The 68580-nt window shown below is 47.4% G+C and overlaps 3 protein-coding genes across 3 annotated transcripts in view; 2 read left to right on the top strand and 1 right to left on the bottom strand.

The window, feature by feature from the left end:
- Window positions 1-8606: 8606 nt before the first annotated feature.
- On the bottom strand, window positions 8607-10241 carry bmp15 (bone morphogenetic protein 15; the record flags this gene model as incomplete). The annotated part of the gene is made up of 2 exons (XM_083670680.1): window positions 8607-9577; window positions 9971-10241. The coding sequence occupies 2 exons, from the start codon at window positions 10239-10241 to the stop codon at window positions 8607-8609; spliced, it is 1242 nt and encodes a 413-aa protein (XP_083526806.1).
- Window positions 10242-11649: 1408 nt separating this feature from the next.
- Window positions 11650-49125, top strand: shroom4 (shroom family member 4; the record flags this gene model as incomplete). The annotated part of the gene is made up of 11 exons (XM_083670558.1): window positions 11650-11772; window positions 27246-27397; window positions 39129-39293; window positions 41576-44513; window positions 45410-45471; window positions 46166-46879; window positions 47031-47678; window positions 47846-47975; window positions 48193-48294; window positions 48502-48672; window positions 48820-49125. The coding sequence occupies 11 exons, from the start codon at window positions 11650-11652 to the stop codon at window positions 49123-49125; spliced, it is 5511 nt and encodes a 1836-aa protein (XP_083526684.1).
- Window positions 49126-53114: 3989 nt separating this feature from the next.
- The window catches only part of clcn5b (chloride channel, voltage-sensitive 5b), an 18977-nt gene continuing 3511 nt past the window's right edge, over window positions 53115-68580 (top strand). Inside the window, exons 1-15 of the mRNA XM_083670434.1 lie at window positions 53115-53649; window positions 54042-54209; window positions 58601-58782; window positions 59236-59335; window positions 59711-59898; window positions 60322-60444; window positions 61959-62165; window positions 62385-62465; window positions 62715-62949; window positions 63272-63585; window positions 63893-64079; window positions 64348-64620; window positions 64651-64830; window positions 66222-66438; window positions 67974-68580. The exon at window positions 67974-68580 is cut by the window's right edge and continues 3511 nt beyond it. Of these exons, the coding sequence (XP_083526560.1) occupies window positions 53481-53649; window positions 54042-54209; window positions 58601-58782; window positions 59236-59335; window positions 59711-59898; window positions 60322-60444; window positions 61959-62165; window positions 62385-62465; window positions 62715-62949; window positions 63272-63585; window positions 63893-64079; window positions 64348-64620; window positions 64651-64830; window positions 66222-66438; window positions 67974-68064 (2715 nt within the window). The 5' untranslated portion in view covers window positions 53115-53480 and the 3' untranslated portion in view covers window positions 68065-68580. The remainder of the gene's footprint in view (window positions 53650-54041; window positions 54210-58600; window positions 58783-59235; window positions 59336-59710; window positions 59899-60321; window positions 60445-61958; window positions 62166-62384; window positions 62466-62714; window positions 62950-63271; window positions 63586-63892; window positions 64080-64347; window positions 64621-64650; window positions 64831-66221; window positions 66439-67973) is intronic.

Here is a 68580-nt window from a genome sequence, read left to right as displayed (position 1 = left end):
TGGTTCTCTGTGGCTCATTAACTATCCTCAGGAGAGAAGACAAATGTGACAAGTCATCGAAATACAGTATGTCTGTGTATGGGGATATCTGTTTGACTCATGCACACACGCACGCAGGCACGCACGCACACACACACACACACACACACACACACACACACACAACCACACACACACACACACACACACACACACACACACACACACACACAATGAGAGAGAGAGAGAGAGAAAGAGAGAAGGCATAATCTATCTTGTCTTTTATTAATTTCTAGGATTTATGAGTCTCTGAACATCAGTTGTCTGCTGTGTTGTACAGTACATGAACACACTTGGCTGACCCAACTGTACCATTGTGCAAGTCTCAGTGTCAATGCTATGGGTTCATAGGGCATTGCTATAGAATGTGCTATGAACTGCATGTCAGTGCATGGGTTCATCAATACATGGCAGAGAGTGTCATTTATTTAGTGTTGTAATAATCTTGTATCTGTTTATTGTTGTTTTATTAAACACATATCTTCTATTCATTTAGGCCTAATAACCATTTAGTTGACACATTAATCAACATTTCAGTTTACGCAACAATATACATATGTCTCAGTTAACTACAAAGCTATCTGTCGTCCCTGGGTATATGAATTGTGTTTGAAATAATTGAGTCATATTAATTCATTTTTACTGCTTTTATGGACTTTTTAAAATGTTTTTTTACAAATACCATAACTTGTGACATCATCAGGTATGGTAAAAGTACACAGTACAAAGGTAGTCCATTTTTACAGTGCAATCCTGTAGAAACATTTCCGAAAAGAAAAAAAAAAGTATTTTTCTACTAAACTTTGAAGATGCAAAATAAATATCATATAATATCTCAGCTTAGTATAATTGCATTTCCAAGTTACAACATATAACACATTACATTATAATGTTATGTTACATGTTACATAATGTTATGTAATGTTACAAAAACTGTACTACATACTTCACAAATGTAGGGCTAGTAAAGCTTTCAGAATAACTGTATATAAATAGATCTATAAATGTACTTAAAAAGAAAATGTGAGCATGCATGCAACTTCTGTTGAACAGGCTAATAGGTGAGTTGTACAATACTTGTAACCTTTGCTCCATTTCTGTACTCTCTCTCTCTCCCTCCCTCTCTCTCTCTCTCCCTCCCTCTCTCTCTCCCTCCCTCTCTCTCTCTCTCTCTCTCTCTCTCTCCCTCCCTCTCTCTCTCTCTCTCTCTCTCTCTCTCTCCCTCTCTCTCTCTCTCTCTCTCTCTCTCCCTCCCTCTCTCTCTCTCTCTCTCTCTCTCTCTCCCTCCCTCTCTCTCTCTCTCTCCCTCTCTCTCTCTCTCTCTCTCTCTCCCTCCCTCTTTACGTTTCATTCTCTAGTTCAGCGATACTCTGGATTTTTTTTGGAAAAACATTGTTTTTGTCTCTCTCTCTTTTTTCATCCAAGTTTATCTCTCCTTTATCCCAGAGATGTTCTGACATGCAAACATCACACCCCGATTACATGATTAGCATGAGTAGCACGATTACAAATGTAACACATTTCATACCTCAGAACTTTACTATCTAGTGGACCATGTCACCACCTATCTTCAGTAGCCTTTCATAGCTGATAGTGTCTGGGTCATAGCGAAGTCAAGGTTGAATGACAGGATGAGATAGCAAGTATAATCACCAAATGGAAATCTTTGGATGTCTTTGGTTGAGCACCTTGGGAGCAGAGCACTATACTGTAATAAGGCATCTTTGTCACTTGACAGTACCCCTTAACAGCACCTTTTAAGAAATGCAGGTAGATTCAAAACCTCATATGTCTCCATATGAAAACAAACTGTGACACGTCCATGTGGTCTTTTCACGTCACTTTGGTCAAATCTCACATGCTGTATGATATCACACACTCGAGCACGCACGCACACACACACGCACGCACGCACGCACGCACGCACGCACACACACACACACACACACACACACTCACACACAGTGACTGTGACTGTGACTGTGTTGGTCTCATTCTTATCTTACCCTTCAAAGAAATACCTGAACCTTTAACTAAGTATTTCAAACTAGGGCTCCTCCCTCTGAACAAAGCTCTTACATAGAACCATCCATGAAGTGACTGCATGTTTGGCCTGTGGAGGGTAAGTGTTGAGGGCAGGCGATGAAAAAAATTGTCCTTTGCAGAACTTTAAAAAAAAAAAAAAAAAAAAAAAAAAAAAAGAAAGAAAGAAAGAAAGAAATGCTGGTTGCTCTTTCCTGGAACATCTAGGACTTGGTAGGCTTGTTGAAAACACAGTGACCACCCCTAGGGAGAGAAGGAGAGGGAACGGAGTATGAACTCAGTGACCATGATACCAGCCTATGATATCTTAGCTGTGCCAGGAACAGTCCAAGGGCAATCGACATTAAACCTTGCTACATATAGCACCATAAGAGTGAAGTATGCAATAACATTTAAAAACAACAAACTATCTTATATATCTATATATGTCTATATCTATATGTTTCTATGAGACATTCCCATGAAGAATACATGCACCATGGCTATTCCTACAGTATTTGTACAGTGTTTTGTCGTTAGTAGTTACCTGCAGATTCCTGTGGAACACTCGTAGTGGTTATGGCAGTACGCTCCATAGGGTTTAGTTCCCATGATCCTCCACAGTGGCGTCATGCGAGCGGTCCTCCTCAGCGTCTTCACAGCCTGACCCTGGACAGAGCTGGGCTGGACGTCCACAGAGGGAATGGGGCCCGCACTCACCTGGAACATACACACACACACACACACACAATTCGATCAGAAATAATGTATAGTGACAGATAATTTTTATAAATGCATCTATTCCGTATTCTTAAGCATATGCTCATAGACATACAGTAAGATGTCCATTTAAGTGGATGTCATTTCAATATATCAAAGAGAGTGGACCAGCATCCACTTTGAAACAACATAAGTCACAAACAAAGAAATAAGTCTAAAAGTATCAAACACAAGTCTTACCTGTTGAGTGAGCAGCAGAACCACCAGAAGGCTCCATGCTAGTATTGTCCTGGTCCCGAGGTGGCTTTGGTTCTGCATCTTAGATCTTAGACTGAGGAGGAGGTGAGGTCAAACAAGGAAGACAGACGGAGACAGGAGATAGACCCAGAAGATAGTCACAGCAAGGCACTTTGTGTAGGTCTAGTGCAGGTCTGGAGTAGGTCTCCGTCTTACTGTTTCTCAGTAGTAGTGACAGCAGCAAATGGTTGGTCCCTCCTCTTTTATATCTCCAACCAGCTCCCTTGAGACAGCTCTTGGCCTTTGACGTCACATGTTTGCTGAACGTTTAACAATCAATCAGATCAGCCATTCCCTCGATGGGGTCCTGGACCGAACAGCGCAGAACAGATCACAAGCCTCTGACTGAACGTGAGAGGGGGTGGGGTGAGATAGAGTGTGTGTCTGTCCTTGGCATAAGTTAAGGCTCTTGTAAGGTGCCAGAGTCTGCATGCAGTGTAGCACACGCATGCATGCACGCCCACACACACACGCATGCATACATATTAACGCACACATGCAGAAACATACAAACGCGCCCTGGCCTATCCCAATACAACCCCTCACTCCTCTCCCTAGTCCCAAACCCCTTCGTATGTTTGCAGATCTGAAAATGACTTGGATAGGCATGAGCAACATGGTAGACACTCCCCTGACACCATTGTGATGCTAAATGTAGCCATTGCCATCTTGGTTATGCCAATCCAATGCCTTCTGATCTGCAAAGTGCCAACACCAGACGGGAAGGAACAAGCGAAAGGGATTAACTGAACTGACATGGATTCCAGGAATATGTGTATGGTGAGTAAGTACATGCGCGCGCACACACACACACACACACACACACACACACACACACACACACACACACACACACACACACACACACACACACACACACACACACACACACACACACACACACACACACACACACACACACACACACACACACACACACACACACACACACACACACACACACACACACACACACACACACAGTCATGAGGAAACTCAAAACAGACCTCAGAGAAAGAACAGAGGTCCTGACGCCACCACTCCAACACATAACACACCACTCATTATAAGGATAACACACACAACTCAATATAAGAATAGCACACACACATCAATATAAGGATAACACACACAAATCAATATAAGGATAACACACACATCAATATAAGGATAACACACACATCAATATAAGGATAACACACAAGCCTCTATGAGGATATAATGATACATGAAAAACTAAATGGGCAAAAATATAGGTACAGTGAGAGAGTATGAGAGAATTTCAGAGGCATTGGGGACAATGAGTATACTTCTGCTTCTTCCAATAAGCTGTGGTGTGACCTCACAGAGGCATTAAGAAATGTGTATGATAAGAGCTGGACAGAGACACACCGCTGGTCTTATCAATCCTCATCAAAAGCTACGTGATGCCAAGTCATCTGTATACACACAGCGTTCATAGAACTCTGATACCATGAACCTTCTATACCAAGAACGCCCCGAGGCCTTGAAATGTGAATTTCCCAATTGAAAGTTGGTTGATCTCAAACACACGCATTTAGAAAACATTTTCATGCATGCACACACACACACACACACACACACACACACACACACACACACACACACACACACGCACACATAGAGTGCCATTTGTCATCAATTCAAGGGCCATCGGCAGGCAGGGCAGAGAACACTGTCCTAAAGTCAACCCCTGACTCTCTGACACTCAGCCAAGGGCCAGTTGTCCCTAGACCCTGATCAGTTTTGTGTTTTCCCCAGCTAATGGGGAGGGTTATGATTTGAGGAGTGAAAGCTGATCCTAGATCTGTGCTGAAGGCCAATTTCTACCCAAAAGCAAGGGCCTTGCTAGAACCCTACACACACACACACACACACACACACACACACGTCACAAACTATACTGTCACTGCAGTGACACGGCACAGCATAGCACAGCACAGCACAACCCCAACACAACCACAGTCCGACGCACATGCACACACACACACACACACACACACACACACACGCACACACACACACACACACAAACTACGTTGTCACTGTAGTGTAGTGACACTGCACAGCACAGGACAACCACAGTCATATAGTATCATTGACTGTGGTAGGACTGATCTCTTACAGAGCCACAATGAAAGGAAACCAAAACTAGACACAAACTCTTCAGGGTCAGACGGTGGTATTCATACATTGCATATCCTGCCAATACCTGGAAACCTCCTGGAATTGGATTCAAGTATAGAATGCAAGGGTTGCAGGATTATATTTTGTGTGTGTGTGTGTATGACAATCAGAGAGAGAGAGAGAGATATGTTAAGAACTCAATGTAACCAATTTTAGGGATTCCATGTAACCTGGTGCCTCTATGTGACCTCATAGGGCATCTGTAACCTGTAAGGATTCTTGGTAACATTTAACAATGGCAGTCAAAGGGAAACTGAAAATTCCAGTTTTTTTTTTTCAGATTTGAACAGTTCAAATATTTGTCTTTGCATATCCCCTCAATAGGAAAACAGGCAGGTTTTTTTTTTACCCCCACTGACTTTGAATGGAAGAATAGCAAACCTCTGGTCACCAGATGAATATTTGAGAAATTCCACAGTGAATATGTGTCTCATTGACTTTTACAATAGAGGATGGTGTATAGTTGATGTAGTGAATGTTTGAGGAGTATCAATTTTATCATTTCCTTTAGAAGTTGGAAAACTCCTATATAACTGGTAAATCCTAAAGGGACCTGCCTGTACATTCTCAACCCTAAATACTACAAGCCTCTTCTTAGAGTATGTCATATAAGCTGTATCTCTGATATATTATTTTTTAAAACAGACCTCTAGCTTTATCCACACTCCCAATCCAGCCAGAGAGCATTGGAAATGCATGGAGGCATATTCATCTCAGTCAAACATATTTATGCTCCATATTTATGCTCCAAGCTTCTGCTTGAACCGTGTCATCCTTAGTACTACCCCTGACAGATTTATAATAACAAAGCTATATCTCCAAATAATCCAAATTGTAAACCTTTAATTTCCTTGACATACCTCAGATGTCCTTTTTTCCACCCAATAAAGCCTCTCTTTACATTATACTCTCTTAGTGTTACTTCCTTCTGCTTCGGGGTGTGTCAATCGGGTGTACATATGAGTTTTTGTGAAATAACTAGTTATCTGTAAATATGCTCAAAACCTTAATTTGGTTACATAGATTCCTTAGGTAGAAGGTTAGGGTTATAGTCACGGATGCCCTATTTTTTTTCAGGGGAAATTGCTTTATAATCACCCTTATATATTGTAAAAAGGAGTCATTAAAAAAATAAATTTGATCAAATACCTCCAAAGATCAAGCATGACAACTAAAACTATAAGTCTATGATTTATTTTGGAGTAGGCCTATGAAGTTCTTCAACTTGAATTTTGCAAGCGGCATAAATCCTTGAAAATGTAGATAATTATTGTACCACAGAAGGTGGTAAAACATCCTCTTAAAATGTTAGACCTCTGACAGCATTGGATCATGAACAAGTGGTATACACTCACAAAAACAGTTTTGAACAACAGAGGGATGGTCAATCTTGCAACCCATGGGGATTTTTCTTACAAATGTTGGCAAGAGAAAAAAGATAAAAAGATTTTTAGAGGAGAATAATCTGCTAAACTAAATAAACTAAAATAGTAGTGGATTCCCCTCTAATAATGGAACCTAATTCTCTCGTATTTTCATATTGATATCACATAGGGCTTCTGTGTAACTTTAGAGCAATATAACAAGGCTCAAATTTGACATCAAAGCTTTTTGATAGCATTGAGAACAAAGACATGTGTCACATCATCAAGAGGGCAGGTAGGAGCTTTAACCATGTTACTGATATCAATCCCTGCTCTCAGAGCTAGCCACATATTCATTATGATTTTAAAGGCAACACTGATCCTAGATCATTGCTCACTACTCTGAGACGCTTTGTGAATACTGGCCCAGATCTACAGGGGTGCCTATGGCAGTAGGCTTATTGAGACTCACCCGGAGTTTCTCTGTGGCATGGGAGAGAATACAATACTAGTGTAAGTGCACCCTCTGTTGGCTAAAAAATACATCTAAAATACACCTCAAGAAGAATCAATTAAATGTCTCCTCTTATGCATAATGGAGAACCCTTTATGTAAAGTGTTCAGATTTGTTTTGTAGTCTATATTTTTATGGATTAACTAAATTAAATAAATGAACTATTTCTCCAGGTAGAAGTTGACCTACAATCATTTTATCTTCCCAAAGTCTTAGCCTAAACAAAAGGATGGATAATTCCAGACTGATCTTTGGTCAGTGTCTAGGGGCAATCAATCAAAAACTCTCTCTCCAATACTTCAATCCTCTTTCTCATAACAAGAGTCAAGCTTTGAACAAAACAACACTTTTGGAACTAAGAAATAGAATATTAGAAAAAAACCCATGTTAATTAACTTTTAGAAAATATGCAAATTTATTTTATTATTATTTCATTATCATTCACAATAATAAAACATTTATTTTAGTGCGAGACACGTATACATTAAAGACACACTTTACACACTTTCAAAGACACTTTCATTGCACGTTTCCCTTTGTTTTCTACGAGGCAGGCCACTGGCTGCACTCATGTTTCCCTCCATCCCTCCTCTGCTTGCTTTAGGAGGCCGCCTCCTCAGCCCAGAAATATGTACAAAATGTGTGGTTTCGGAAAGCAGCAGCAAACCCCAGCAGAACTCAGTCTCTGCAAGGCCTCCTACACCTCAAAGTTTGGTTTAAAGAGACCAGAAAGCGGGCCCCTTTTTTACATTTTAAAATGCCTTTTTCTTTCGTTTTTTATTTTATTTTCTTAGGCCAAATCCCAAACGAGTGGAGGGTTGCCATAGAAGTGCAAACACCCTATAGGTGTGAAGCAAAAATATATGTACAAATACTACGCTTAGTCTCTGACTCACAGTGTGTGTTCTCGAACTCACACGGTCGCTCCAGATGTCAAGCTATAACACGATTTTTAAAATAAAAAAGACAGAAAGAAAGAGAGACAGAAAACAGAAAGAGAAATAACACTTAACAGTGGGTTGGGGTTGAACCTCAGTGAGTCCTTCATACATGCATCCTATAGCCCACCATTTACCCTGCGTTCTCTTCTACAGACAAAGTCTACACTACCCATAATTCTTCAAAAAGCTTTAAAGCTGTATGTATGTAAAAGTCCTGAGTGTCAGGAAGGGGATGAGGGTGGTAGAAGTCATGCAATGGAGGGTTAGGGTTAGGAGTGATGTGGGGGGGTGAGTGGCTGGGCAGTGGGGTAACCCTGTTTACCCACATTTAACATCAAGTTATGCCATCCCCAAACCTCCAAGGCTTCAGAATGGCACATAACCAACTCCCCAACCCCAACTCCATCATACCCCCTCCAAAGAGTTAAGAGTGGCTTGCGATTGGTGTGGGGGGGGGCAGCCAACACCCAAGTTACAGCCCCCCCCTCCAAATCCCTCTCTCTATCGGCAGGTGCAGGACTCTGCGATCATGTCCTCGTACTCCTTGTACACCACGTTCCTGTTCTTCTCCAGGATCAGCACGCTCATGGGCTTGTACTTGTACGGTACGCAGGAGGGCGCCGGCACCTCCCCCACCCCCATCCCCATCTCGCTCATCACAGTCTGTACGATGGCGTGGTTGGGGGAGTTGAGGCCGTAGTGCAGGATGCGGGGGCAGACCCCTTTGCAGAAGCGGGGGTTGTACTTGTGGGGCGCTATGATGATGTGATCCCAGCCCAGCTCCTCGAAGGAGACACGGTAGGAGTGGAGCTTGCATGGGTTCTTGGGGGTGCTGTTCTTGCGCTTGTAGTTGGGGATGTCTGACACGATGCTGCCGGGGACAGGGGGGGCTTTGGGGCTAGGGGAGTCTTTGGGGATGGTGTGGTCTTTGGAGATGGGGGGGTCTTTGGAGCGGCGATGCCGGGGTGCGGGGTGTTGCTGTGGCCCCCTGGGGTTCCCTGACCCCACCCTCATCGGCCCTCTCATCCACCCCCCCGCCCTGTCTTTAGATTCCCCCTCTTCCTCTAGGAACAGCAGGAGACCAGGGGTGTTGAGATGATTCTCTCTCCTCCTCCTGATGGGTCTGTCTCTGAGCCTCCACCAGAGGCCTCCGGCCTGCCTCGCATACCCAGGCTCCCTGCACCAGTACTGGGCCAACAGGGCCAGGCGGCCCTGTCTGCTCTGGGTCAGGTGGGCGGTGAGGTGGTCTGTGATGTCTGTCTCGGTCCACTGGTCGTGGGGCTCCAGGGTGACAAGACCTCCAGGGGGGCTCCTCCGGCTCTCGGGGCCCATGGGAGAGACTCTGGCCCTGCAGCGGACGGGAAGGTGGACTGGGGTGGTGGGAGAACGCAGGTGGACGAAGGAAGCTCTCACCAGCCTCTGCATGGGAAGGGTGTGTAGCTCATACTCCACTGTGTAGGTGTAGTGCAGGTCTGGTGAGAAGTGAGAGCATGGAGAAGAGAGGGAGAGGGTTAGGAGGGGGAGAGAAGTGAGAGCATGGTGACAACAATGACAAATCAAAAGGTGTCAATATCATTGATTTGATACACATCTGAAACTATGGGAAAGTTACTGGCAATAATAATGCATGTTATAATGCAAATATGAATCCTAAACAGTGGTAGCCTATAACACAAGATGTTTACAATAATTCCAGAAACATATGCATCATCTTAGAGCCTGCATAACGGTTTGTAAATATGTATGAATATGACAGAGCAAAAAGTTCAAACGTGACGTCAACATACTACACTTATTGGCTACTAGAGTGTAGTATGTAGGGCTATATCGACTCTAAAGCGATGAGCTGTGAGAGAACCGCTCACCTGACGGAGAATGCACTTGCGTGGCTGAGGGTCGTAGCAAGCGGACGGTGTTGGACCCAAACTTTCGGTGCTGTTTGGGCCTACCGTCGGGGTCCGCCGCGCTTCTATACAAGTTCAACATATACTGCAAGCTCTGATCGGCCTTCTGCTCGTCCGAGAGCGGCCTGTGATGCGGACTCTTGTGTTGTGTGTGATGATGATGATTCCAACGGCTTCGCCCGGAGGAGAAAGCGCCGAGTTGCGATGATGGCGACGTCGAAGAACGGTTCATTTTCCCGGTGGACACTGGAGTTAACGTGGAACACAACAAACAGACTAAACAGAACAGGATACAAATGTTGACTAGGTCGTGGTTGCGGGTAGCCTTCATGATAAACCGCTGGTGCTAGCGAGCTCCACCAGGTAGGCTACCATCGTTTGGAAAGCGACGGTCGTGATTTATCTCGAGAGCTCACCTGACAGCTAACCATTTTGATATTACGGTCAACTTCCTGGCTGAGTGACCCCAATTAACCTGTAATGACTGGTCGTGACGCCAACGCGCACGGCCCCGTTTGAATTACTGAGAAGCGCATCTTCCCTCCTAACTGGTCTGTCAAAGTTTGTTTGGTGAAATAATAAAAAAAAAGGTCAGTTCATATACATCAACGAAGGGTTAGGGTGTATTTTTAAAATAAAAAAAATAAGCCAATTTTGTTCTCATATTTTCTTTTCTATTCTTATCTTTTCAGTCTGGTTCTAATTCTATTCCATTCCATTCGTTCATTAAAAGTCTATACTATTCTATTCTAGGAGGGGGTCCTCTAATGGAATGCACGAAGATGGGGAAAAAAATGGCCTTTACACACTAGTGCCCTAGGGACATGCAGTAAGAGGGGCTTAAATGAGAGGCAGCCTGGAATGCGAGCAGGTAACGTGTTTGATCCAGCCTGTAATTGGTCAATCCTGTGGCAAAGGTCAACAGGATACAGGAGAAAAAGACACACATACTGTACAGTATCCCCCAAGACCACCTTTGAGGCGAACCTAAATATTTTAATGTGTCTAAATAGCTCAGGACAGCGTGTTCCACTGCATATATAGCTGGCCATAGCTGGATAGTTATTACCCATAAGTGTTTCTTTCCTCCTCATACGTCATGTAAATGATTAACAGAATATAAGCTACTACTGCAGATATATGTGTACCTACATAAAACGTATGATATAGTCTTTTGTGTTTAAGGTCTATCATAAGCTTAATGGCAGATTTCTGTAGGTCGGCTACAAACCTAGCGGTTTCGGGTTACTAATGAAGGGGACAGCTATTCACACAGTTGATACAATTATTTCGCTGAAGTTGCCGCTTAGAGACAGGAGAATGAGGAGATACAATGCAGCGGTTGATACTGAACCCCTCCCAGTTCCCTCCCACTGGACACTCCTCATTGGACAATTGGAGTGAACGTCTCCGTGACAGGCTCGTTTGCTTGTCACTCAAACTCGCTCTCAAATAGTAGGACCTCCTCCGTTGAAAGAATTTGGAACTCTCGCAAAAGTTTAGCCCTCCCCCTCTCTCACTCACTCACTCCTCCGTCCGTTGTTGCAATGGAATTGTAGTGATGGAGAGACTGAGAAATCCGAAGTGGCGCCGGTAGAACAGTGAGTCTTTGCGGTTGCCGGTTAACGGAAAGAGAGAGAATGGAGACAGTTGAGCAGCTCGTGTCTTTTAACCAGATCCAGGTCCAGCTTCACGGCGGCGCGCCCTGGGGGTTCACGCTCAAAGGAGGGCTCGAGCACGGAGAGCCGCTCATCATCACTAAAGTGAGTTGTCTTTTTGGAAACAAGTTTATTGTCGCCTATTCTGATGGATTCTGACAATTACAGGTTGACGGTTCTGGATGTTTTGACCTTTTAGCAGAACAAACTCAACTAAATGTAGTCGTCTCCTCCTCTAACTTCTGCAGAGCTGCATGGCTACTTTTTATTGCGACTTTTTGTCCCCAGTTGAAGTTGTGGAGGACAATTCTCGTGATTTCAAAAGGCTAAGCGATATTATAGGTGCTATTGGTTGACCACTAGTCTACTGTAACTGGTAGATACGTTTGTTTACCTCCTGGAAGTATATAGTCCGAAACTAAAGCGAGTATCCGGGCGGATATTTGTCAGCTGTCACGTCCATCATTACCCATGACATCCAAAATCGATTTATCAATCTTAAATTTCGCTGATGTAATTGGGCTGTTGCTGGTTGTACAACCACTTAATTAATTATTGTTGACTTTCCAGGAGTTTAACTATACAGTAGCCTACTGCATCTCGATCACGACTGGACGACTGCTTGAATCAACAGATGTTTAGCCTACAGATAGGTTATCCTTGTGTGTTGTAACACATCATCCAATACCCACGTAGTTTGGACTATTGTTGTTTCCACATGACTGCAGTGGGATTGGCAACGTCTTTTATCTCGCACAGCGGGGGGGTTGGGGGGGGGGGGAAGAACGTTTGATAAGAACGTTTCTGCACAGATTTGACACGACGTTGCTTGTTCCACTGTTCTGCTCTGCTCCACTGGCTGTGTTCTTTCTACTGATAAAGAGAATGTTTCCTTCACTCCCACGGTATCACACTGCGTGACCCACTACCCCTATGAATTACTGCTCTTAATACACATTAGGCCTGTGTGTGTGTGTGTGTGGGGGTCTTAGTGTGTAGGTCTTAGGCCCATTGGTATGAAGTGAAGTCAGCATTTGTCGGCTTGAACTGTGTGTGTGTGTGTGTACATTATGGCCCATGTAGGCTACCGCTCCACCACTTTCTGCTGTGTGTCTAGCACTAAGGTTCTGTCTCTCTGCACTCTTTGAAAGCAACATTAAGGTTTTCTGAGTCGTGTGATGGCCTGGTTGCCCACTGACATCTACATTCATTGGAGCACCAGGGAATGGAAAAGCCTGGTTCGCTCATCTGGAAACACACACACATACACACACACACACACACACACACACACACACACACACACACACACACACACACACACACACACTGCCTTGGGAAAATAACTTGGACGTCTGGAAGCTTGCTCAATCTGGTTCATAGTTAGTTAGTTAGTTAGTCTTACAGCAGAGGGGGTGTTAGGGCTGTTTGTGATTCATAATTACGTCTGCTTCAGAGGAAGAGAATGAAGGATAAATTGGTACATAATGTGTTTTTGCTGTGGTAATAGAAGAACTAGAAGTTTCCATCTCACTCACTCACACACACACAAACACACACACACATACACACAGTACAGTGGCGTTACTGTATGTGGAAGTGAAATTGAGTCATGATTTAGTTTCCACTTTATTGACAGTCTCAAAAGTTCCAGAATGAATAGATTGTTGTGTGCTATTCTCAAGCACACACACACACACACACACACACACACACACACACACAGAGAGACACACTGTTAAATTATTAGAGAGAGAGAGCCCCTCCTTGTCTATCTATGCTGCAATCCAGCCAAAATGTTGATTTATTTGAATGAAGATGTTGAGGAGAACACAACCCCCAAAGATCATACACTGAGCTGCTGACACACACACACACACACACACACACACTCCAGAAGATCACATTCCCAGACTCACCCCTCTGAGCGTGAGAGGGGGATGAGGGGCAGAGAGGGGAGAAGAGGGGGAGGGGGGTTACTCTAGTGCAGGAGACAGGAGAGGGATGTCACCCATTTGTCCGGCATTCCATGAGGAGCACAGCTAATCACCATTGATGTGTGTGTGTGTGTGTGTGTGTGCGCGCATTCTAATGTGTGACCACTGTACCCCCCCCTCCCTCCCCCAGTCGTCTCTCCCCAGTAATCAGCAGCTCATCCCATGTCTCCAAGGTTCATTGGCAGAGTTGAATAGACTGACGAGGTATCTAAATGAACATCTGGCAGACACTGGGAGATAACTGTCTGTCCAAGCGGACTGTGTGTGTGTGTGTGTGTGTGTGTGTGTGTGTGTGTGTGTGTGAGAGAGAGAGAGTGAGAGAGAGAGAGAGAGAGAGAGAGAGAGATTCAAAGCTACATGGCCACATTGGTTCTATCACACAGACACTGGCGGCCACATTTCTGTGTACCATTTCGAAGTGTTGTATGTTGGATTGATGAATAATGACCATCATATCATCTCTCAGCACAATGCAACAATGGCTTTATATATATATATATTATTTACATTGTTTATTTGGTTCTACTGCATTAGATAGACCATGAAGGGAACTGTGGTCTGAGCTAGAGCTGTATACTTAGTTCATTCTCCTGACTCTAATTCATTCTATGGTCCTTACTCAGAGGATTAATAGGCTGAGGTATTAGACCACATGTTCAGCTGGTAAACATTTTGACCCCCCCCCCCCCCCCCATCCCATTCCTCTGGTATTGTGGTAAAGGAGAGGCCAATGTAATCCTCCCTGCTGGGGGGTTGATGTGAAGTTGCTGCTTCTATCAGATAGAACACAATTCCTTCTCCCCCTCCACTCCGCCTACACTTGCTAACTGGCTAACCCTAAACACATGTCCTATGGCAGACATTGGAGTCCTTATTGTTTAGCTGTGTGTGTGTGTGTGTGTGTGTACATGATTTTACCATTGGTATACATAGTGCCAGCCCTATGACAATACCCTCATATTTCAGCTATTGCTATTGTCCCTGTTCCCAGAACATGTGTAGCCAGGCAGGGATAAGGATAGGGGTGGAGCTGGAATGTTACCATCCTCTCTCCTATCTACCATCTCTGGAGCCCTAAGCCATGTCTATTAGACTGCCAGGTCCCTGTACACACACACACACACACACACACACACACACACACACCTACAATAACACTGGGGGGGTGGAAAGGCCAGACTGGGGCTGATGGGCCTACAGTTGTTGTTTGTTGTTCTCCGGCTCCGGTTGTAGATCTAAAGAAAACCAACCCAGTTGCCACCAGAGTTCCCTAGCACCAGAGTTCCCTAGCACCAGAAGCACCACAAGGCCAACAACAACAACTCTTTAGATCTAAAGAAAAAACAAATCAATGGCTCTGTTCCTAATGCAGTGCACCTTATGTGGCTCTGGTCAGAAGTAGTGTACCAGTACTAGTAGTATTCCTGTAGCGCTAGCACGCTAAGGACTGTCATGGTGTCATGTGAGATGAGCTCAGAGTTACTGAGGAGAAACCTCTTAACAACCTCCTAACATGACCAAGACCATGTTAGGTTGACCTGTGAACCGCGTGGGGACAACCTAAGTGTCTGCTCGGATGGAACACTTGTGTTTAGTCAAGTTAAGGTCGTAAATGTGAACCAACCTCAAGCCTTATGGACCATGTCCTGTTTTTAAATCTATTTTTCACTGCGTTTCCCTCACACCACAACCTCTAGATTTTAATTACATGAATTAGATCTTATTTCCTATGAGGTATGTAAATTGGTTGTAAATGTGTTTTTTTTTTGGTTTGTTTGTATTTACAGTTTGTTTCAGTGTTACCATGCCACAGAATGCCGATGTGAAGCCTCCGGCCTTAACTCCTCAACGCTGTGTGTGTGTGTGTGTGTTTCTCAGTGCATGCAATGTGGTCTCTCTCTCTCTCTCTTTCTCCATCTCTTTTGGACCAACTGGACAAAAAGCTCTTTGTTTACTGCTCATTCTTTTTTTGTCACCACTCATTCCTTCCCTCTCCTTCACCCCTTTTCTTTGGTATGGAAACATCTCTCATTTCGTTGCGTTCCCCCGTTCACATGCCATGTATTTATTGGGACCACAGGGTAGAGCAGGCATACTTCTCCCCTAACAAACAGCGGTGTAATTGGGCCAGTGGAACGTGTGCGTAGGAAGGAACCAAAGTACTAGGCACCAGAGGGAGGCTGGGAATTGGAATTCTGCAGTGGAGGGGGACGGTGGTTTGTGTTACACACTGTGGCCTGAATGCTTGTGTTTCAATGTTTAATGTTGTGTGTGTGTGTGTGTAAGGTTGAATAATGCTTTATGTTTTTATCTGGCCAGATCTGAGAATGATATTCTTGGCCATGATGAGATATTGTGGAGAGGTAGATGTATCTGTATCTGTATCTCTGTGTGCAGCTAGGGGATGGGAACAGAGGAGGAAGTGAGAGAGAGGGAGAGAGCGATTGAGAGAAGGGGACAGATGGAGGGAGGGAGGGAGGGAGAGAGAGAGCGAAAGAGAGAAGGGGACACAGAGAGAAAAAGAGGGAGAGGTTGCTATCTGATGGAATGTGAGCTTGGCTCCTGTGGCTGTGGCCTGTGGGCTGGTGGCTCATGATGGAGAGATAATAGACTGGACCAGCCAACAGCCAAACGAAGAGGAAGAAAGAGAAGGAGAGAGAGAAAGAGGGAGATAGACATAAATGGAGAGACCCAAAGAGAGGGAGAGAGAGAGAGCATTACTGCTTGGTAGGCGAGAGAATGATTGAAAACTAGATGTGTTCTGATTGAGTCGTTCCAAAAGTATTTACAATGGACCTTGGAGCATTGAGCTATAGAACTACTGAGTCAGAGGTTACACATTCTATACATTCTAGATGGTTCTACAACCCGTAACACATTCTAGAACAGCTAGGGTTCATCGTTCACTTCTCACCTCGTTCTGAAAATGTTGCTTTTCTTTCATGTTGTTGAATTTATGGACAAGCAGAAGGGCTGAACCTCCCTGCAGCACTGCTGTGAACAAACACACACACACACACACACACACACACACACACACACACACACACACACACACTCCCTTCTAACAGTTGTCTGAGGGCTGAGCCAGTGTTTGAACGCGTCCAGTGAAACGAAAGGCCCTTGTCTCGCAAGGAGGGGAGGGGAGGAAGGAGGGAGAGAGGGGGTTTGAAGGGTTAGGGAGAGGTAGGAGGGAGGCAAGGTCATTTTGGGTATTAACTGGTAAATGGTTCACCATGGTCTGATTGTGTGAGTGGTTTGTGAGTGTGTGTGCTCGAATCTCTGAGTGTGTGTGCATGTATGTGTTTTTTGTGTGAGGGGTGGAATCCAGTCATGAAGACATCGGGTCACCCCACCCCCTATACACACACACACACACACACACACACACACACACACACACACACACACACACAAACCAATATGGTAGACATTAGATCCGGTAGGCTGAAGGGACAATGGCTGGTATCACTGGATCTCTGACCTAACGGGCCAGAAGTCATATGAGATTGATCAATCAGTGTTATAACACTGGACAGGAAAATGAGAGTGTTTGTGTGTGTGTGTGTGTGTGTGTGTGTGTGTGTGTGTGGCTTGTTGGGGTCTGATTTGTGGTGGAGTTATAGTAGGATAGTAATGTGAGATAGAAAGTGTGAGTTACGACATGTCTGTCTAGTGTGTGATGTCTCAATACCCCCATAAGATGCTTCATGATTTAAAGGGATAGTTTATCATCATAATCAACATTTGTCAGAGATTGATGTTAATGCTGCAAACATTTTCTCAAATCAAGCTTATATTCTCTGTCATCATCAGTCATCCTCGTCTCTAACTGAATGGAAGAGATTTTCTCTGCACAACTAAATGTAATCAACATTTAAAGAGAAACCGAAGCGAAAAAACTACTTTTTCCTCTTCCTATGTGGCCTAGGAAGTAGTCATATACATCAATTCTAAACCCCAAATTTACTAATATGCATACAAAAAAAAGAAATTGGACATATGGTGCATTCATGACGAACTCGGAAACTCAGAATTCCCATCTGTGAGCTTGGACCTCTGAGTTCGGAACATTCAAGTGATTTGGGGTCGGAAACAACGTGAACGCCTGCAGGTGATGCCTAACGCTGGCCAGTTAGAACCGCTTTAACTTTCCATTTTGAAAGTTTGCAACTTTCCAAAACACATCTCATACACGAAAACAAACTTCAGTGTGTATTTAACAGCTTAGAAACACATTGTTGTTATATTTCCATTTCACATTAGCATAAGCTTTTGAAAACCCTGCCATGCTCGTGGTCACTCTCTTGTTGACATGACTTCAGAGAACTAAGGTTGGAAACTCTGAGCTCCAGTATAATCCCAGAGTTCCCACTTGTAATTACCCAATAAACCCAGTATTTTATATATGTTTTATATATATGCTGGTGAATTGTGATGTCCCGATTCACCATGGCAAATTAAAACCACACCTCAAGAAACAAATCTTGTTCTCCGTTGCATTGATGTGAAATGAGGAGGAGGAAAATCAAGGCAGAAGCATCCAGTGCATCCCCTCTTTAAAGGGACAAAGAAGAGAGGGAGAACTCCCATACAGAGACTTGTATGACATTCCTCTTATCTCACAGCGATACTACTTGGCTGTAGCCATTTCCCTGTGTGTGCTGTGGAGATAGGCCTGAGATAAGGAGAGAATCACTTCCTAACGAGGGAGAGGGGGAGTTGACAGGCAGATGTGTGTTACAGTTATAGTGTGTTTTCATTTCACCGTTGGTTTATTATCTTAACCCAACAGAGACTGGATTTATCTGTCCTGATGGGATACACACACACACACACACACACACACACACACACACACACACACACACACAGTGGGATTCCCCTGTCTGTTCTTCAAAGGTTGTTTAAGTGTGTGTGTGTGTGTGTGTGTGTGTGTGTGTGTGTGTGTATGTGTGTGTGTGTGTGTGTGTGTGTCACACATGATCGATCATAGAGGGATATGAGAGGGTGTCAGCCCAACGATTTGTGGAGTTTCGATTGCCAATGGAGGTGGTTGGCCGGAGATGGTTTCATTGAATTGATGAATGGCTGTATTCTTTGGACAGAGATGAGAGAGAGGAGGTGATGGAGAGTTTTCTGGTAAAAGGTAGATCTTGGAAGATGTCGTTAAGGCTCTGGGAGAGATCGTTGTAGGGTGTACGGTACGCCTTAGGACCATTGGTATGAAGGAAAGTCTGTCTAAACAGCATTTGCTGTGTGTGTGTGTGTGTGTGTGTGTGGTGGTGGTGGTGGTGGTGGTCAATCGGAGCCGCGGGATGCAAACAGAATGGGGAATGTAAAAACATGCCAATCTGTAGAGAAACATTCCTCCTCTCATAAAACACACACTGTTAACTCGAGGGTGGGTGTGTGTGTTTTAGAATGTGTGTTCGCATGTAAGTGTGCATCCATGTGACTTTGCATGCCTGTGTGTGTGTGTGTGTGTGTGTGTGTGTGTGAGATGCATCTCAAGGCTAGGTCTTGGTATAGAGACTGGTCTGCACTGAGTAAGGCATATCTTTCAATTAAATGAAAGAAGCTCTCTCTCTTCTCCTTCCTCTGTCTCTCTCTCCCTCTCTCCAGTCCCTCTCTCGCCTCTCTTCCCTCCCTTTCTCCTCTCTCCTCTCCCTCTTCACTCCTCTCCTCAGACACACATTACTGTAGCTAGCGACACTCCTCGACACAACTTGAATAGGTGCCAAGTATGTCAGTGGTCCAGTCCAGCCCTGGTGTCCAGCCCTGGTGTCCAGCCCTGGTCTCCAGCCCTCACAGACACCACGCAGCCACTGCCCAGAGAAGCCTTCTCTGTCTGGGGCATGATGCCCTGCCTCGCTCGCTCCCCTTCTCCCTCTGCAGGTCCATACAAGGCCATTCAAGGATAGCACCCCTCAGTATCAACCAGTGACCCTTTGGACACACACACACACACACACACACACACACACAGCTCCTCACTCTTTGGTGTTAGCGTGGGATTTCTTCTCTTTTTCCATCCCTCTCTTTTCCCTCTTCCTCCCTGATAAAGAGGGCCTTGTGTGGACGTGGGTGTGAGGAAGGGAGGAGGACCTCAGAACTCTTAGACTGGAGGGCAGAGGTGAAGGGGTGATGTGTGTGTGTGTGTGTGTGTGTGTGTTTGTTAGCTTATGTGTGTGTGTGTGTGTGTTTGCTAGTGTGTGTGTGTGTGTGTGTGTGTGTGTCCCAACCTTTTATGTAGTGAGGGGCTGTGGGGAGCAGGGATTGGACCCCCATCAGTAGGACATGACTATTTAACAACAAGAGTTGGAGTCTATTCATGGTTCATATGAATCAAATGAATAGATATGATTATATACATTGTTATTGTGTGTGTGTGTGTGTGTGTGTGAGAGAGTGTCCATCCGTACAGCCTGGACCCTGAGGGTGGGTGGGTGTGTTTGTTGTTGAACTGGCTCAGCATTCAGGGTGTGTGTCTCACAGTCATGTGTGTGTGTGTGTGTGTGTGTGTGTGTGTGTCTGTCTGTGTCATTCACAGAGGAATCCCCCTTGAGATATTAATTATTGCATGAAAACGGGGACAGATTACAAATTACCGTGCAACGCACCGATTAGGATGGCTCCACTTATTATGATTGGCCGAAGGAGAGAGGGGAGGAAATTACTTGATTACATCCAGGCCTGTTATTGACTGAGAGTCTAGATGGTGAAGTTTGATAACCCACTTGGATAGGCTAATGCCTTCCATATAGTTATGGATCATTAACTTAATAACTGTCTATGATGTTTTGATCCAATATAGTTTGACCCTTGAAGGTATACTAGAACAGTTATACACATGTATGTACTATAGTCAGACAATCATAGAACTTGGTTTGTACAGACTTGCTGACGGCAAGTTTGGTGTTTTTCTGTGCTTGCACACCACATTAATTCTGTTTAGGTGACGCTAAATGGTTTCTAACTGACAATTTAAACAGTTCTAGCTTCAGAATAAAGCGTTGTCCAGAGTGTTTTTTTAATGTGGTTGGTGTGTGTGTGTGTGTGTGTGTGTGTGTGTGTGTGTGTGTGTGTGTGTGTGTGTGTGTGTGTGTGTGTGTGTGTGTGTGTGTGTGTGTGTGTGTGTGTGTGTGTGTGTGTGTGTGTGGGGTGGCCAGTGGCCCGACCTTATTTTTGGAGCCAAGATGTTCCCACAGTAAGGTGTGTCAACACTGCCCTCCACTTCCCCTTTTTTATGGAACATAGTGATGTGTGTTGGGGGGGGCAGGGGTGGGTGTGGGTGTGTTGGTGGTATCTCAGTGTAGGTTTGACTCCTCATGTCTGCCCAGGATGTCTTCATCCAACCAGCTTTTCCCGGTCCTGCCTCCCTGCTTCCGTGTGTGTGTGTCCAGTTTTCCGACCCAGACATCCAAAAGCAGTCAAGTTCTGGGAAGAGGATCTCCTCTGATTGTCTCTGATGACTCTTTTGAATAATGTGGGATTTCATTCAGCTAACAGGCTTTACTATGTCTGCACAAAGGGAAATAGAAGATCAGGATACTTTTTTTGTGTATCACACACACACACACACAAGCACACATTTGTAGCATGTGTGCCTGCATACTGTACACAAGACTCCTATTCTAACACTCAACACTATTCTCACACACAAAAGCAATACAGTGGATATACACACACACACACACACACACACACACACACACACACACACAGATGTGTAATGTAAAGTGACATGAGGAGATCATGCTGTTTAACAGGAGAGAACAGATGTTTGGTGTGTTAATCACACGCTGTCAGACTGGCCCACCAGAACACACACATACACACAGACACAAAATGTGTTCAATACGTGGTGAAATTAGATGCACACTAACACTTGCACACACTGTAAAGTCATCGCTTCTGCTCACACAGAGAAACATGCAGGCTATGCGGCCCAAATACATGCACACGCACACATACACAAACAAACAAACAAACAACCTCTGGGCTGGCTGCCCCAGGCCCTCCTCTGTTAATGATTTTCTCGTTGGGGTCGATCATTCCAGGCTTTGATAAAGAGCCAGTTGCGAAACAAATTTCTCCTGCATCCTGTGTGTGTGTGTGTGTGTGTGTGTGTGTGTGTGTGCGCGCGTTATCCAGGGGCGTTCCTTGGCATATCCATCCAAGCAAGAGCCAGGAGTTACATGGGCGAACAGAAGTTGTCCAAATGTAAAGTGTTGTCTACAGAAAGCTTCAGTCACTGTAATGGTTTAAGCTCAGATTAACATCCACATCCACTCCAGTGTTGTCAGAGTGCTAGGTTGTAGTAGGTAGAGACATTCCACACAGCTCAATGAAAGACAGGCTAACGCTGTGTAGCATTCTCATTCTCTGTCCCTGAATGGAATAGAATGTGAATGGAATGGAACAGAATTGAATTAAATTGAATACTATAAACATTTTGGAATAGAATAGAATACTTGTTTGCTTTCCAGAGGAAATCGGTCTTGTTTAAGTAAAAAAACAGGTAATCCAAGACACAGATCACACGTCACATTTAACACAAGGTACAAGTGTTCTTCATAGTGGATTAGTGTCTGTGCTTTACCACGTCGACCAACCCATTAACCCCTTGTGGTCCTTTGTCTGTCATGTCATGTTTACAATCTATGTAGTTTAACTGCAGTATAATCATGTTCATCTTTACTGTGTTGACAGTCATAACTGGACCATGAGTTGTGGGTTTATGACTCTCCATGTTCCTGAAGCCAGACAGACACGCGGTCTCTCTACGTTGTAAACCAACCTCTCCGCCTCTCCCCCTCTCTCTCTCTGTCGTGCGTGAATCAATGAAACAGTGAATCAGTGAATCAGTGAATCAGTGAAACTGTGCAAATATGCAGACACACTTCATACCATCTGGCCTGGTCCTCCAGTATTCTAACCTGTTAAGGTGAGGCAGGTGTTCTTCAAGCAGAACAATACAGGTTTATATGACCATCTACGAGTTATCTAGTTAGATGGCTGGTAGACATCAGGTGACAGGGAAACAGCCTGTACTGCCCGTTATGGCCAACATGGGAATTCCCCTTTTGGCATAATGGTGGGCACACTGCCACCGTACACACACACCCACACACCCACACACACAGTCATTAATCGGACACACCCTGTTATTTATAGAGTCGAAGGGTGACCTCATGCCCTAGGACGGGGGTGGGGGCGGGGTGTGTGTGTGTGTGTGTGTGTGTGTGTGTGTGTGTGTGTGTGTGTGTGTGTGTGTGTGTGCGCGTGTGCACATGTGTGTGTTTTGAGACACAGAGAGGCCATTCTTCTCCCTGGGCAGAGCCCTGTGTGACTTCACCCTGGCATCAGTCAGCATGGCACTGCCATCTCCATAGAGACAGACACTGAGACAGGACAGAGCCTGCCGAGACAGACAGACAGACAGACAGACAGACAGACAGACAGACAGACGGGCAAGGCTAATAGGTTATTCTGTACAGGTAGGGCTTACACTTGGACCTATGTTAGATGAACACAGGAGAGAGGATTAAGAACCAATTGCAGAATGGAATAAAATGGAGTTGAACATAATAGTCTAGACTAGACTAGAATAGGAGGCATTGATTGTCCATGAAAGGGTATGAGTGTCAACCCACATGAAGTACTTCCCTTGAATGACTCCATCATCAACAGATTATGGCGGACTGCCTGGACCCAACCCAGCCTATGACATACTGACCCAACCCAGGCTGTGATAACTGTGGTAACCAGGGTGTGTGTACTTAACCTAGAAAACAGGTGAATTGGGTCAGGAAGAGAGAAAGAGAGAGAGGATGTTTGTGTGTGTGTGTGTCTCCATGTGTGTGTCGTGGTGCTGAATCAGGGTATCTAATCGGGATGCAGCATGACTGCACCATTGTCCTCTTTAGTTGGTGTCACCATGTCCTTACCTCCCTCCCTCCATCCCTCCCTTCCTCACCTCCATCATCCCTTCCATCTCTCCTTCCTTCCATCTTCCTCCCACCCATCCTTCCCTTCCCTCCCTCCCTCCTTCCTACCTCGATCCCTCCCACCATCGCTCCTCCCTCAATCCCTCTGTCCATCCCCTCCCTCCCTCCCTCCCCCCTCCCTCCCTACTGTCCTCTAAGTGATAGTATGGGTGTGTTGGTGGCTGGTCTTCGTGATCCACTGCTACAGTAACTATAGTGTAGTCTGTCTGGCCTATTCCCACTGTGACAACCGCAACTACACCGCATAGTGAGGTCATAGGAGGGTTCTAAACCCCCATGAAGACATTTATTCTGACTATTTCATCTTGTTAACGGGCTGTGTGTGTGTGTGTGTGTGTGTGTGTGTGTGTGTGTGTGTGTGTGTGTGTGTGTGTGTGTGTGTGTGTGTGTGTGTGTGTGTGTGTGTGTGTGTGTGTGTGTGTGTGTGTGTGTGTGTGTGTGTGTGTGTGTGAGAGAGAGAGAGTTTGTGTGTGTGTGTGTGTGTGAGAGAGAGAGTTTGTGTGTGTTCAGACAGGGATACCCTTTGTAATTAGTGCATTCCTCTGTGTAGAGGCTGTTCCTTCAGGTTTGTTTTTATAAGGAAAAACTCATTAAAAAACAAATGAACATAAACACTGTGTCAAACACACTTGCCCCGAGGGAGGGGAGGAGGGGAGGGGTGTTCTTGCAGAATGGGTGCAGACATTGTTTTATTTTCATGGGTCATAATGATCAACCCCTTTTGAGAGAGAGAGAGAGAGAGAGAGAGAGAGAGAGAGAGAGAACACAAGGCCCTTATTGTAACCCTGTTTGAGTCACAGAGGAGTGTAAGACATACTGTACGTGTGGCACCGACACACAAACACACACAGCCAAACGCAGAGGAAAGAACTAAGGTGTGGCACATGGACAGGCAGGCTGGCACTGGGGGGCTGGCACAGCTGGTCACATAATGGCATGGCTATTTATACTGCAGACCTGGAGAGAGGGAAGAAAGGGCCTGAGAGAGAGAGGGAGGGAGAGAGGGAGGGGTTGATATCAGGGGGAGAGAGAGTGAGGGATGGAGAGAGATAGGGAGGTAGAGAATAGAGAAAAAAGAGAGAGCATAAGGGAGAGAAAGAAACGGACGGAGAGAGAGAGGTATGGAGTGATCATTTCTAGAGGTATAGAGGAGTTGGCCAGGCCATGTGGTTCTCTCCAGGGGCAGGTTACTGATTCTCAGGTTGCCAAGGGAATCACCAAACACTCCTTCACTCTTCCTTTCTTTCTTTCTTTCGTTTCTTTTACTCTCTCTTTTTTTATAACCCAAGAGTGCGTTCTTTAAATAAACACAAAGGAGGGCGAGAAATCTGAGTTAACGAGGACCCCGGTCCATTACCTCATGACGTGTGTGTGTGTGTGTGTGTGTGTGTGTGTGTGTGTGTGTGTGTGTGTGTGTGTGTGTGTGTGTGTGTGTGTGTGTGTGTGTGTGTGTGTGTGTGTGTGTGTGTGTGTGTGTGTGTGTGTGTGTGTGTGTGTGTGTGTGTGTGTGTGTGTGTGTGTGTGTGTGTGTGTGTGTGTGTGTGTGTGTGTGTTAAAAGCCCCTCAGAGAGAATATGAGCGTTTGATGGAGAACACCGCAGCAAAGAGAACACAGGCACCACTCTCTTGCGTTTTCCTCTCCACCTTTTTTCTTGCAAATCTCTCTTGAGGATGAAGCTGCTTTAGTTTGAGTGTTTTCTCTCGCTGTGGATGAGGTAAGACTAAGGTGGTGTTCTTCGTGTGTGTGTGTGAGAGAGAGAGAGTGTATGAGAGTGTTAATTGTGTGTTTTATCATTGTCATGGGAAGTAATGGAGTTCTTGGCTCTGCCTTCTGACTGAGCGTGTGCAGTAAAGGGCCTGCTGGGTGGACAACCATAAAGTAACACAGAGTTGAACTCCCCAGCAGGTATCAGTAGGACTAGGATGGAGTAGCCTTGTTTAGTCTGTAGTAGTGATGGGCGTAATTAGGCCTAACTGTTTTTACAGTGTATCTTGTATAAGGATGTGTTTGTGTTGCAGGGGGATGAGTTTGCAGTGTTTCCTAGGTACAGCCCAGTCAGTGTAGTTCATGTACCTTGTTAATGTAGTTTGTATGCTGTATGCGAGGTCTGCATGCCTGCCTAGTGCCCTGGAGCGCTCATGAATTCACATGAGGGAAATGGAGAGCTTTACATGCTCGCTCTGGTTTAGGCTGCAACAGGAAGTGTGTGTGTGTGTGTGTGTGTGTGTGTGTGTGTGTGTGTGTGTGTGTGTGTGTGTGTGTGTGTGTGTGTGTGTGTGTGTGTGTGTGTGTGTGTGTGTGTGTGTGTGTGTGTGTGTGTGTGTGTGTGTGTGTGTGTGTGTGTAATTGCAACCATAAAATCAGAGTTCTATTTCCATTACATGCATTCCTCCCCTGTCTGTCCGGCCAGCCTGTAGGTTTCTGTGCCAATAGGAGAGAGGGAGGGGGGAGAGAGGGATGAGGAGAGAGGGATGGGGAGAGAGGGATGGGGAGGGAGGAGAGAGGGATGGGGAGGGATGAGGAGAGAGGGATGGGGAGGGAGGAGAGAGGGATGGGGAGGGATGAGGAGAGAGGGATGGGGAGGGAGGAGAGAGGGATGAGGTGAGAGGGATGGGGAGGGAGGAGAGAGGGATGAGGTGAGAGGGATGGGGTGGGAGGTGAGAGGGATGAGGTGAGAGGGATGGGGAGGGAGGAGAGAGGGATGAGGTGAGAGGGATGGGGAGGGAGGAGAGAGGGATGAGGTGAGAGGGATGGGGTGGGAGGTGAGAGGGATGAGGAGAGAGGGATGGGGAGGGAGGAGAGAGGGATGAGGTGAGAGGGATGGGGAGGGAGGAGAGAGGGATGAGGTGAGAGGGATGGGGAGGGAGGTGAGAGGGATGAGGTGAGAGGGATGGGGAGGGAGGAGAGAGGGATGGGGAGGGAGGAGAGAGGGATGGGGAGGGAGGCCTGAGGACTCTGCCTTTGCTGTCGTAGCTACTGCATATGCCTGTCTGTCTGTCTGTCTGTTGACTGGTCTGTCTGTGTGTTCACTGGCCTGTCTGTCTTTTGGCTGGTCTGTTTGCCTGTCTGTCTGACTTATGACTTTTCACTCAGTGTCTCTGATCTGTGTGTGTGTGTGTGTGTGTGTGTGTGTGTGTGCAGTCCCTCGTCACCCAAACCACACACAAACATCCCAACAATGCATGCACAACACATCTAATCCCAACCACAACCCCAAGCCAACCACAACCACAAGCCAACCAAAACCCCAACCCTAACGCCATCCCCAACCCTAGCAAACCCAGCTCCCAGACACTACACTGCCGACATGCCTTGATTTACCAGCTTACCAGACACCATCTATTTACCACAGAATGAGAATGGAGAATTAGAATGAGAACGTGTCTTGGGGCAATCTTGTGTCTTGGGGCATTGTTACTGTGGGGACACTGGAATGAAGGGCCAGAAGTTTGGAATCCTGTGTCCCATTGACTGAATGGAAGAGAGATCAGCATTGTGGGCAACACAGTGTTGTGTGTGTGTGTGTGTACGTCTATCTGATCATCTCTGTCTCTCTCCCCCCCCCAGATTGAAGAAGGAGGTAAAGCGGCCCAGTGTAAGAAGCTGAGAGTGGGGGATGAGCTCGTTAACATAAACGGATCCGCCCTCTACGGCTCAAGGCAGGAAGCTCTCATCCTGATCAAAGGCTCCTACAGGATACTGAAGATCACCGTTCGCAGGTAGGAAACCCGCCTCCCCCTGGCGTCGCCATGGCAACGCCGGGATACGTCCCTGTATGTCCCCTACACCTGTGTACAACACTTCAGAGGCATGATTCTAGTCTTTATTAGAAATTAGCATTTCATCTCAATTCCGACAAAATGTCTAAAAAGCCTCAAGCGAGTCCGACATGCTCCTCCTGTTTGACCCCCCCAGCCTTCTAGTAGAACCTACCTGTTGCTGTCCTCTCACATCTACACCAGTGTCTAGGGGTGTAGGGACTAAGGGGTGTAGGGACTAAGGGGTGTAGGGACTGAGGGGTGTAGGGACTGAGGGGTGTAGGGACTGAGGGGTGTAGGGACTGAGGGGTGTAGGGACTGAGGGGTGTAGGGACTAAGGGGTGTAGGGACTGAGGGGTGTAGGGACTAAGGGGTGTAAGGACTGAGGGGTGTAGGGACTAAGGGGTGTAGGGACTAAGGGGTGTAGGGACTGAGGGGTGTAGGGACTGAGGGGTGTAGGGACTAAGGGGTGTAGGGACTGAGGGGTGTAGGGACTGAGGGGTGTAGGGACTGAGGGGTGTAGGGACTGAGGGGTGTAGGGACTGAGGGGTGTAGGGACTGAGGGGTGTAGGGACTGAGGGGTGTAGGGACTGAGGGGTGTAGGGACTAAGGGGTGTAGGGACTGAGGGGTGTAGGGACTGAGGGGTGTAGGGACTGAGGGGTGTAGGGACTGAGGGGTGTAGGGACTGAGGGGTGTAGGGACTGAGGGGTGTAGGGACTGAGGGGTGTAGGGACTGAGGGGTGTAGGGACTAAGGGGTGTAGGGACTAAGGGGTGTAGGGACTAAGGGGTGTAGGGACTAAGGGGTGTAGGGACTGAGGGGTGTAGGGACTAAGGGGTGTAGGGACTGAGGGGTGTAGGGACTGAGGGGTGTAGGGACTAAGGGGTGTAGGGACTGAGGGGTGTAGGGACTAAGGGGTGTAGGGACTGAGGGGTGTAGGGACTGAGGGGTGTAGGGACTGAGGGGTGTAGGGACTGAGGGGTGTAGGGACTAAGGGGTGTAGGGACTGAGGGGTGTAGGGACTAAGGGGTGTAGGGACTTAAGGGCTAGATATGGAGTTCAGCGCAACACTCCCCCACTGGACACTCCCCCACTGGTGGGGAATGTGTCACAGGAAGTGACCTCTGACCTCAGGGTGTGAGACAGGAAGCTGTGAAGCTGTGAGGAGAGCAGGGGTGCGTCTGGTCTCTCTCCTCCTGTGTGAGTGAGAACGTCTTTGTCTTTGTCTCAGCCTGTTTGTTTTGGCTGATCTGACGACTGCTGACGTCAGGATGATGTTGGCGATGGGATGTTAGGTCAACCCTGACCCACTCTGATGACACACTCACTCACTCACTCACTCACTCACTCACTCACTTTCTCTCTCTCTGTCTGACCCTCTCTGGCCCCATCTTAATGTCAGGCGACCTTGGCAATGGGACTTGAGATTCCCCCCCACCCCCCACCCCCCCCCCCCTACACACACACACACACACACACACACACACACAGCAGAACTAATGGAAGCATTATTTCCACCCAGCCTGTGACTCAGCTGGGTCTCGGATGGCAAGAGGGACATTCCCCTCCACCTGGTTCTCAGAGAGGTCCTCTCCATGTCACACTGACTCACTGTGGCCAGGGTGGGAACTGCAGTGACACAACAATCTCATACTGTCATCAACAGAGCATTTGTACTTAGCAATGTAGCCCAATTTTTCTAATTCTAAATGACTGAATGTTATGTTCTTCTTGATGTCAAATATATCAGAACACCTGCCTCTCCTTGTCCTGTCTGATTCAGGTAAGAAGAAGACAACTGTTTTTAATGTATGACTATGAACAGTGTCTTGAGAGTAATGGTCTGAGCTGAGCAGGAAACCAGGTCAGGAGTCTAGTCTGTTGGCTGTGTCTCCTCCACACTGATGGAGTTGAAGCTCTGCCTAATGCCCTGTCTGATGCCCTAATGCTAATCAACTGCCTTCCAAACTAGAATGGTTTCCTTCATAGCTGCTGGCTGCGGGAGAGGAGTTCGCTAGATCACTAACTCCTCTTGGCTGTGAGAGGGCCTTTCTTAATGAGCGTCACACACACACACACACACACACACACACACATACACACACACTCTTCACACACCACTGGCTAACTCCTGTGTGTGTCACTCATTGTGTCTGGGTATGTGTGGTTGAGTCAGAAGGGGTTCTCACCAGTCTGTGTGTATATTTGTTTTTCTATATATGTGTGTGTGTGTGTGTGTGCATGTGTGTGTGTCCCTGACATTATGTCTGGTATGTGTGGTGGATTTGGAGGGAGTTTCTCAGCAGTTGTTGAGGCTGACTAAGTGACATTCCTCTCTGCTGATCAGTCATCATCAGTGCTATAGGCTCTACAGTTAGACCCCCTCCACCCCCGACTCTCCTCTCCCCCCCCCCTGACTCTCCTCTCCTCCCCCCCGACTCTCCTCTCCTCCACCCCTGACTCTCCTCTCCTCCACCCCTACCTCTCCTCTCCCCCCCCCGACTCTCCTCTCCTCCAGCCCTTCCTCTCCTCTCCTCCACCCCTGACTCTCCTCTCCTCCACCCCTACCTCTCCTCTCCTCCACCCCTGACTCTCCTCTCCTCCACCCGTAACTCTCCTCTCCTCCACCCCTAACTCTCTTCTCCTCCACCCCTAACTCTCCTCTCCTCCACCCCTACCTCTCCTCTCCTCCAGCCCTGACTCTCCTCTCCTCCAGCCCTGACTCTCCTCTCCTCCACCCCTGACTCTCCTCTCCTCCACCCCTGACTCTCCTCTCCTCCACCCCTACCTCTCCTCTCCTCCACCCCTGACTCTCCTCTCCTCCAGCCCTGACTCTCCTCTCCTCCACCCCTACCTCTCCTCTCCTCCACCCCTGACTCTCCTCTCCTCCGCCCCTGACTCTCCTCTCCTCCAGCCCTGACTCTCCTCTCCTCCACCCCTAACTCATCTCCTCCATCCATGTCTCAATGAGTTTCCAGTAGAGGTATTGGGTAATGATTACCACTGACTGTGGATCTCACTGTTCACACCCTGTTCTAGTGTGTTCTGGTCCAAGCCGAGCAGCTGGGCTATGTCTGTGTCGCTGGCCTGGCTGTCTGTGTAGAATCTCTGTTCTCAGCTGCTGCAACTGACCATGTCCATTTGGATTGGGCCCATATTGGACTCCACCCCACCACTGACCACTGGGGAGGGTTAGTGTGTGGTGTGTATGTGTGTATGTGTGTGGTGTTAACAAGGCTAAATGGAACATACTGCTTGGCTATGTAAATGTGTGTATGTTTATTATAATAACACTATAGATCATACTGTAGCTATAGCTTGGCTGTTTTAGCAGACATGCCATGATAAAGGACGTGATTCTGGAACATAACTCAGTTTGATTGACAGTAATGACACTAATGGCTTGACTGTGTTGGTGGGACCTGCTCGCCCTTTGACCCTCTCTCTCTGCCAATGGCGTCACAGCATCAGCTCATTACTGACAGAACCCTCTGGAAGATTCTCAGAACCCTCCTGGAATGCTTCTAGAATGCTGGTGCCAGAACACACACTGCCAGCTGAGGGATGACGAAGGAAAGGCTTTCCTAGTTACATGCATGCATGCGCGCGCACACACACACACACACACACACACACACACACACACACACACACACACACTTGGCAGTGTTTTGTCTTTTTCTTTTACTGTGGAAAAGGTCCCCTTCGTTGATGGCCAAAGCTTGTTACCACGTCTGTTAAAACGCAAAGGGAATATATGACGGATCAGTTGGTATAGATATTGTGTGTGTGTGTGTATGAGTGAATGAGCTTGGCTATTTTAGTTTCAGTCAGTCATGTTGGTAAGGTTTCAGGTACAGGAGAGAGGAGGCCCTGTCTCTGGAACCCTCCTGTTCCTTCATCGCCACGACTACCTGGTCTCTCCAAGATGGCCGCCTGCCAATGAACACAGAACATGGCAGCCAAACCGTGGGGGTTCCACCTCAGGTTTACGTGTGTGTGTGTGTGTGTGTGTGTGTGTGTGCGCGCCTGCACTGTATTTATTAGCTGTGTTATTTTAAGCTCAATTAAAAATCACTGAACATGTCATCAGAACAGTTAGAAGGAGTTTGTTGGACCAATAATGAAGTGCTCTCATCTGGACAACATTAGTGTATTACTCACATCATAAACAGTATCCCACTGTGTGACTTCTATGGAGTTTCCCTGCTTTGATATCCCGCCTTCTCTGTTCCAGCAGAGCACAGATGTAGCCTGTTTCTGTAGGTGTAGTGTTGTATTTGGTGTTCTGGTAAACGGTGAGGATGCTTACAATACTGGCCGGGAGGGGTGGTAATAATAACGTAGGATGTGTTGAGGTCTTTGTGACCTGGAAATACCTCTGTGTTGTTCGTCCTGTTTTGACAATCCCTTTGTGGCAACCAGTTGTGATGCATATTGGTCGTGTTCCGATTCTCTACCCTTCACCTTCAAGACGTGTGCACTTGTGCCCTTCCCCTCTGGCATTTGGAATCATTTGGATTGGTGCAAGCAAGAGTTTCACAATTCACACCATGTTCCTTTCATCATTTCACCAAGTCCATGAGGGGAAGTGTGCTGTACAAGTACACACTTCTGGAGAAGGGTTGACAAAAATCTGACTGCATGGTCTGATGATGCCATCATATTGTCTCAGTACTTTTGTACATCATATCTGAGAGATACAAAACTTGCGTCAGGTCATCTCAGTCAGATGACCTGTTAGTAAGACTGGCCTGTGTTGGATAAGGTGTGTGCTCGGCTTGTTTTGCCTGTTCTGGTGTGGTGTGCTGTGCTCGTCTCGCTGGTCTGTCTGGTCAGTTTCTCACAGTGGGCAGCAGCCCGGAGGCTGAGGGACATTCTTTAACCATCACATCACTTCCTGTTCCTCCCAACGTTTCCCTTCCCAACTTCCTGTTCTAGGCCCACTGTAGCAGCAGATTCTGTGTGTGTGTGTGTGTGTGTGTGTGTGTGTGTGTGTGTGTGTGTGTGTGTGTGTGTGTGTGTGTGTGGAACAGGGCTAGAGACTCGAGACCCTACAAAGACAAAAAAGTTTATTTACGGCCAGTAACCGTTGATAGAATGGGAAAGGCTCTAAACTCACCAACTCAGAAAAAAGTAGGACCAGAAAAAGGCTTTGTTGTTGTTTAGTCTGTAGATATTTAAATGTAGCTGGAGAGCCCCTTAAGATGTGGAGGGAGAGGATGAGGAGAGGTAGAGGACAGACATGAGAAAGAGGAGGGTTGTTCTGTTGCTGTTTTTAAACTTTACTTAGGATGTGGCCTATTATAGTTTGGAGTGGAGGGCTCTTTGATGTTGTAACTGAGGATCCTGTGTTCAGCCATGTCAGCCATACCAGAAGACCAGAAGACTGCTTGGCTATCTGGTGGTTCCTTCCATATTTACATAATTAGCCAGTGTTGGGAAGACCAACTAGTAGTCTGGATTTAATGGAGTTTGTGGTCCCTTTGAGAAAAGGATCTGTCTCTGCCCCACCACACACACACACACACACACACACACACACACACACACACTGGAGGAGGTGTTTTGAGTGTTTTGTCCGGATTCCTCCTCACCACAGAGACCCGAGGGAGACCAGCAAGACTTCCCCCCACTGTGCCCAGAACAGGGAAAAACAATAGCCCCCCCCTCCCTCCTTACCTCCCTCCCCCTCCCCTGCCCCTGACCAAACAATAGACATTCCTCCCATTCCTCAGACCTCTTCCTCTCTCCAAGTCAAACCCAGATCCTCTTCTGTTCCTTCTCTGCCATTAATGCTTCTCCCAGAGGAGGAAGAAACCCAAACATTTCCACTGCTAATCAAACCCAGTAACTGTGTGTGTGTGTGTGTGTGTGTGTGTGTGTGTGTGTGTGTGTGTGTGTGTGTGTGTGTGTGTGTGTGTGTGTGTGTGTGTGTGGAGCTACAGATGTATAAATGCATGTGTGTGTTAATTTATATGAGTTTGTTATGTTGATAGTAGTGTTTAGGTGGGATTGTGCCACAACTGAAATGTGCCCCGTCAGCGCAGCAGACAGAAAGCCTCTTTGTGTGTGTGTTTTTCTGTGTGTGTATGTGTGTGTCTAAGTGAGTGTCTGCCTTAGTGTCCACGTGTGTCTATTGTCTGTCTGTGTGTCTGTGTCTGTGTCTGTGTCTGTGTCTGTGTCTGTGTCTGTGTCTGTGTGTCTGTGTTGCCTCCCTGCGTGTGGCCTGGTATTCAGCTGGCCCCTCTGAAGCTCCTCACTGCTGGTATTTATTAAGTGTCCCATTAAACAGGGATTCCATGATACATGACCCTCTATTCATACCCCCCCCACACACACACACACACGCACACACATGTTGCCAAGATGTGTGTGTGTCTTGTAGGATAAGGAAGAGGATCTTGTCAGAAGTGCATATGAGAGTGTGAAACATGAAACATAATAGTTTCTGTTCATTCCTGGGTCCGATATCACACATACATAAAAGGTACTCTGGGATATGACATCACGCCCGTGAAAACAGAGCAACTTTCATCAGGATATTGTAGTGAACAAGAGCGAACGAGAGTGTCCACTCGTTTCCCTGCCGTCTATTGTGTCAATTCTCTCGTCTGTTGCATCTCCGTTTTTTTGTAAGTCTCTGGCAGCGGTGCTGTTTTGCTATGTAGGTCTCTCCCCTCTCCAGAACCTTTCTACCCCTGCTCCGTCTCTCCCCTCTCCAGAACCTTCCTACCTCTGCTCCGTCTCTCCCCTCTCCAGAACCTTTCTACCCCTGCTCCGTCTCTCCCCTCTCCAGAACCTTCCTACCCCTGCTCCGTCTCTCCCCTCTCCAGAACCTTCCTACCCCTGCTCCGTCTCTCCACTCTCCCCTCTCCAGAACCTTCCTACCCCTGCTCCGTCTCTCCCCTCTCCAGAACCTTCCTACCCCTGCTCCGTCTCTCCCCTCTCCAGAACCTTCCTACCCCTGCTCCGTCTCTCCCCTCTCCAGAACCTTTCTACCCCTGCTCCGTCTCTCCCCTCTCCAGAACCTTCCTACCTCTGCTCCGTCTCTCCCCTCTCCAGAACCTTTCTACCCCTGCTCCGTCTCTCCCCTCTCCAGAACCTTCCTACCCCTGCTCCGTCTCTCCCCTCTCCAGAACCTTCCTACCCCTGCTCCGTCTCTCCACTCTCCCCTCTCCAGAACCTTCCTACCCCTGCTCCGTCTCTCCCCTCTCCAGAACCTTCCTACCCCTGCTCCGTCTCTCCCCTCTCCAGAACCTTCCTACCCCTGCTCCGTCTCTCCCCTCTCCAGAACCTTTCTACCCCTGCTCCGTCTCTCCCCTCTCCAGAACCTTTCTACCCCTGCTCCGTCTCTCCACTCTCCCCTCTCCAGAACCTTCCTACCCCTGCTCCGTCTCTCCCCTCTCCAGAACCTTCCTACCCCTGCTCCGTCTCTCCCCTCTCCAGAACCTTCCTACCCCTGCTCCGTCTCTCCACTCTCCAGAAACAATGGGGCTGGGTGGATAGATCATATAAATGCAAGTCTGTGGAGGTAGAAATCAGAGGAGGGGCTCTTTGTCATGCATGGAATGGAATGAGGAATGGTATCAAACACGTGTTTGTCATTCCATTCCATGAATTGCAATGAGCCTGAGATTTCTACCTCCACTCGCCTCCCCTGATGTGAGCAATGTGTCAAAAACAGTATTAAGCTTTTCCATGCCTGACCAGTAACAATGAGATTGAAGCAGACACAAAGACTCTCTACTACAGTACAGATATAGGGCTGTTATAAGAGCAATTACTGCCTGCCTGAAGTGACCTGCTGAACCTGGTCAGAGCCTAGAGTGGAGAGAGGGGGAGGGGAGGGGCAGGAACGGATGGTAGGTGGCCAAATGGACGGGAGAGGAGGGGGGTGAGGGGGAGAGGTCAGAGTTGACAGGTTGTTTGTCACAGTGGCATTTTCAGCCGCATTCTTTTCTTTAAAAAAGAGAAAAAGAGAGGAGAGGGAGAGAGCGGGAGAGAGCGGGAGAGAGGGGGATCTCAGTAACAAACAGGGCATTGTGCTGTGGAGCCAACTGTGGACTTCACCCTTCCTGCTCAAGCCCTCTGGAATGGGCCTAGTCTCGCTGTGCTGATTAACCTGTGTGTGTGTGTGTGTGTGTGTGTGTGTGTGTGTGTGTGTGTGTGTGTGTGTGTGTGTGTGTGTGTGTGTGTGTGTGTGTGTGTGTGTGTGTGTGTGTGTGTGTGTGTGTGTGTGTGTGTGTGGCAGTGCATGTAATCTAGGACCACAAAGCAAACAAACAGGTTCTGATTGCCTTCAGACATGTGCACTCGCGGACACACACACCACACACGCGCACGCACGCTAACACACTGGAGACCCATAAAACAAACAAATAGCGCCTGATTGCAGTCTGAACACAAAATGGGAGGGAGGCAGGAGGGGGGGGCGAGGGGAGACGGGACGGGTGTTAAGGTTGTGACGACAGTCAACTCTCGACCTTCTGAGGAAAGCGTGGTATGTAAGGAATCTTCTCTCTCACACACACACACACACACACACACACACACACACACACACACACACACACACACACACACACACACACACACACACACACACATTTGAAGACAGCAGCAGAGGTAGGAAATCATTTTAACCCCAGTATCTGCCTAATATTAATAAGTGTGTAAGTTCTGATGGGGGCCGGGGGGGGGGGAGTGTGTTTCTCTAGACCACTCAGATCTCTCAGATGACTGTAGAACACTCCATACACCTCTATACTCATACTACATACTAAGGACTACATACTCCACTCTGGCCATATTTAGAGGTGGTTAGCTAAGTTTTCCTCCTCTCTTTTTTTTTTTTTTTTTTTATCAACTGTTGATCTACAGAACTCTCCCCCTAGTTGACTCTCCCTCTCCTCTCCTCTCCTCTCCTCTCCTCTCCTCTCCTCTCCCTCTCTCCCTCCCTCTGTACACATGCTGAGGTCTTCACATCTCTGTTCACAGTGTTGTTCCATCAGTATCTGTGAAGGGCAAGAAAACACTAACATGGCAGGACGCCACCACAACACTCCTCTTCATAGCAGCAGTCCCCCTTTCCTTTCTCAAATTCCATCTCTCTCTCTCTCCCTCTCTGCCTATGTGTATCCCTCATCCCATTCCCTCTCTCTCTGTTCCCCTCTTTTATTCTTTATCTCTGCCCCCCCCCCCTCTCTCTCTTTCTCAGACAGGAAGCACCTCTGCATTTTTCTCTCTCTCAAACAATAACAGTGTGGAACTGTGGGTATTATTTTAGCAGCGCTCTGTTTCTTTATCTGCTCCCTACATAGCTTCCTCTCTGCTCTCTCTCTTCCTCCTCTCTCTCTCTGCTCTCCCTCTCTCTCTCTCTCTCTCTCTCTCTCCTCTCTTTCTGACTTACTCACACATCCTGTCCTCTCTCAGGGAGGGGGGGGGGCTACTGTAAAGAGAGAGTGGTGGGGGTGTGGGGGGGGGAGCTATAGAGAGAGAATGGGGAGAGGGAGAGAGAAAGAGTGGGGGTGTGAGAGATTTAGAGAGGGAGGGGTAGAGAGAGCAATATTTGGTCTAGTGATGGAAGCAAGGGAGGGGGAGAAAGAGAGGGAGGGAGGATATGGGGGGGGGGGGTTGTCGGTTGTTTTTTCTTGGTCAGAATCCGTGGGTTGGGTCAGTTCAGATGGCCGACACAGAGACTAAGACTGGACTGGGGACACTCTCTACTCCTGACCAGTCTCTGTGGAATGACCCAAACTCTCTTAGTCAAACAGAACAGGGGAAAGAGAAGGCGATCAAGGATCTGAGTTCATCAGCGTTTGTGTTCCTGGCCTGTTTTGACATCATTGGGGGAGTTTCAGTACAACCAGGAAATTTGCTAAGCTGAGTAGCGTTCGCTAAGCCCATTGTCATCTATACGTTAGAAGTCACCAGGCTTCTCTGAACAACTAGTACTCTGGTAGCGGTCTGACCCTGACCTTGACACTGAGCCTGACCTGGGACCAGCTCTCTGGTAAGTTCTCAACTGACTCTGGGGCAGTCACAAGTCTGGAGTGAGGAGAGACATGGTCTGGTGTTTTGGCTCTCTCTTTCTTTGACTGTGTGTTCTCTTCTATCCACCTCTCCTTATCTTCTCCTCCCTTCTCTCTCTCTCTCTCTCTCTCTCTCTCTCTCCCTCTGGGATTGTAGAGGATACATCCACAGAGGACAGTTTGTACTTCACTCCCCTGTGTAGTGTGTGTGTGTGTGTGTGTGTGTGTCTGTCTGTCATCCTCTCTAAAACAGAGGTTTGTAGTGACTCATATCAGGGAGTGTCAGCTGGTACAGTTTCATTACACGGTGGTACAGTCTCAATGCACTCATTCATAAAGCAATACTGTACATAGTGAATGTTTGTAGATAATGTTGCATACACAGTATTGTGTTGTCATTCAACAACTGCACATAGAGAATGTTTATCATGATACCATATCTTATTGTTTTCTTTTGACCACAGTTAAGCCGCCAACTACTGTCCATAGTGGTTGTATATAAATGGCTGTAATCTCTGTCTCTGTCTTGTGAAGCAGAGTTGATTTCCTGACGGTGTGGTATTGCTGAGTGATTCGATGTAGCCACTAAACATCTAATGACATTTAACGTGGTTTGGTTGCCAGGGGCAATGAACTTTTCCTCTGTTTCACAACAGTACAGTAGACCAGTGAATCAGATAGTTAGGAACAGATGTATAAACAACTGGATCACTCTTAAAAACACTAGATTTATAAAGAATTGGATGAGACTCCTAGGGACAGATTTAGAAACAGCTCTTCTTCCTCATCTATATTTCTACTTTAGTTTGGTTTCCATACTGTCATCCATCTTCCACAGCTAATCTGGGATCCATTAGTCTTCCTGATTATGTTTGATATTGCTGTTTGTCCAGTACAGTGTTTGTCTGGGAACGTCCTACAGTAAATGTCAATCCCTAATTCCATAAACCTTTGCAGGGATAATTTAGGGACATTGGCGGAGAGTTGAACAAGCCTGAGAGAGAGAGAGAAAGAAAAGTCAGAAATACCGTTTTAGGAACTACTGTATTTGCTTTGGGAATGGGCTTAAGTTATCTTTATCATAAACAATAATATTCTAAAATGGTCTTCCCGAGCCAGATCTGCATTCTTCTACCTCGGACATGTTCCCGGAATACCGGACTTCGTTTTGTTTTCACCACCAGTGCTGCTCTCTTGAGACAACATTCCCCACGTATTCCGGTGTTATTCCAAAGTTATTTTTAGCGGGATAATAGTCCATTCATGAGTAGGAATCCCCCGGGATGCTTCTGTTCCTGACTCCTACCTGGCACCTCTCAGAGTGGCTGGACAGTGCTGGGCTTCGGAAGTCTGCAGCGCTCCTGGGAATTAGGAGATATTTCAAGGTATATACTGGGATGCCAGGCCTTACGGAGCCAGCCGAAAACCATGGTCCAGGTGCCTTGGCTACTCTCTGCTACTCCTGACTACTCCTTGGCTTTAAGTTGGTGTAGTGCTATAGGTCATGGTAACATTTCAGATTGAATGAATGTAGACTGAGGATGAACATGAGGGCGTGTGTGTGTGTGTGTTTATTCTCCCTTCCCTCTCACTGATGTTTGCCTGTTGTCTCCTCCTAGGTTGCTTATAACCATAGTCACTCTGTCTCGTCCCTATAGACGCACTGTACCAGTGATCAGACCTCACTCCTGGCACCTGGCGAAGCTTTCTGAGCCCCCCAGCCCTGCCAGCCCCCCCGAAGCCCCCCCTCCCCCTCCCCCTGCCATGCAGCTCCACCCTGGGCCATACACACTACCGTGGCAGACGACCGTGGGAGACAACAGGTGAGCACACACACACACACACACACACACCTGGAATCAAGTCCTCCTATGTACAATGTTTAACATGCTCATTGCCAGTTAAACATTGTAATCTGTACTTGGTTAGTAAGAAGCATTAGTGTGTGTGTGTGTACGTGTGCGTGTGTGTGTGTCTGTCTGTCTGTCTGGGTGACTGAGTACACACAGTGCTGTAAGAGTACATTGTTGGTCTGGGGAATTTTGCCTTCTGACGAGTTGCCTAAGACAAACAATCGTCAGGAAGCCGATGACCTCAGCAATGACTTCACCATGTCTAATGTCAACATGCTCACACCGGACAACAGGGCTATTTTCAGACAGGCATCGATTCAGACATTCCTCACTGATCACCAATGAAAGGACCTCAAAGTCTGAACTCTAGAGAGTAGATGGAAGTGTCCCATAGACACAGATTTACATCAATGGTTACGGTTAGGGTCTGGGGAGGGTGAGCTGATCCTAGATCCGGGCCATTTTACATTACTAGACTTTGATCAATCCCCTCCATTACTCCCTATGAAACTATGGTGGAATCTGAAAAGCCTTCTCTTGACTCCTTGTGCCCGCTATCCTCGCCTGCTTCTCGAAACGTGTTGGAGGAGAAGATCCAAGGGGAGGAGCCTCAGGTCTTCAGCAGAGAGAAGATGTGGGGAAATGAGTAAAGGAGTGTGAGATTCAGCCTCTAGATGTTCAGAGGTTAATGTCACAACAACAAATCGATTGGGGGGGAAAGTTGTACAGTTGCCTCACGTCAATATAAAAATAAAAATACATTGAAAAGCTTCCAAATCCCTACATTCAAAAGACTCTTTTCATACAGTAACTAAACTGAAGGTAGCGGGCTGTTCTCCTTTTAGCCTTATTTATTTGTTTATCCTTATTTAGATATGAACATGTAGGCTACATTAGAATGTCCTCTGCGCTATCTCTCTAGTGTACCCTGGACTGTTCCCTGTGATAAGCATCATTGATATAATTCACCACAATTAGCCCTAATGGCTTCAACTGGTTTAGATAGGCCCTGTGTTTATGTAAGGCTGCTGCTGTCGCTTTGTGCTCAAGTTCCCACAGTTATCCAGGCCTGACTGACCTCACCCGTATTGCTTCATATAGAACACACACATGCGCACGAGCACACACGCACACACACACGCACACACACACACACGCACACACACACACACGCACACACACACACACACACACACACACACACACACACACACACACACACACACACACACACACACACACAATAAATCGTCTGATGAGACGACCGCTCTTAACATAGCAGAGGACAATGGCATGTGACTCCCAGAACATGTGAACAAAGAGAGGAAGACATTCCATAAACTCTGTGTGTGTGTGTGTGTGTGTGTGTGTGTGTGTCTGTTTGCGTGTTTGTGTGAGAGAGGCTTTGTGTTTGAGTGTGTGTGCTCTCCCACTCCTTCCCTCTTTCTCTCCTTATATAGTGAATTGAATCATCAAACCAAGACTGATGGTTTGAATCTAAAATAACTATGAAGTCAATACTGGCCTTCAAACTCCATTATAGGCTTTATCTATGGAGAAAGAAAGAGAAAGAGGTTGTGTGTGTGTGTGTGTGTGTGTGTGTGTGTGTGTGTGTGCGTGCGCACACTCACTGATGCACTGAGGCCTAATCTGACCTATCATAGAGTTGTTATTCCTGCCAGGGACAGACAGACAGCAGACCCACATGTTCCACATTGTCTCCTGATGGAGAGGGGGGGACTGTCATTTCCCCTGCCCTTAGGTACACACCAGGGGAGGCTGGTGGAGGTAGAAATCAGAGGACAAGACTCATTGTAATGCATGGAATGGAATGAGGAATGGTGTCAAACATGCGTCTAGGGGAAATTCTGTCGTGTGATTGGGTGGGTAGGATGGGTCATGCCATCATGCGCTCCCGCCTCATTTCCTCTCTTCCTCTTTACCCAGGATGCAACAGTGAAACTAAATCCCTCACACACAGAGTCTATAGAACACATGTGTTTACTGTGGGGTAACTATATCAGCCAGATCAGCTTCACTGTTGGGATGGGAGGAGTGCAGTGATTGGATGAAGCCGTACCAGTACTCAAGGAATAGTTATTTCTTGACTGTACTCCTCAGTTGTCTTTATGTGTCCATTTCACACAACTTTTCAGGATTCTATTTCAAGGAAATCAGCTTTAGTATGTCTTTTGACTGAAATATGGTGATACCTTTATTTACTACTATTATACCTCTCCATCTCTCTCTAGTGATTTGTCTATGCAGTGGAGTCAGCTGTCTCGACACTACAGCACAGACCGTAGCAGTTCCCTAGGGAGCATGGAGAGTCTGGACCCTCCTAGCCAGGTGTACTACGACTCCCAGCATTCCCCTGTGGACCCTGCCATCTTCAACAACAAAAGAGACTCCGCCTACAGCTCCTTCTCAGCCAGCTCCAACACCTCCGACTACACCTCCGTCTCCCTCCGGCCCGGGGAGGCCTGCTCCATGGACAACCTCCTCCAGAGCCTGGGGCCCGCCTGCCGTGGCTACCCCTGTGGAGAGGCACCGTCCCTGGGGAGCGCACCAGGCGAGGCCCAGGATGAGGCCAGGATGAAGTCCAGGTCTCTGACCAGGCCAAGGGTGAAGCAACCAGAGGCTAAGGAGCGCCCGTCATCTTACTGCTATGAGGAGGAGAGGAGGACAGGAGAGAGGGATGGACAAGGAGGAGGAGGAGAGAAGGAGGTGCACACAGGACCCCCCCAACCCCCTACCAGGAAGGACAGTTTTAGGGCCACCAGGGGTCGCCCGGGGGTCACGGACAAACGCTGCACTTCTGCTCCCGTCGGTATTCCTAGCCTCTCCTGTTGCCAGGCTGACGATCCTCAAAACGCAGAGCCAGGAAAGATCCGGAATGGCTATCCGTGTGAGTCGTCAGAGGGAGATGGGAATGTGAATGTGAAAGTGGAGTCATACTATACTATCAGTACCCCACAACAAGGACCCTACAGGGACTGTGACCCAGAGACCCAGGAGAGACCCCCAGACCCCAACCACCTTCCATCCCCAGGAGTACTCTCCCCTTCCCCAATCCCCAGCCCCAACCCCAGCCCCCTACCTCCAGACACCTCCATGGATCTCCCAGGGGAGCCCCAGCACCTCCTCCCCCAGAACAAGCTCTCGACGGCAAGTCTCCACAGACACAGTGCCCCTGAGAAGCTCTTGGATGCACAACTACGTCTTCTAGAGTTCACCAGTGACCGCTCGAACCCCTCGGACCGCTCTATCTCCCCCTGTAGCAGCCAGTGGTCCCACTCCCCCCTCCACCCCACCAGGGAGGAGCTCAGAGGGGGCTTGGGGGCCCACAATGCTCCCCACCCTCAGGCGAAGTGGGGGGAGAGCCGGTGCTCCACCCCAGGGTCAGTAGCCACAGAGGGAGAGGGAGATGGAGATGGAGATGGGGGTGATGGCCTGGAGGGGGTGGGTGCTAGCCTCTGCCCCATCCAGCATCCCTATGCCTGGGGCCGGTCGGTGAGTGTGCCAAGTGGACCCACTGATGGTTGTACCAAGGCTGAGGTGAGCTCAGATCAGGTACAGGAGGCAGACTTTGTGCCCCTTAGTGCCGCAACGAGTGTGGACACTCTACTGGAGGAGAAGAGAGCAGGAGATGAAGCAGAGGTGATGAAGAAGCCCAGAAATCACCGCTCACGGTCCCGCCGTCGCAGCGAGCGTTTCGCCACCAACCTCCGCAACGAGATCCAGCGTAAGAAGGCCCAGCTTCAGAAGAGCAAAGGCCCAGGTGGGCTGCTCTACGGCGGGGAGACTGTCGAGGAAGAGGAGGGTCCAGAGCTCCAAGGAGTGGAGGAGGAGAACCTAGACCAGCATGCCCAGGAGAGGAGCTTCCGAGGCGGGTACTCCTCCTCCATCAAACCCCTGGAGGTCCCAGCCCCTGGATGTCTGAGTAGACTGTCTTCCACCTCCACCCCCCAGCTCCACCAGCCGGCCCCAGCCCCCGCCGCGGTACCTCGGACCCCCAGTGAGTTCAACCATGACGCCCTCCAGAACCAGGACCCAGCCATGCCCACCCAGAGGTCCGACCCTGCTGGGCCCAGCTGTGAGGTCAGTATCCGGGTTGTGGAAGAGCTGGCTCCGGCCGGAAAGGCCCGTCGGTGGCGCTGGACCCCGGAACATAAACTCCAACCCGACCTGGAGATGGACCAACGGGGAGAGAGGGCTGGGGTGGGGGCCACACGGCAAGTGAGGGGGAGGTCATCCTCCTCCTCCATCACTCGTTCCTCTCGAACGGAGGAGTGTGATATTCTTCCGTTTGCAGACCGGAGGAAGTTCTTTGAGGAGACTAGTAGGAGTATGTCAGTGTCGAACCTCCCAGGCCTGACGAGCCGAAGACAGAGACCGGATAGACACGGGAGGCAGCCCCACCCTGCTACACTGGAGCCCCAAGGAGGGGGACACAGTCAGGGACAAACCCAGAGGAGGTACTCCTACCAGGGGGGAATCCTACAGGAAACTCCCCTGCTTACCAACACCATGGAGGCCCGGAGACAATCAGTCAGTAGCAACAGGGAGAGGGAGAGAGAGAGGGAGAGGGAAAGAGAGAAGGAGAGGGAGAGGGAACAAGAGAGGGAGAGGGAAAGGGAGGAGAGGGCAAGAGAGAGGGAGAGGGAGAGAGAGGAGAGGGCAAGGGAAAGAGAGGAGAGGGAAAGAGAGAAGGAGATGGAGTTGGAGAGGGCTAGATTGAGGGAGAGGGAGAGGGAGAGGGAGAGGAAAAGAGAGGAGAGGGTGAGAGAGTGGGAGAGGGAGAGGGAAATAGAGAGGGAGCTGGAGCTTGAGAGAGAAAAAGAAAAGGAGCTTGAACTTGAGAGGGAAAGGGAAAAAGAGATGGCTAGACGTAAGGAGATGGAGCTGGAGAGAGAAAGAGAGATGGAGAAAGAAATGGAAAGAGAAAGGGAGAGAGAACAAGAGAGAAGGTCTCTCAGCTCAGCTCAGGACTTCAATGACTCAGGGCCCCAACTCCAGGCCGAGATCCAGACCTACCTCCAGACCTACCCCCAGACCCAGACCTACCCCCAGACCCAGGCCCCTCGCTCAGCATTCTACCCAGTCAACAGCCCTCATCTTCAGCCCCAGCTCCAGGATAACCAGCCCATGCCCCAGGGATACACAACACGAAGCTACACACCCACAGAGGTGAGTACATACACACACACACACACACACACACACACACACACACACACACACACACACACATGCTCTCCCACACTCTTCCCCTCCTTTTATAAGACCCATAAAAGTGTTGCGTGGTTAGTGCCCAGTAGAGGCCTGCAGGTTCTGGGATCTGGCTCAGAAGTCAACTGTAGTGGATTTATAGACCAGAGAGTCCCAGACCGGACCAACTTGGCTCGTGGAACAGGGAGAGCTAGCCTGTTAGCGCTGTCCATTTCATCCTATCTTCCCATGCATGCTGACTCCTAGGGTCTGAACCCTACAGCATATGTCTGGGTCCATTTCAAATGAGGGCTTGTTGAATCAGGGCCACAGTGATAACCACTGGACTGCTGTATTAAATCTCTGTCCTCCAGTGTGATGGAGACAGAGTCCAGGTTTAATAGGACCAGATGTTGAGCAGGAGGTATTGTGTTGAAGCTGGCCTTGTTGGAAGCCTTTGAAGAAGGCTGAAGGTTGGCCAATAGTGACTGGAGATAGAATGAGAAGGCCTTTTTTTATGTTACAGTCTGGGAGATGGGGAAGGGAACTGATATGGGATGTTATCATTCACCATTGTTATCATTCATCGCCTGTCACTCACTTTTGCTCTCCTCCAAGGAACACTCTTCTCTTTGGGAGATATCTGGAAATAGTTTTAAGTATTTTTTTTGGCCTTAGATTCCAAAGTGTTTCATTGTGTTGCAGCTGAACATAGCCAACTTGTCATCAGTGTTTTTATAGGGCACTCAAAGTGGGGTAATGACTGTTGGTTTCAGTGGTTGTTCTGGTTCTTCCTTAACCGGATCCGTGGCGCTCCAGCCTAGGTTTCAAGCGACATTCCACCAGTTGAGTAACTTGGCAAATGTCTTCCACAGGCGTATCCTGCCCGGCCGCGGCAACAAACACAGCTCAACAGGAAGTACAGCTTGACCGAGAGGTAAGCCACTTCCTGTCTCTCTACTTCAGCTTCTGACAAACCGAAAAACCAAAAAAGAAAGAATGAGTCCCTGTAGGCTACTTCTTCTCTCTTCTCTCTCTCTCTCTCTCTCTCATCCCTTCTCCCCATTTCTCTCTTTATCCCCCTCTCTCTCTCTCTCCTTCTGCATCCCCCCCCCCCCCCCCCCCCCCCCCATCTGATTGCCTCTAAGTGGTGTGAGGGTGACTGGTGGGGCAGGAGAGGGGGAGACTGGGGGGAACCCCTCACAGTCATCCTGCCTGGCCCAGGCCCTGGTTATGATTGGAGTGTAATGGGCTCCCTGAGGAAGAGGAATTACACTTGGCTTCCACTCTCATATTTGGCCTCTTAACAAAGACCAGTAGTTCTAACGTCTGTTATACAGGGAGAAGAAATTACACTCACTCACTCTCTCCTCTCCTTCTCTCTCTCTTCTCTAAATTGTTATTTCTCTCTCTCATTCATTCCCTCAAAATCTCTCTCCCCTCTACTGATTATTTGACTCTCTCTCTTCCTCCTCTCTCTCTGTCTGGCATTGTATTCATCCCATTGTATTCAGATTTGTTTTATTTATATATAGTTTGTGTTATTCTGAAGCAACTTGTGGCAGAACATAATTGAACAATAAACGTGTCTTGAAACTCATCCTCTCGCTCTCTTCCCCTCCCTCTCTCAGGGATTACCCGCGGTGCATGCGTGAATCAAGGCCACCAGAGGCAGCTGTAGCAGTAGAGCAACAGGTGTCTCATGGCCGCTGGGGCGCCAGACTGTCTGTCTGCAGCATGGAGGACGACCACACGTCTATGGTCCCGTCCCCGCTCCGAGGCAGGGCCATGTCCCTAAATGACATACGTGTCGACACACAACGCCTCCACACACGTGTCCCCGCCACTGCCGCCATGGCTACGACCCCGCTGAGTGAGGTAGAGGAGGGGGGCAGAGTCAGTGCTGGGGTTGCCAGGGTGACCAAGAAGAAGACGCCCCCGCCTCCGAGGCCACCCCCCCCCAAGTGGGAGCAGTTCCATCGGAGGAGGGCGTCCCACCACAACCTGTTTGCCTCACCCCCCCTCTTCTCCACCCCTACCCCCGCACCCCCACACCCCGCCCTTCTCAAACCCCCAGAAGGCTCCTTCTCCTCCTCTTGCCCCCCCTGCCCCCCCGAAATGTCTCGCCAGCGCTCATATAGCCTACCCCCTCCGAGGGAGGGGCTGGAGGGCTGTCAACGTTGCAGCCACAGAGAGGTTCAGGAACTCCCCTTATCCCAGACTCCGCCCAGTCCTGGGTTCTCTCGCAGGGCCTTCCGACCAGTGGCCCCGCCACAACGATATGGTGAGACGGAGAAAGGGATGGATACACTACCACCCCTGCCGCCATCAGACCACTGCTCCAGGTCAGTTTGGAACAGTAGTAGAAGTACTAGCCTATCCTCGATTCATATAGAAGGAATGATACAATACTGCAGAGGGCCTGGAATATATTCAGGTATGGAAAACAATGGACACACTTTGATTTGATCCCTAAACATTTCTGTCTCTCTCCAGGTTATGTGCAGAGTCGTCTGCTCATGGCTCTGATCAAGGCAGGCCTGCTCTGGTGAGGCCTATCTCCTATAGGCAGAGAGCTGGGGCAGAGTGGGAGAGGACTCCATCTCCCAGAGGGCATAGTGTCACAGCCCTGCCCACCATGGAGAATGGAGGTGTGTCTCCAGAATCCTACTTCGCCATGAGCTACGAGCAACAGCAGCAGCTACAGAACAACAGAAGGTTCCGGAACCACCCTCTCAACAACAACAGGGAGCCACAGAAGGTTCTAGAACAGGAACTGCAACCAGACCTAGAACAGGAAGTAGAACCCAGCCTGAGCCCAAGCCCAGCCCACAGTGAGGAAGTGGATATCCCTATGGAGACGGACATAGATGACTTCCAGGAGGAGGAACTTCCTGAAGACGAGGAGCCAATCAGGACGGAGCTGCAGTGTTTTGCCTTGCCAGTCACCGTGCTGGAGACAGACATCGACACTCTGCCCGACTCAGAGGCCTCATCGGCGGGTAGGCTGAGAGCCACTCCTGGGTCCCTGGAAGAGGAGATGGAGGAGGGAGGGAGGACCAGAGAGGGGCTTATTGAAGAACTCTTCCTCCCCAGTGCAGAGGGGGAGACGGGCACGGAGAGCTGGAGAGGCAGCCTGGACAGGTGTGTGTGTGTGTGTGTGTGTACGTGTGCGCGTGTGCGTGCGTGTATGTCTGTCTGTTGTTCTGTCTGTGTTTGGTTTGTGTGTATTTCTCATACAATTGATTTGAGTGTCACAAGGCCTGACTGTCCTAACCCCTAATCTCCTCCTCCTCCTCCTCTTTGACCAGGCGTTCAGGTGCCAGCTCCAGTTGTTCCTCCTACTACAGTACATCAGCAGCCAAGGCCCAGCTCCTGTCTCAGATGAAAGATTTCTCAGACAGCAGAGACAGAGACGAGGATGATGAGCTGTCATACAAGGTACACACACACACACACACACACACACACACACACACACACACACACACACATACACACACACACACATTTGTGAATTCTCTGCACATTCATTCAGGAACAATGTGTACATTTATTATGATGTGATGTACTTCCCAGCGGCCGGGTATGAGATAACAGTGAACCTTATCCCTCTCTCTCCCCCTCCCCCTCCCTCTCCTGTCTCCTCCCTGTACAGAGACAGCTGATGGAGAGCCTACGTAAGAAGCTGGGGGTCTTGAGAGAAGCCCAGAGAGGACTACAGGAGGACATCAGAGCCAACACTCAGCTGGGAGATGAGGTGTGTACACACACACACACACACACACACACACACGCACACACACACACACACACACACACACACACACACACACACACACACACACACACACACACACACACACACACACACACACACACACACACACACACACAATCACAATCACAGTCCAGTATGTTTAGATTCTAACTCTATGTTCTCCCCCTTCTCTGTCTCTCTGTCCAGGTGGAGAGCCTGGTGGTGGTGGTGTGTAAGCCCAACGAGGTGGACAAGTTCCGCATGTTCATAGGGGACCTGGACAAGGTGGTGAGCCTGCTGCTGTCTCTCTCTGGCAGACTACTGAGGGTGGAGAGCTCCCTGGATACCCTGGACGCTGAGACTGGGCACCATGAGAGGGTGAGGAGGCGGGAAAGGGGAGTTGGTGATGATGATGATTGTCCTTCAACTGTTTAACACAGTGGAATTGAGTTCTCTCTTCATATACAAAACATAACTCTTGTCTATCTCCTCTCATATGCTCCCTCCTCCCCTCCTCCCCCACAGCTCCCCCTGCTGGAGAAGAAGCGCCAGCTCCTGTTGCAGCTGGCAGAGGCTCAGGACCTGAAGGAGCATGTGGACCGTAGAGAGCAGGCCGTGGGCAGGGTCCTGTCCCGCTGCCTCACCCCAGAGCAGCACCGCGACTACAGCCACTTTGTCAAGATGAAGGCTGCCCTCCTGGTGGAACAGAGGCAGCTAGAGGACAAGATCAGGCTGGGAGAGGAGCAGCTCCGTGGACTACGGGAGAGCCTGGGGCTGGGCCTGGGCATGGGGCTGGGGCTGGGGATGACCATGGGGTATGGGCACTACTAAGACCTTACCTAGGGAGAGCCTCAACCTAGACCTGGGTCGGGGTAAGGCTATGGGAGAGCATCAGCCCCAGGGAGAACCTTTTCACGCCAGGCTTAGTTCTGGCCCTGGGGATTGGGATGTCTGTGGGGTTTAGAGGGCCAGGATGGGCGGCAGGGCACTACTGACAGACGAGTGTAAAAGGAGAGGTGTTGCGCACATTCAAACATGCAGGACACAGGAACTTGACAAATGAATACAGCAATCTCCTTACTTTTCATTGGGTAAAGAGCTTAAATATCCCTCCTTCCACTAACCTACACTCACACTATTTCAGAAACGGTTCTGATTATCATACTGTATGCATTAACTCTGCACTTGGCAGTGTATGGAAGCTTTTTTTTTGTATATCTCTCACTTACCAATGATAACCTCACATTTGCACATAGCACTACGTGGCCAAAGACCTTGTTGTTGTTTAGTAAGTTTGTTGTTGTTTAGTAAGTTTGTGTTACTGAGGACTGGAGAGGAGTGCGCACGCTCAGACACTACTTATTTATTTATTTATTCCCCCCCTCGTAGAGATTTAGGGGTGCTTTTGACAGTATTTTCCGTTAATCAGGGCACTTTGGGAAGCATATATGATCATCTGTCACTGAGGGGAGAGGGAAAAAGGACATATACAGTACACTTTTTTACATATCACAACATATACTCCATAACTGTGTCATGTCTTCCATTTTAGGGTCTGAGACCCCATTGATTCTTAATGTAACAGAGGTGATTTGGAATCATACTGTCGTGATGAGGTAGCCCTGCCTGAGACGTGTACACTCAAGTGTTGCTCTCAGGTCTTGAGTATGTCCTCTTGGCCTCCTGGTAGATACTTGGATCTTCCACGTGAGAGACCCTGGTTCAAATCCCACCTGACACATTACAATCATGTCTTACTGTATGTATAGAAGACACCTGTTCATTATGTGTTTTGAATGTTGTGTATACTGTTACTGATTTGATGTAACTGGAATCCATGGTTAAAGATGGCATGGGGTGTGGTTAATTAGTTCTTATCACATGAACACTAAAGTTCTGTATATATGACCTTGTTGTTGGTTCACACACGTGCAAATGGCTGAAATGTTCTCTCACCTGTCCAACACGGTCTCATCCAGGTGAATGTCTACCAGAGATGTTCTCTCACCTGTCCACAGTCTCATCCAGGTGAATGCCTTGAAGGTTATTATACCTTCCTCTATAAATGCCGTACATGATATTTACTCTGTTCACACCATCCTGCCTTGAGACTTGTCATAATGCTCTTATTGATGCCGTTGCCAAAGATTCCTCAAGAGCTTTAAGTTGACACTCAGACTAAAAGACAGTTCTGTGCCTCTCATTGAGTGTAAAATAGCACTCCTCGGGCTACTTTCCCGGACACAGATTAAGTCTAGCCCTTGACTAAATAATTTTTTATACTAAAGATTTTTCAATAGAAAATCTCCATTGAAGATGCATTTTAGTCTTGGATTAGGCCTAATCTGTGTCTGGGAAACCAGCCCATTGTGTTTAAACGTAACTACAGAATTGCACAGATATGTTGTCAAGGTGTGTGAGGAGATTGATGAAAGATGAAGTATGTATATTTTAGCTATTCTCTTTGGGAATGTTAGGAATTGTGGTGCTACGTTTATTCACTAGCAGTTACTCAAAACAGCATGCAACACGGGTGCCACAAGCACACACACACACACACACACACACACACACACACACACACAGCCTCTCTCTATTTACTATCAATCTCAGTAAATTGTAGCCATGTATTGTTGTTTGATTAAGCCTGCCATTGTTCAGTGCTATGGTGTATAACTGTACAACCACAGCACCATAACCACAGTGCTGCTGTTTGACAGCTCATACAATATCATCAGCCTATGGAGAAACTGGATAGGACCCTGGAGGGAGAAAGACAACGCTGCTTCATTGATCATGTATTGATTACTTATCTATTACTTACTGCCCTGAGAGTTCTACCCCATGAGAGGCGCTGCAGTGGTATCTAATCATTTGTATCAATGTCATGACTGAAGCATTTCTCAACTGACTGTAATAGACTGTTGTTTCCATTGCCAAAAAGAAAGTTTCTACTTGTTTTGTTGAAGTTTATACAAAGACGTTCATGTATACGTGTTTTGTTTTGTTTTGACTGTATATATTATATATCTTTGTATTATAAGTTCTCTTTGCTACAAACTGGAAACTTAACGGGGTAGCGAGGGGCTTGGGACCAGTAAGATGTACCCTGCTGTTTGTTTGGTCTTATTATGTTTTTTTTGATTTATTGTAAAAAAAACTTTTTGTAAGAGAAAAAGTCAGACAAGTACCATTAATAATAATACTATTTTAAACTACTGCGTGTCCCGAGTTGTGATTTATGTCCTTGTGGGTAACTTGTTTCACTGGTATAATGGTTAGGTAAACAGCCCTGACACCAAATGGAAGGTAACATATAGGGCTATAACACACACACACACGCACACACACACACGCACGCACGCACGCACACACACGTACACGCACGGCATGTGGAGTGTTTAAACAAGAGTCGTTTAGCTTCGAGAGGGGATTTAAGCTTTAATCTCTTGGTAAAGACACTCGCTGTCGTAAAAGTGAAGAATCATTGTTTGAGAGTAGCAAGGGAGTACATTCCTCTGTTTGACCCAGTTCTGCCTGAGAATGAAAGAGGAAACCTTTTGAGAGGGATAAAGTGAGTGGGAGAGAGGAACAAGAGTTTGAGTTAGCTGGTAAGAAAAGGGGGAGAGAAAAAGGGAGAGACAAGGTGAAAGAGAGGGTAAGAGGAGAGAATAGCAGGACTCCTCTGAACAAGTGTGACCTCTTCATGGGAGGTAAGGTGGACAAATATTTATGTTTTTCACTGAAGAATTGAAGGCAAGGGAGGAGGGAGGGAGAACAGCTGATTATATAGCCATAGACACAGACATGAACCAGAACCCCCCCGCCTCCAGCCCTGCTGTCTTTGCTGACTGAGGCACACACACACACACACACACACACACATTCCTGCCCCATCCTCAATCCCTCCTTTATTGTTACTTACTCTCTCCTCTATATTTCTCTCCTTCCTCTCAGATTATTCCCTTCTTTCTACTCTTTCCTCTCCCCCTCTCCCCCTCTCCCACCCCCTCTTTTATAAAAGCCTAATTTAAACCCATCTCTGGTGGGTGTTGCTGGGACTGGGAGGGGTCTAGAGGGGAGGTGGTTTGACCTATAACTCCTACACAAGATCTAGCCTACTTACAAGAGACCAAAGAAGAAGAGAGGGAAACCAGTGTAGGCTGCAGACTCATATCTACAGAATGAAACGTGTTTGACAACATTTTTCATTCCATTCCATGCATTACAATGAGCCCGTCCTCCGATTTCTACCTACACTGCTATAAATATGTATTCTAAATCTATTAATGAATTGTACTTATATACTATGCCTATAACATGATTCTGTCTTGTTTTTGATACTTGAAATGCTTTCGAAGACAATTCAAACTGTGGTTGAAGGGGCCTGGAATGTCCACAAGGTGTCACTCTAGAGCCATTTTATATAAGAGGCTCCATTGTTCTGTTGCTGCCACACTGCAGTACCAAAACTTGATTATGTTGCTTTATTAAAAAGTTCTCATATTAATATAGGTTGATCATCGGTTGATGTTAAATTCCACCACTTGTGCATGACGATAATCAATCCTTGTTTAGGCCTACACAATTTGAATTAGTTAATTGTATTTACACATATCAGAAGAACAAAACAGTAGGCACATTTCTATGTAGTGTTACAGCAATTATGTATGTATGGTGTGAGAGAAAATAGCAGTAAAGTTCTTGCCTTCAGAAACCTAGAGGATGACCGATAACTCGATCTGTGCCACTAACCCAATTCCTGAGCTGAGCTCTGGGGTAGACTGCTCTCCCTGCCAGGAAAGCTCTTTCTACTTTGATCTGACAACTAAACCCACAACACAAAAACAACAAACTACACTATCTAGCTTTATATTATTTATTAATTTGTTTCTAAAGAAAAGTGAGTGGTCATGATGACATTCTTCCAACATGTTCTGGAGCTCCGACAGCTGTGAGAACGTCGCTTCGCTGGAACCGACGATGACGCAGGATTTCAGGGAAACAAACTGACTAGGTCATTTACATTGGCTACAGTTGAAAGAAATACATTCCAATCCTTGTCACAAGACAAACATTATTTCGCTGATTAGCCGCCCGACTCGGTTCTCAGAGGTAGGTAGCCTGTCAGTGCCTTTCTCTTTTCATATTTAACAAGAATATAATTTGTAAACGTGGCTGTGTGTATGCAGGAAATACAAGACAATCCATTGTGTCTGCTTATCTGTCACCTTGTCATATGGTTACATTGTAACTCACAAGGCACCTTGTCAGCAACTGCAGTGTTGTTACAAAGTAGCAGCGAAGACACCCGAGTCTTCTTCTGTGAAGCATCTCAACTGTGTAAGGTTAGCGGTGAGTGATAACAGCATCAGGTAGTTTATTAACTTTGTTGTTCAACCCACGAGGACGAGGAGTTTCGTCACCGTTGTTGAGCAATATGTTTTGGTAATTGACTCATGATGATGTACAGCTTAGGTCAGTGGGATGCACAGCACTTCCCGATAACAACGACGCTGTCAAGAGAGAAGTAGTAACTTCTGTCGAGGGAAGTAAAGGTCTGTATAGTCGAGGAGACAGTCTTCATCTGCTCTCTTTCTCTAAGCAATGTTTCGACATTGGATGAATGTCTATCGAAAACACACAACAACAAATTCTGACAAAGGTACGCTGTTCGTGCTCAAAAAGCGTGTGTTGATATTCAGTGACAGATCATTGGAATGTTGTTGATTTGTTCACAACTACAGGTGGTGGTGGTGGTGGTGTCAGCATGGACAACGCCGGGTATTGCAACGGGAGCTACGGCAGCCTCCACAGCGCGACCAGCGACGAGGACCTGGTGGATATAACTGGCGCCACGCTTGATTTCACCGACACCGACGACGTGCCGCCTCTCGACCGCGACTTCAGCTCAGGTAAGCGGCTACTCTACCAAGGCACAGGCGGAGACAGTCGAAGCATATTTTCTGGCCCTGAATGTGAGAATAGTAGTCATGGGATAAGAGTAAGAGTGTAAATTCACTAATCATGTTTGTGATTGTGAGTTGCCCTAAAATGTTTGATTTGATCATATAATGCATTGCAGTTGATCTGCTCTCTATGCTCTGTGTCTGCTCCATTTCCACCAAGATAAATGATTTGCATAAATGAGCTAGTGACGTGATGTACTCTGATAAGCTATCTTCTTCTCTCAGTCTTCCTGACTGTGTCATGTGTTTGTTGTCATGCAGTGTCATAGCCTTGTAGAGTGCTCCACAGAGCCTAAGGTAAAGAAGTAAAGGAATGGTATATGGCCTGTATTCAGTGATGGAAATGAGATTGATCCCTTTGGAAATTCTAGCTCATCTCATATCTCTCTGTTCTTGTCTAGGGATGACTATTGTTGTCAGTGATTACCCTTCTCTCTGCCTGGTGATACACAGCAATGCTTTGACAATCAATTAATCTATAAACCAATCAATAAATTAATCAGTCAATCATCAGTTTGATGCAGACATGGGTTCTAATAGTATTTGAAATCATTCCTTGATTGACTTTGCCTGACAATGGAATCAATGGAATATTCTTAATGGTGCAAACCCTTTATGGTGCAAAGGCTCAAGCAAACGCTCAACAAAGTATTTGAAAGTATTTCAAATGGTGTTGGACCCAGCTCTGGTTGGATGTAACTGAGTGCAGCCATGTGGTACAGTAGGCCTCTGTTCTATCTTCTATAGCAGCAGTTCCCAAACTTGGCATTGGGACTTGGTCCCCTGAGAAAATAAAATTAGTTTGTAGGCAAACGTTGTCTGTGTATTGCACCTGTAGCCTATATTGCAGTGTTTTGGGGTTCATATCCAACCAATTAGAGCATGTTTGAGAATACCCTTGGACGTCATTATTATGTGTTGGCATAGCCCGCAATGACGTTGTTGGGGTCACAGGAAATTATTGATGGCAGTTTGGGGTCACGAGACAAAAACAGTTGGGAACCCAGGCTGCTCTGTGGCCTAAACCCTGACGTCTCTCCTCCTGAGACCCTGTTCACACACAGAAACTCACAACAGATTCATCATTATATTTTATTTATACAGGGAAGATTGTACTGAGACCTGAGTCTGATTTACAGATGAGCCCTGTAATATCTGTAGTGTTGTAGTAGAAACCTGTGTGTGAAGTGAACAGGGTCTGAGTCATTTCTGCCTGGAGACTATTGATGTCACAATGATGCCACACCCCCAAGGACCTATTTGAACATTTCCTTTTTAAGTATTCTCTGCCCTGTTCAAGTGTGTTCTTTTCACCACTCGGTCGGAAAGTACCGTAATTCAGACGGGTGGAAAAACATGCTCTTGTTCACAAACTGCTCATTACTCGTATACTTGTAGCACCTTTGAGTTCGTTGGTGAGTTGCTACAGCTTAAATGAGTGATTTGGAATTGTTCCTCCATGGCAAATGTCCACACAGTGTGGACAATAAAATGACTAAGATCTGCCTCTTTAGGGTAATCACCTGTCAATGATTAGACTAGACCCTGTCATACAGTAACAAGCCAATGTAAAGGCTAATTGTATACCTTGCAGGGTCAGCCAAGGTTGTCGGAGTGGGAGGAGTGGTGCAGAGAGGTGGAGAGAGGAGTGTTGGTTCAGGAGAGAGAGAGAGAGAGAAAGAGAGAGAATGGTAGCCAGAGAAGAGGGGGAGGATGAGGTGGAGGTGGGGGTGGGGGTGAGGGTGGGGATCAAGGGAGAAACTGAGGTAGAGGGAGAGCAAATACCAATTCGGCCATAGAGAGCTAGTTGTTATTAATGGCCTGGTCTGGTACGCTGCGGTTGCTTCCCACAGCAGCCAAACCAAATCAGGTCGGAGTTCACCACCCTCGTCCTGCTGGAAAGAGATGTGAAACACACAGGGGGAACTGAGAGAGAGAGAGAGAGTGTGTGTGTGTGTGTGTGTGTGTGTGTGTGCGCGCGCGTATGCGTGGGTAAGAGAAATTTGATCATCCAATCATCCAATCATCTGAATTCCTCCTTCTGGCAGGAAGTTTCCAGAACATCTTCAGTACAGTGTGAGCTGTTTACCCGTGGATGTTTATGACCATTTCTGTTCCCTGTTGACCCCCGACCACCCCCCCCTCCTCCATCCACCTCCCCTCCCCTCCCTTCCCCTCCCCACCTCCGCTTGGCAAATCTCTTCTTCTCTCTTGCGACATCAGCCTTACTGGAACATGACCGACGGTAGCTGTAGCCTCTGGTTTTCTGGAGCTCTGACTCAAATGTGGACGCACTTCCATCTCGGCCTCTAACCACTTCCCCCACAGCGCTCTCCAGAGACGACACTTGTCAGAGTTTATAGATCGGAAAAGAGACTGGAGTGATAGTCCAACGGGGCTTTGGGGGTAGAGCGATCACTGCATTGACCCAGCACCAAAGTGTCATTTGGTTCATGTATTGGAGTAGCCCTATATTCATAGTGTTAAGTCTTTAGATTATATCTTCCATGTATTTCTGCACCTTCACAGAAGTGTTGGGTGGCTGTTGTCTTGAGTACAAACAGTAGGGCTAGAGAGGAAATTGATTCACACGAGAAGGAGTATGGAAATGGAACGTGACCAGAGTCCCCCCCCCGCCTCTCCCCCTTCCCAACTTCCCCGGAACAACCCAGATCAGGGAAGGAGCCAGTGGTAGGGACTGATAGGTCAAATGGACTGGGGATACTGGGGGAAGAAAGCAGATGAGAAGGTGTTAATGGAGGATGGTGAGCTGCTTGTAGAACTAGCTCTGGGATATGATATGGCACTGCTGTGTGGAACATTTGACTCAAACTCTTTTTGGCTAGCTGCTTCCTCCCTTTATGCGTTGAATGTCGTGTAAGCTGTAAAAGCATCAATAACAATGCATTTGTGTTCTGTATCAAATGATGTGTATGTTAAGGGAGGCTGGTGGAGACAGAAATTGGGAGGACAGGCTCATTGTAACGCCTGGAACGGAATAAGGATCGCAATCCTTATATTTTCTTCCCCTATGATAAATTATAGGGGATACTGTATATACTGTATTATTGCAATATGATATGTTATCCATATTGTGCAGCCCTAATTCAGACCTTTTTGTGTTGTAGAGTAGTAAGTTGTGTGTGTGTGTCACAGCCTAGTTTTTCTGCTGGTGTCTTTATCTACAGTGTTGTCTAGTTAACATATTACTACCATTTAGAATAATTACCCAGGTCATGATATTTTCAGTGTTTATGATACAAAGTGTGTAGCAGTAGAGACTGGTGGAGAAGATTTCTACCTCTGCCTCCAGCCTCTCCTGGTGGGTAGGCAGTAGGCCCCACGTGATGACTACAGTAGTCATGTGCAGTTAACATATTACTACCATTTAGAGTCCATTACCCAGGGCTCTCAGGTCATGTGATTGACAGTGTGTTTGATACAAAGGTCAGTGATCAGTGTTATCATCATGTGATAACAGCTACCACAACATCTTTATCCCTCTGCTGTGTTGGAGCTAGGAATGTCAAGGGGCTAGGCTCTCTGTTGCTTGTATTTCTTTGTTGAGCTTGGAGAGGGATCCAGAGTCCATTCTCCCTCTGTGTGTGTGTGTGTGTGTGTGTGTGTGTGTGTGTGTGTGTGTGTGTGTGTGTGTCATTGTGTTTGACTGGTTTAGGCAGCGCTATGTTTTCCATCCCTAAGAACCAGTCTGACCAGATTATCGTCTGATATATTTAAACCCAGCTGGTACAAAGCACCCCTGTTGATATGGAAATATTTGCTCTGTCTGAAGAATGTTTGCTTAAAGGCTCTCTCCTCTCTGTTTCCTACAGTACTAAGGTGAGGGGAATTTGTTCTTCCAAAAATCATATCATTCAAAATAACCGTAATTATAGGCCTGTAGACTAGAGCATGTTAAACCGTATGCTGTAGCAGGCTATGTCTACACAAAAAGCTTAGATGAGAAGGCTTCCTGTGGCTTCCTGTAGCTTCCTGTGTCATTTCCTGCCATGATGGCGATGTTTTGTTTGGCCGTTGTTATTGATGTTTATTGTTGCAACTCTGTCCCAGCTCTTTTGTTTTATCTTGAGAAATGTGGTAAAAGTCAATCTCATAGACATTAGCCTTTTCTTTACCATACAGTAGTGCACAGTATTGTCTCTGAAGGAGCAGAAATCATTCTCAGTGAGGTTACAATGCACATTCTTTGCTGATGCTTTCTCCGTATTATTGGCCAATAACAATGGTGTAGCTGATAAAACTACCAGTTTCTCAAGGTGTGTGCGTGTGCGTGTGCGTGTGTGTCTAACAAGCGGTCTCCTGTCTATCTCTCCCAGGATCTGGTGGTTATGAGGATTATGGTAATGGTAACGTCAGAGGAGCCGGTATGAACGGGGCCGGGAACAGTAAGCTGATGGATCTCCTGGATGAGCCGGTAGCGGGGGTGGGGACATATGAGGACTTCAACACCATCGACTGGGTCAGAGAGAAGAGCAAGGACCGTGACCGCCACAGAGAGGTGTGTGTTTCAAACACGGTCAAAACAAGTATGGTCGAGGTGTCACTTTAGTGTAGGACCAGATGATCAGGGGATGATCAGGCTGCTGGAGGTAGAAATCAGAGGACGGATTAGAACGTGTGTTTGATGCCATTCCTCATTCCATTCCATGCATTACGATGAGCCCGTCCTCCGATTTCTGCATCTACCAGCCTCCCCTGCAGATGATAGTAAAAGGTCATTTGAATAACCAAACTAGATTTATTTTTTATAGGACGTGTAAAACTAAGACATGACAATGAAATCAATTGAATATCGAATCCGTTCTCTATGACCTCTTCAACCTAGGAATGTAGTAATGTGGAACCTCTACCTCTATCTACCTGCCCTCCTATACCCCTCTCTTTTTCTCCCTCTCGCTTCCTCTCTCTCTCTCTCTCTCTCTCCTTCTTTCTCTCTCCTTCTCTCCTCTAGATCACCAGTCAGAGTAAGCAGTCTACGTGGGCCCTGCTCCATAGTGTCAGTGATGCCTTCTCAGGCTGGCTACTCATGCTGCTCATAGGACTCATGTCAGGTCAGTCAACAGGGGGCGCTATAGCCACAGGAATACTCCATCTCTCTGACTCTGAATCTCTCACTTCAACTGGTACCTGCTCTTCTCTTCCTCTGGCTACTGCTTTATATGCTGTGTATGGTCATCTGTGATTCTCTGTGGTAATGTGGAACCCCTACTTCCCTATCTACCTTCCCCTCACCTTTTTCTCCCTCTCTCTTCCCCTCTCTCTTCCCCTCTCTCTTCCCCTCTCTCTTTCTGTCTCTACTTTCTCTTGCTCTTCCTACAAAATGATATTCCTCTGCATCTCCTGTTTCATATGATCTTATATCTCACCATGCAGCTGTGTTGAGATTGAGGCTCATGTTGATCTCGACCTGTCTGTCCCGCACGTAGGTGCTCTGGCGGGAGGTATCGACATCTCTGCCCATTGGCTGACGGACCTGAAGGAGGGTGTGTGTCTGAACGGCTTCTGGTACAACCACGAACACTGCTGCTGGACGTCCAATCAGACCACCTTCCAGGAGAGGGACAAGTGTCTGCAGTGGAAGAGCTGGGCTGAGCTCATCGCTGGGACCACCACGGTAGGGGTTCTCACACGCGCACATGTGCACACATAACACACACACACACACACACACACACACACACACACACACACACACACACACACGTACCAATGGTGTCCAAAACCTCTTTAGACCTCTACTGCATTAACAATGTGCCATGTCTTGGCACATAGTTGCTACCCGCACGCACGCACGCACACACACACACTCCCTAACTCTGTATCTCATTCTGCCAGTGAGTCAGAGTGGGCTCAGGTTATTCCAGTTGACTTGGCTGTCCCTTATTTCCTCTTCATTTTCTGAATGAAACTGGATTTAGCAGTGGCTTTGCTCCCTCTTCTGGTTAACAAAAGACACTACATACACATGTGATTCTTCCAGCTTGACTGAAAGTGTTGGACTGACTGTCCCTCCCCATCTATCCTGTGTGTCCTGTAGGGGGCGTTTCCGTACATTGTCAACTACATGATGTATATATGGTGGGCCCTGTTCTTCTCCTTCCTGGCTGTCATATTGGTCAGGGCCTTCGCCCCCTATGCCTGTGGTTCTGGGATCCCTGAGGTAAAACCACACACACACACACCTAGACACACATGTAGACACACACCTACACACACACACACAGACACGTATGCACCTATAACCTATAACACGTACCACCCCCACACACACACATGACCCAGATTAAGTCTACTCATGGACTAGGAAGAACTTGACAATGGACCTGTCTTGGTCCAAGAAACCTGATCCCGGAGCACACTGAGTATTCCACATCATTAGTCATACAGGTCTATCAGAGTTCATCTATTTTAAGCAGGAGCAGATCTGGAGAAAACAATTGTGACATTGGTTTATTCTGGAGAGAGAGGGGGGGGGGGGGGGAGAGAAATAGAGTAAGAGAGGGGGATGGAGTTGAGGGAGTTCGGGGGTCTGTCTTTCTGTTATGAAGAGTGTCTCCTATTGCGGTTTCAAAGAAGGTTTAAAACAGTTGCAGCTGTAGCCACAATCACTAGCATATTGACACTGGCAGACACGCTGTCCATAAGGATAGGGCTGTTTCGTACAAACCGCCAGTGCCTTTTAGTTTTGATCTGGACCATAATGCACACGTGAGCTAAAACAGTATTATATGTTATACTGCTGTCAGGACTGCAGAATCACTACCTATCTTCTGCCGTAGATTGAAGACTCATCTCTTCAGGCTCATTCATCTTAACTGTACCCCCTAAAGACCTCTTCATCACCACTACCCCCCTGTACAAGTTTCTCTCCTGTAAATACATTAATATAAAAAAAAAATATATATATATTCCTTCTTCTAGCATTGTGACTGCCAATAGCCCCTAGAAATCTAGCATAGATTTATTTACTACTTATGATGACTGATGGATCGATCATTCACTTACTTAGACAAATGTGTTTGTTGTAAGTCGTTTTGGATAAAGGTGTCTGCTAAATGCCGTAAATGTAAAATATGCACATTTCCCTAACGTGAATAGGAATGGGGGGGGGGGGGTGTCAAAGTCAACAGGGAAGCAAATCATGTTTTTATGTGCAGCCATTATTTTTGTCAGTCTCCCAGGCCTTAACCCACAAGACTGAGCACGGCCTGGGAATCCTTAGGAGAGCATAGCCAGGGGGATATTCTGTTTGGCTCACGGTGGTTTTGTATAATCCAATGTGGGAACAACATTGCAAAATCATGTCCTTTGGTCTATATTCAATATGGGATATATGATTGTATGGAAATAAATATGGGAATAACTAGATTTGTGAGTGCTGGCAGTCAGTATTCAGTAGGGATATGATTATATGTTAAACAGATCACAACCAACCATTATTTTTAAATGAACTGTTGTGTTGTGTTTCGTCACGTTTTGGACAAGGGTTGCTTTTTGTTGTGTGAGGAAAGAAAAAAACTCTTGAAGGCCCATACATTTCATCCACCCATCCTTCCTTTCACCCATCTGTCTATCTATCCATCCATCCATCCACATATCTACCCACCCACCCTCCACTCCTATCCTCCATGACCTCCAGCCCGAGGACCCACCGCTGCCTTTTCTCTCCCCCAGATCAAGACCATCCTGAGTGGGTTCATCATCCGAGGCTACCTGGGGAAGTGGACCCTGATGATCAAGACCATCACCCTGGTGTTGGCGGTGTCGTCGGGGCTAAGCCTGGGGAAAGAGGGCCCCCTCGTGCACGTAGCCTGCTGCTGTGCCAACATCCTCTGTCATCTCTTCACCAAGTACCGCAAGAATGAGGCCAAGCGCCGAGAGGTGAGGGGAGGAGAGTAGAGGAAGGGAGGGAGGAGAGAAGAAGAGGGGAGGAGAAGAATACAAGGAACCTGTTATTGAAATTTGTTTAAATTTGTTTTTAAAGCTTCAGGGTGTTCAGAATTTGAGTACTCATTCAGTATTCAGATGAGCAAATGGACTCTCCATTTGTGATACAAACTCAGAAAGTTGATATGTTCATATCAACTGCTCTTTCTGTAGGTTTTGTCTGCAGCTGCAGCGGTGGGAGTGTCTGTAGCCTTCGGAGCACCTATAGGAGGAGTCCTCTTCAGTCTGGAGGAGGTGAGGACCCGCCCGGTTAAATACATAACAAGGATATGGCCAATGGGCTGCTCTCCTCAGCTCGTTTTTGACTTTGTTTGTACCAGAATAGATTAACCTGAAGTGGTTGGTTGCAAGTTGGCTATTCACCAGCTTCTATTGTGAGTAGGAAGGTGACTAGTCAATGAGACTAGAATATGTGGCTAGTGTTTGAGACATCTCTGCTTCCCCCCTTCCTGTCTCTCTCGATTTCTCCCCTCCCTCTCTCAGGTGAGTTACTACTTCCCTCTGAAGACCCTGTGGCGCTCCTTCTTCGCCGCGCTAGTGGCAGCATTCACGCTGCGCTCCATCAACCCGTTCGGCAACAGTCGCCTGGTTCTGTTCTACGTGGAGTTCCACGCCCCCTGGCACCTGCTAGAGCTCCTCCCCTTCATCTTGCTGGGCATATTTGGTGGCCTCTGGGGGGCGCTGTTCATCAAAGCCAACATTGCCTGGTGCAGACTACGTGAGTACCGCTGCATGAGTTATAGTTATGAGGCATTTTTGGCATTCACATACCCTGGCTCGCATCTGGTATTGAGTGGTGTATTTGTTCCAGTGCATTTACATCCAAGTTCCATTTGTAATGGAAATCTGGCCATAGACAAACAGTTCAAGTCAAGTTTATTGGAACATGGCTTGCAAGGTTTACGTCAACTGAAATGGTTGATTTCACCATTGTTTGGTTCTTTGTTAATGTTATTCTGGCTGAATGTTCCCACTCTGACTGTTTTTACCAATGCTGTTATTACCAATGTTGTATTTCTGTTTCCCTCCCTCTCCCACAGGTAAGACCACCGTCCTGGGCCAGTACCCCGTCCTGGAGGTCCTAGTGGTGGCCGGAGTCACAGCCCTACTCTCCTTTCCTAACAGCTACACTCGTATGAGCGGCTCGGAGCTCATCTCAGAACTGTTCAACGACTGTTCCCTGCTGGACTCCTCTCAGCTGTGTGGCTACCTCAGCCAGCCAGTCAACAGCTCTGCTGCCAGTAACACTCTTCCTGATAGGCCGGCTGGACCGGGCCTGTACACCGCACTGTGGCAGCTGGCACTGGCGCTCGTCTTCAAGATGATGGCCACCGTGGTTACGTTTGGCATGAAGGTACATGGGGTGGATGGACGCTTTACGTGATGGTCAGAATGTATTAGCGTTTAAAACTGTGGTGTTTTCTCTGTCTCTCTTCTCACCTCCCATGCACTCTCTACCCCTTCCTTCTCCTCTCACTTCCTCTCTTCCCCATCTCCCATCTGTCTTTCACTCTCTCATACTCTACCTACCTACCCTGCTTCCTATGGCACCACTGCCCCCCACGTCCCCCCCAGTGTGTATGTATGTGTGTATGTGTGTGTGTGTGTGTGTGTTGTGTAACCGTACCTCTCCCCCTGTGTGTGTGTGTGTGTGTGTGTAGGTTCCCTCAGGTCTCTTCATCCCCAGTATGGCTGTGGGGGCCATCGCTGGCAGACTGTTGGGCGTGGGCATGGAGCAGCTGGCATACTACCACCACGACTGGGTCATCTTCAAGGGCTGGTGCTCTCCAGGGGCGGACTGTATCACCCCAGGACTCTACGCCATGGTGGGGGCGGCTGCATGTCTGGGTAAGCCTGTCACTGGATGGATATGCTGGAATGGACAGTCGTGTCAATGTGGTCAGAGCTGATGAGAAACTACTGTAATGTACAGTACATGATATGTTCTTCATTTTGGGTTAGATTATGAAGGATCCTAATTTGTCCAATGTCAAGATTATTGTCAAAAGAAAATAATAGTTCATCATTTTGAGAAAAGTGTTTGGGCAAGTTTAGTTGGTTGAAATCATTTGTATCAAAGACTCCCCCTCCCTCTCTCCCCCGTCCCCCTTGTCAGGCGGCGTGACCCGTATGACCGTGTCCCTAGTGGTCATCATGTTCGAGCTGACGGGCGGTTTGGAGTACATCGTGCCCCTCATGGCGGCCACCATGACCAGCAAGTGGGTGGCGGACGCCCTGGGGCGCGAGGGCATCTATGAGGCTCACATCCGCCTCAACGGCTACCCCTTCCTGGAGCTGAAAGAGGAGTTTGACCACAAGACCCTAGCGGTGGATGTGATGCGGCCCAGACCAGGGGCTGGGGCTGGGGCCCGGAGAGAAGGAGGCGGAGGCGGAGGCGGAGGAGGAGGAGGAGGAGGAGGAGGAGGAGGAGGAGGAGGGCCCCCTCCCCTGGCGGTGCTCACCCAGGAGGGCATGAGCGTGGCAGAGGTGGAGGGTCTGGTGGAGGGGACAGACTACAGCGGCTTCCCTGTGGTGGTCTCCCACGAGAGCCAGAGGCTGGTTGGCTTCGTGCTGAGACGAGACCTGGTCATCTCCATAGGTGAGGAGGAGGGTGTGGGTCTCAGTATCTCTCTCTGTTTGTCTGTCTCTCTTTCTTTCTCTTTCTGTTGTGCTTCATTCTTTCTCAGCCAACTCTCTCGTCATTCTCAGCCCCCCCCCCCCCCCCCCCAGGTGTGTCTGTGTGAACATGTCTGTCTGTGTACAGACATTCTTAACAGGGAGGTGTGAGCAAGTCTTTGGTTGTTTGGTTTACCACTGTTGGTCTGTTAGTAGCTGTGTGTGTGTGGCGGGGGGGGGGGGTATACAACTGTATACAGTGCCCTCCGTAAGTAATGGGACAGTGAAGCATTTTTTCTTCTTTTGGCACTATACTCCAAAAGATTTGAAACAATTACTATGAGGTATAAATTGTTTTTATATAGCTTTTATTTAAGGGTATTTCTGTTGGTTTCACCATTCAGAAATTACAACACTTTTTATACAGTCCCCCTATTTCAGGGCACCAAAAGTAATGGGATATCTGGTGGATGACAAAAATTGTTTTTTATTAAACCAATACTAAGGCAAAGATCACAAAAAACTCATTAGCATGACTTCTGACGCATTGAAAATGACTCCCTACACAGAACAAACTTCATGTAGACTTTAAGTTACTCGCCTATCCCTGTCAAAATACCACTAAATATTTGGAATACATTCTGCCACTGCTGTCAGCATTAACATAATCAATTAAGACAAGTTAGCCAGTTCTTGTGGCAGCTATACAGGCCCACACCATACCCACACCATAGCAACCCTCCACCATGTTTCACAGATGAGGTGGTATGCTTTAAATCTTGGGCAGATCCTTTTTTCTCCAAACTTTCCTCTTGCAATCACTCTGGTACTTGATAATATTTGTGTTATCTGTCCACAATACCTTTTTTCAGCCCTCTGCAGGCTTTGTATGCACTTTTTAGCAAACTGTAACCATAACATAATGGTTTCCTTGACACTTCTTTGGTCCGCATGTTGACAGACACCAATAGCAGACTCCAAAGGCAAACACAATGCCTAGAATCAATACGAGACATTGACAGCTCTCTTATGCCTGCACAAATGATGTGACAGAACACACCTGTCAAGCCAATTATCCCATTACTTTTGGTTCTCTGAAATGGTATATATATGTATACATATACTATGTATAAAAAGTGTTGTCATTTGTAAATGGTGAAACCAATATGTACACAAATGCCATGTACTGATTTTTATTTTATTGTTTGATTTCAATTCCAAACTTTTGGAGTATGGAGGCAAAAGAAGAGAAAATGCTTCACCTTCCCACTTACAGTGCCCTCCATAAGTATGTGAGTGGTGGGTTTGTGTGAATCTGAGTGTTGAATCTATAAGTTCCTTGACTCATTCCAACCCCCCCCACCCCTCCACCAGATAATGCCCGTAAGCGCCAGGAGGGGGTTGTGAGCTCTTCCCTGGTGTTCTTCTCGGAGCACATGCCCCCCCAGCCTCGCGATGGCCCCCCTCCCGTCAGACTCAGGGGTCTCATGGACCTGAGCCCCTTCACTGTTACCGACCACACGCCCATGGACATCACTGTAGACATCTTCAGAAAGCTGGGGCTACGGCAGTGTCTGGTCACACACAACGGGTGAGTAGGATACACACACAGGCACATACACACACACCCAGGCATGCACACAGGCGTGTGCGCACACACATACACACAACACACACACAGGCACTGCACACACATAACATTTGGAGCTTGGGAGTGAGTCTGAAAGGGGGTCAAATGTAGGTGTAGGGAGAGGGGAGGACGGGTCATGACCTCAGGTGAAGGAGGGTAACTCCTCTCAGTGCGCCTGAGGCTCCTGGGTGAAATGGTGGAATCCGCAGAACATTCTCTCCCGTTGTCTCTGAATTCCACAATTCCAGAAAATGACCACAGCAACATCTGAACCGAATAGTTCTATCTAGCAGTGAAGGTTCCACATGCAATGGTATTGTCTCACTGTCAGAGGACACAGTTAGGTCCATATATATTTGGTTTAAATAATTTTTGTTATTTTAGCTGTTTACCAGAACATATTCAAGTTACAGTTATATAATGAATATGGGCTTAAAGTGCAGACTCTCAGCTTTAATTTGAGGGTATTCACATTATATGTAGCCCCCTCTTTTTCTGCAATGACTGAGTCAATCACCTGATCTCAACCCGATTGAGCACGCATTTCACTTGCTGAAGACAAAACTAAAGGCAGAAAGACCCATGAACAAACAACAACTGAAGACAGCTGCAGTAAAGGCTTGGCAAAGTATCACAAAGGAGGATACCCAGCATTTGGTGATGTTCATGGGTTCCAGACTTCAGGTCGTCATTGCCTGCAAAGGATTGTCGACAAAGTATTAAAAATTATGTTAATTTATCCAATTACATTTGAGCCCCTGAAAATGGGGGACTGTGTATAAAAATGGTTGCAATTCCTAAACGTTTCATACAATATTTTTGTTCAACCCCTTGAATTGAAGCTGAAAGTCTGCCCTTCAATTGCATCTCGCTGGTTTCATTTCAAATCCATTGTGGTGGCGTACAGAGCCAGAATTATGAAAAATGTGTCATTGTCCAAATATCTCCGGACCTAACTGTAAATAAACATTGGCAGGGCCAGGCACAGAATACACAACCTCTCCATTGTCTCTGCTTTAGATGTGTTGTTGACAGACTCTCCCTGATTTACTAATCTAGCCCTCATGTTTGGAAGAGAGGGATGAAGGGAAAGAGAGGGAGGAGGATGAAGGGATGGAGGAATGTTTAATCTCTATCTCCCCTTAGGGAAGTGATTCAAACAAGCTGGCAGAGATTCACTCACACTCTTGGAAAGGAGATGTAGAGCTCTTCTCACACACACACACACACACACACACACACACACACACACAGTCAACCTTGGTGATGTCAGTCAGTTTATTGTTTGGTTGTTTCACTTGATTGATATTGTTGATATACAACAGAAACCCATCCTTTGGAATTGGAGAAAAAAAATCTCTTCTTTCTTAAACATTTCTACCATGTGTGAACCTCTGACTGTCAGTTGAATTAAAGAAAGCTGTATTGGCAGTCTTTTGTAAATATGTCATTGCCTTTTTGTAATTATAAACTCTCTCTCTCTCTCTCTCTCTCAGGCGGTTGTTGGGGATAATTACTAAGAAGGACATTCTGAAACACATGGCCCAGATGGCTAACAGAGACCCTGACTCCATCCTCTTCAACTGAGCACTTCCTTTCCTTTCCTCTCCTCTCTTCTGTCCATACCTCTTTCCTCTTCTCTGTGGATGGGGGCGGGGGGGTGGGGGGGGGTCACACTGTAGATGGATACAGACATTCTCCTGCTCTCCACGACCATTGTAATACTTGGAGGAGGAGGAGGACGAGGAGGAGGGCTGGTGACTGGTGACACACACCTCTCCTGTATGGCCCTGAAGACGCCTGCTGTATGAAGGATGAATGACTGATAGACTAACACCTCTGACGCCATGTTTAGACCATGGTCTATGTAGCTGATTGGCAGATGAAGGAATGAGAGATACTCATGTACCATACCAGCTACTGAAGACCTGCCTCTCTCTCCTCCCTCCAGTACATTAGTCTAATCATTGTTAGAGGGAAGGAGGGAGAGGTGAGGAGAGGTGGTGGGGATATGTGAAATTGAGGCTCCACACCCAGGAGAGAGAGGGGGAGAGAGAGTGTAGCCCCAGGCTACCTCCAGCCCCCCCCCCCCCCCCTCTCTCA

The sequence above is a fragment of the Argentina silus genome (genome assembly GCF_951799395.1).
Source record: "Argentina silus genome assembly, chromosome: 1".
Classification (NCBI taxonomy): Eukaryota; Metazoa; Chordata; class Actinopteri; order Argentiniformes; family Argentinidae; genus Argentina; species Argentina silus.
This window is presented reverse-complemented; position numbering and strand designations above follow the sequence as displayed.